We start from the raw sequence: 72089 nt of genomic DNA on the forward strand, positions 1-72089 counted from the left end.
GTTTTGAAAAAAGATCTTAGATGAGAATTTCTATTTTGAAAACATCTTTCTTTCCATATTAAGGTCGAGAATTTCCTACACTCAGAGAAAAACTGGTTCCAAATCGAGCGAAACAAGTCAAAAACCATTGACGAAAGTATGTTAAGTACGTTTTTTCGTAAAGTGTGAACCACGGTCTTGTTTTGCGAACATATTTTTCAAATCCATCGTCCGTATTTTACGAACAGTCTGTTATTAATATTTTTTGTTCTCACTTCAAGAACGTCTTGTGCTCTATTTAAGATTTTTGATTCTCATTTAAAGAACCCTCATACACAAAAAAAAAAGTTCCTGCATTTATGGGATGTATTTTCCAGATTGATAAATTGTTTCACTTTAGTTGTATAAATATTAACCGCAATAGTATTTAACCAAGAATAATTGTTCGTTTTTCAAGAACCAGAAAATAAACACACCAAAAGCTAAAACTAAGTCCGGTGGTGCTTGATTTTAGAACGCCATTTTTCTCTGAGTGCATTAGGTTAGGTTGAACTGGTTGATTAATAAGACCTCACATAGACTGATTGTGTCCAAGGTGTTACCAGAATTTGTTTCACGACCAAACATTAAAAACCTCAAATAGATATCAGAACTTATGTTATAAAATAGCTCTGTCCTCTTGGCGAATACTAAAATTTTTATAGGACCCAGCTTTATAGCTGACTTGAAATCTGGCAACTTTGCGCTGGAACCTTGACCTGGCAGGCGCAGCACACGAACACAGGACGTCCTGAACCATTTCTTCCCGCAGCTCGCACTTCCTACATCTGCTGCTACTGATGAGGTCCAACTTATAATCATGTGACTCTGAATATATTAACTCTGGAATATTTTTACAGCAATTTCCCCAATGTCTGAAGAAGATCTTGATATAAAATACTTTTTCGAAGGTGTTTCTAGAAAACTCAGGTTTTATCGAATACTCTCGAGTAGTGGCCACTATCTAAAGTTTTTGTGTATTTTCTTTATAATGCGTGCCTTGGGAATACAAATCAAACTCTCTGTCCGTCATTACCGAAATTTACTATTCTATGATTTCTTAAACACTTAGTTACTTACTTAATTGTACTTTACCTCTGCAATTTAGCGCCACGCTGCCATAAAATCAACCCCGTCTCTTCCTTTGCTAAGCATCCTAAATCTTATCAGAGTGTGTATAACATAATTGGGTTGACTCAAATTAACTTGATACGCCAAATATTATAAGACCAGACCAAGAAAGCAACTAAACTAAACAAAACATAAAATCAAATAAGAAGAAACACAAACAAGAAAAAATTAAATAAAATAAAATCGTGTTTAAATGTAAAACAGATAAAAGGAGAACGATGTACAAAGAAATATAGTAAAAGGAATAATGAAAACAAATTTTAATTTACATATATTTACTAGGAATGGTACGAGAGTGAGTTTACCGGAATCGGAATCGAAATCAGATTTTCCAAATTTGCATTATCCGAAGTCGAAGTGGATTACCTGCTGCACTGAGGGAAATTTTTGCCGAGATCATCTACAACTATGGATATTACAAAAAATTGAGACTGATTGCTAATCCTCATACAAAGCTTCACGGTTCTAGTTATCTATTACATGAGGGAGCATTCATATGGCTGAGTTGATAAAGAAAGTGGAAACTAGAAACATTTTATATAGGAACTATCATCGTTTGTAAACTTTGCAAGTTTTCTCTAATATCAACCACAAAAAAAAAAACAATTGTATAATACAATATGAGCATGTCTTGGGAATTAAATACAGAAAATAATATTGATATAATAAATAATAAATTTTATCTCAACGATCGGCTGTATGGAATATATGTCGGTATATATATATTTCTTGTTTGTGTGTGAGTCACTAAACTCCTCCTAAACGACTGGAGTAGGGAAGTTGAGAATGGTTTCCATTCCCAATTTGATCCGTTTTCTTTTCGGAAAGTGTACCAAGGGCTGAACTATTCTAAAAAATCGTATTTATGGTGCACTTGGCGGCCGCCATATACATACGTAAATATGTGCATACATATAGTACACAGCATACATAAGTACAAATTAGTGAGCGCAGTGAGCGTAAAATTATCTTTGAAATTTGCTCATGTATTGACCGTTGATCGCTGTTGAAATGACCAGTGAGATCAGTTGTGTTAACAAAAAAATCAGTTAGATTGATTAGGAATCTGTCAATTTTACAGAATTTTGTTAACTTAATTTCTTTTCTGTTGAAATGACTAAACTAATTTGTTCGCTTAACAAAGAACTCGGTCGAATTAACCATAATTCGGTCAATTTCACCGAATCTCCGTTAAGTCAATAACAACAGAACCGATTTGTTGATTTTACTATCACCATTTCTTTCAGTGTATCGGTTCTTTTTTGTAATACATAGTTTACAACCGAGGTTGTCTGCTGAACACGACCAAAAATGTCGGGAGAAGTAAAACGCGTTTTGACCTCGATATCAATAATCCGAAAGTGGAAAAATAAAAATGTTACTACTGGCAAGACACATTTGTGAAAAACTGATGTCATTTGTTATGTGGTTGTAGCACTGCATAGGCTCAGTCTACTCAGTACTCGGTGCAAAAGTCTCGACTACAAATTTTCTTGGTATCGAATCAAAAGTATCGATACCTACTAGTATCGTTTCATCCCGACTAAGGCTGGTTAAAAACGAGCATAAAACGTGCTAATGCGGGCTAATTGCCATTTCGTAGGACATCACAATGCTAAAAGCTTCAGTTTAAAGCAATTGGAGGGTAGCATTAGAACTAGTATCGTCTGTTATAGCGATAGTAGTCACTGGCTAGTTCGTAACTACTGCGATTAGTTGCAGGGCGTCTAATGCCCACTCTATATTTTTCTTGTATACTAAGTTAGATCAAGTCAAAGTCAGTCCTAGTTAGCCTTTAACTTTGTATATTACCATGTGTTGGCTTTTTTTCGTTTCACAACATTCTCCCTATTATTTTCATTCCTAATATTCTCATTAGTAATTTAGTAATGGGGAAAAACGGATATTCGTAACATCACCAAGGCATTCATGTTACCTACATAGAAGTCATCACCATGCGCCAGTAACTACACAAATGCAAGTTTATTTGACAAATATTTATACGCTCTGAAATAAAGTAGATCACGGGCGTACATGTCTTATATACATGTTTTATAGAAATACAAATATTAAGTGACGAGAGATAATCGCCGAAATTGGTTAACAACGAGTAACTTATCAGCGGCAATACCTGTTTTGACAAAGCTGAGGAAACGAGATGTTTCCCCTGTTTAGCCGCATCATAAAGAAGACCAAAAGATACGTGATTCTCATAGCTAAAGCCCACACAAGGATATTTATTAGGAAAACAAAGAGAATCTCATCTCCATATATATGAGATGTGTGTCGGTAAAGCTTTTGTAATCGTTGATTTTTTTGCAAGATTTGCATTAACCACCCGTAAAACGGTCGATCTGAAATTTAATAGAGTAATTTGAGTTTCATTGAGAAAGAAGGTAGTAAACACTTTTTTTTAAAAAGGACGCTGCTTATATGGCCACGCTGCGTATGCGCGCGACATCGTCAAGTATATTGGAGCGTTACCGTGGAGAGAGAAGGACAGGCGTCTATCCAGAGGAGCTTCAGATTTCGGCTGATATGAGCGATGCCCGAAAATTCTACCAAAAAATCCAGTGGACGACCTGATTGCTGATGTACAGAGGGTTCTTAGGTTGTGGAGAGATCAGTTCTTCTTATTGCTAGCGAGGCAGAAGACGAACGCGATACACTAATCGACGATGTCGGAAAACATGTTCCTGAACCCTACGGTGACTACGTGAGAATGGCAATATCCAGGCAAAAGAATAACAAGGCGCCGGGTAAAGACATACTACCCGCCGCGCTGTTCAAACATGGGTTTTATGAGCTTTACGCAGATATGAAGATAGTGCAGGGAATAAAAGTTTTAAGGCATCGCTGGCTAGGTTATGTTATGCGATGGAACGAAGACGCTCTGACCAAGAAAATGTTACAGCTGACAGCACCATTTGGAAGCAGAGGAAGGGGAGGTCTCCGCTGGGTCGGGAGATCCAGGTGGAGTAAGACATGGCCTCCCGCAAGACATGAGCACGCTACCAACACACCATGGCGTCCGTTGTGGGATAACGTTTTTTTTTTTTTTTTTTTTTTTTTTTTTTGTGTTTCGTGGAAGGAGGAAATGCTTTATGCACTGACCGGGATATTTAAGCCTCACTGCGAGACTCTCCGAGTGTAGGACTCCCTTCTTCCATGAAGGCCTACCCACTAAAACCTAACCTCCCACGGCCCGCGCAAATCCCCGTACCTGGGACCGCGTTTAGCATTACTTCGGGTACGGGTGCGCGCTACGTGAGCTCTATGGCTACTCTCACGCTAATGGGCTAGGCATCCGTCTTCTCGTTTACTGGTAAGTATATGCCTCACATATGTGCTGACCGTATCCCATCTGTCTCTTCGACAGGTCATGTTATTAATGACACTGCCCGGGGATAGGTCGCCAAGTACCTCTTCTACCCTCCTTCGCTGATGGGAGAAGTGCCTGCATTCGAAGAAGGTGTGGCGTACATCGTCTATTTCCCCACAGTACAGACAGCTCGGGCTATCAACCTTACCCATTCTGTGTAGGTATTTGCGGAAGTAACCATGTCCCGTTAGAAACTGGGTCAGGTAAAAGTCTACCTCTCCGTGCGGTCGCTTCAACCATGGATCAAGTTCAGGGATTAGTTCCCTAGTCCACTTTCCTACGATGCTGTTGCTCCACTGGTCTTGCCAACGTCGGATCGATTCTTCTCGCGCCTGCATGGCAACAGCAGCTCTACTTGCTTGCGATCCGTTGTCATATATTGTTTTTCTTTCCTCAACGAGAAGATATATCGGTATGGTTCCCGCAACGACCAGGACAGCTTCAGCTGATACCGTGCGGTAAGCCGAAGATATTCGCAGCGCCCCTCTGCGTTGGACCGAGGTGAGGGCGACTCGGTTCTTCCGGTATTTCATTGCGTCCGCCCAGATTTCTGCACCATATAAGAGTATAGAATCCGAGGCTGATGCAAGCAACTTCCTTGTGCATGGCTTTGGGCCACCTGTGTTTGCCATTAATCTACTCAACTGCGCTATTATGCGCGCAGCTCTTTCGCAGGTCCCTCGTATGTGATCCGAGAAGTTGAGTTTGCTGTCTAACCTCACTCCCAGATATTTCGTTGAAGCGAGTGTTTCTATTGGCTGGTCCCCAACCATCATGTTCCTGGTAGTGGGAATACGTCTCTTTGTGAGGATGACGATCTCCGTTTTGGCTGTTGCTAACTGGAGACCGTGCTCAGCCATCCACCTATTTACATTACGCATGACCTGGTTTAATTTTAGCTGTGCCAGCTCGCAGCTTGGTGCTGTTATCACAGCTGCCACGTCGTCTGCAAATGCAACGAGGAAGGTGCTTTCTGGCATGTCTAATCGAAGAAGACTGTCGTAAGTTATATTCCAGAGATCGGGACCTAGTACCGAACCCTGGGCTGCTCCACCTGTTAATTTTACCCTTTTTTGACCGTGAGTACTTTCATATATTAGATACCTCTCTCTTAGGTAGTCCCTTAAAATTTCTAACAAATATTGCGGTACTTTGAAAGTGCTTTCTAGTGCCTCAAGCATGTCCTCCCACCTAGCTGAGTTAAAAGCGTTTTTGACGTCCAGCGTGACCAGCAACACTATAGGTCTTGCTCTGTGGCACGCTGTCTCGGCTTTCTTGACTGCGTCTATAACTTCTGCTATGGCATCTATTGTAGAGTGCCCCCTCCGAAAACCATGCTGTCTGGGCGACAGTCCTCCGGCGTCCTGTAACGCTCTGGTGAGGCGTTGCTTCAGGAGACTCTCCATCAATTTCCCTGCTGTGTCCAACATACATAGGGGACGGTAGGATGATGGAGAGTTGGGATCTCCTTTCCCTTTTGGAATGAGAACCAGTCGTGCTGTCTTCCATATGGTGGGGAAAATTCTTTCTTCGAGACATTTGTTGTACATGTGCAACATAAGTTCTGGGCAGTCGTTTGCAGCTAGTCTAATTGCCTCCGCGGGTATTCCGTCGGGCCCAGATGCTTTCCTAGGTTTCATAGTTCGCACGGCAGTTTTAAGCTCTTCTTCTTGGAATGGTTCCACGTTGCGATCTTCATGGGTAACGTACCCGCCCTCCCTAGGCAGTTGGGTGGGAAACAGGCCATCCACAATGTTCCTTATTTGGTTCTCGTCCATCAGCTGGTTTGGCGGACGGAACTTCTTCATTACTATCTTATATCCCTGCCCCCATGGGTCTCGATCCACTTCCTCGCAAAGCGCTTTCCAGCACTTAAGCTTGCTTTGCTTAATGGCAGCACTAAGAGCTTTCTTCGCTCCTTTGTACGCTTCCGACTTTTCTAGAGCCTCAGGCCTGCCGCGCGCGCGAGTTGCTAGCCTTCGCATCCTGTGGCATATTTTCCGCAGCTCCCCGATTTCGCTATTCCACCAGTATACCTGCTTTTTACCCCTCCACACTCCCTTCCGTGGCATAGAGAGGTTGCAAGCGTGGCGAAGACAGCTCATTGTCTTTTCAACCGTCTCTTCCGTCGGACTGGAGTTGTTGATTATCCGTCGGGCATCCCCCAGTACTGATGCGGAGAACGTGGCAGAGTTGACCTTGGATGCGTCCCATGCTTTTGTTCTGCGTGGCCCGTTCGGAATCTGCCTCTGACCGGGATCGTTTAGGTGGAAAGTGATGTAGTTGTGATCGCTGCCAGTCAGATCCTCTATGACTCTCCATCCAGCAGCGGTCAGGAGCAGGCTTTCTGACACTAGTGTTACATCGGGGATCGAGTATCCAAAGCCTGGCCGTCGGTATGTAGGGGTCGTACCAGTGTTAAGCACGTTCAAACCGAGCCTGGCTGCCATCTCAAGGACTAACCTTCCACGGGTGTTAGTCTGCGGCATTCCCCATTCGACGGCTCTTGCGTTAAAGTCTCCCGCCACAACCAGGTTACTAGTTAAGTCCCTCAGGTCGTCTTCAATAAGTTCAAGCTTCTCCCTGAACGTTTGAATGGGATCATTCGGGGACAAGTAGCAGCTTACTATTGTGGTATTATTCGTAGTTAGGCGGACGTAGCCTTGTCCGGCAACACGGTTCACAATATTGGCGTTTGCATCTGTCATCCAGATTGCGGCGGTGCCGGTGTTGTCTATATGCCAATCATTTCGGGCTCTATAGGGTTCGCTGATGATAACGCTGTTAGCTTTATGGTCTAAGACCAACTGTTGTAGTAGCTCATCAGCAAGTCTGCTCCGGTTTAGGTTGCCTTGGATAAAACTAATCACTATTGAATTGAGACTTTGGCCTTTGCAACAGCGAGTGCCGCTCTGAAAATGCTGCATGCTCCAGATCCAGGGACATGATCGAGCTTCTGTGTATTACACAGGTAACATTTTGGAGCTGCGGTACAGGCCGAAGCTTTGTGGCCGCTTTGCCCACACTTCCAGCAGGCGTTACTCCTGTCTGGACCCTTGCATTCTGCCTTCCGGTGTCCGTAGCCGAGACACCTAAAGCAGCGTTGTACTTCTGCTCGCTGTCTGATTCGGCACTGTATCCATCCGATCGGAATTTTACCTTTTTTGAGTAGGGCGTTGCCAATATTCTCGTCCACTTCGACGACCGCCATTTTCTGTTCTCTTTGGTTTGCTGCGAACACAGAGACCCGGAGAGGTCTAGTGATTTCTTCTTTTCCGACCTCCCTCCTTATTGCGTCTTGGATTTCTGTTTCAGTTGTGAGACAGTCCATGCCAAGTACTTCCAACTTCATCCGCTTGGAGAGCTGTTGTGCTTCACCGACCTCTCCTACTGCACTACCTATAGCTGCTCTGAAGGCCGTCTGGTCACTGCAGCGCGCCGTTTCAATCAGTACGTTACCAGATTTGGTTCTTCGTACTGACCGTACCACCGTACCTGTGTCATTAGGGCGGAGCTGGCCGCGTATGGCCCCTAGTACCTGGGCATAGCTTTTGCCTTCCACAGGTTTTACCACAAAAGTTGCTGCTTGTCTCCTCTTTCTCGCCCGTTTTTGAGCTTTAGGAGCTTGGACGGGGGTTGCCTGCTTGGCTGGCTGGGCCCGCTGTTTCAGCCTCCGGCGCGCTACATTGGACCAAGACTCACCTTGTGAAAGCGTATTTGTTCTTTCATCTCGTTTCTTTTTGGCTTCCAAGTCCTCCGAGTGGGAATCTGAGCTCGTTCGTGCCCTCTTGCTTTTTCGGCCCGATTCTCTGCTCTCATCTACCTTTTGGGCCCTTAACGATCCCATGCAGCTTAACGGATAACGTTAAGTCGTTCCAATATGAACCAACTTCCCACCGCGTCGGAAAATTAACAAAACAAAAGGAGACATACAAAATTCCAGCATGAGTACAATTCCATGAACTAGCGGCTTACTAGGGAAAACATACAAAGAACACGAAAGTCTACAGTAAATAAAAACAAATTAGCAATAACAAGGTAAATAAAAAACTAAATATCTTCTCCTTGAAGCTACAACTTCTGTTCATATTTTATGTGCTATTTTTATGGGTGATCTCGTTTATCTATATAAACTCTTTGTCGACTCATGCGACATGAGGTATGGTATTCCAGTCTAAGCCGCGTCCAATAGTCCAGTAGCTAGTGATATGTTCCTTCATTTTATTTAAAAAATGGCTGAATATCGTATTATTAGTCTCGTCAAGCCGGTGCTAAGAGATATTACCCTTAACTAGCCCCAAAGCAACACTATGTGCACCAGCTTCATTTGTGACCCATCTCCACAATAGTTTACTATTGCTGACGGCAGATCCCGAAGATAATTAATTATCCGTAAATGCACTTCTTACACTTCTCACACTTCACTATAATATTAACAGGAAATATTTTATTCATTGCCAACACTTTAAAATGTCTAAGAACTACCAGCCGAATAAACACGTTGAATGGATGTAACGCAAAACGTTTATGCTCAGTAATTTGATGTAAAAAAGTAAGGAAGTCTAAGTTCGGGTGAAACCGAACATTACATACCCAGCTGTTGTTGTTTGTTTTGTGTGCTTAATAATGTTACAAGGCTGCGCAACAATACATATACATATGGTTCTATTCTGAACTAATTTTTCTTCGAGTTATGGCTCCCGAAACATAGAAATTGCTTAGTCATAAAATGGGCGGTACCAAGCCCATTTTTTAAAATTTGAAGTTTTTCCTATTTATTGTTATAAATCCACTTGGGAAATGAAATACCATTGATATAAAGCAAAGATATATGTAGCTTATTTTATTCGTCCACGAGCCTTTTAAAAATCTTTTATATAAAAGCGGGCGTGGTCCTTAACCGATTTCGTTAATTTTTCTTCAAAGCATTCCTTATAGTAACGGCAACCTCTCTGCCAAATTTTGTTACGATAGGTTTAACGATTTGTGATTTATGATTAATAATATTTGTAAAATTGATTTTATCACAAGTGGGCGGTGCCACGCCCATTTAAAATTTTTTTTTTTCAAATTTTTATCAAGAGTCTCAATATCAGTCCACACGTCAAATTCCAACATTCTAGGTGTATTATTTACTAAATAATCAGGTTTTTTGTGTTTTCCAAAATGTTTTATATATAAAAGTGGGCGTGGTTATCATCCGATTTCGCTCATTTTCAATACCAATCTATTCTGGGTCCAGATAAGCAAAGTTTGCAGCGGGGCTGTCATTGGGTTGAACGGATTGAGTAATCTGCCTTTACACCAGTTTGAAGTATGAATTGTAGACCAAGGGTGACGTTTTTTGGAAGGATATTCCTTCATCCTTTGCAAACAAGTGAAAATCACCATGTAGGAAAATGAGCCTAGGGTAATCCTGGAATGTGTTTATATGACATGGGTATCAAATGAAAGGTATTAATGAGTATTTTAAAAGGGAGTGTGCCTTAGTTCTATAGGTGGACGCCTTTTCGAGATATCGCCATAAAGGTGGACCAGGGGTGACTCTAGAATGTGTTTGTACGATTTATTTATATATGTAATACCACGAACAGTATTCCTGCCATGATTCCAAGGGCTTTTGATTTCGCCCTGCAGAAATTTTTCATTTTCTTCTACTTAACATGGTAGGTGTCACACCCATTTTACAAAGTTTTTTCTAAAGTTGTATTTTGCGTCAAAAAACGAATCCAATCACCGTGGAATCAGCCTTCTTAATATCGCATATAAGGTCCTTTCAAGTATATTGTGCGAAAGATTGAAACCCACCGCGAACCCGCTGATTGGACCTTATCAGTGCGGCTTCAGACCTGGTAAATCTACCATCGACCAGATTTTCTCAATGCGCCAAATCTTGGAAAAAAACCCATGAAAAGAGAATCGACACACATCACCTCTTCGTCGACTTTAAAGCCGCCTTCGACAGCACGAAAAGGAGCTGCCTATATGTCGCTATGTCTGAATTTGGTTTCCCCGCAAAACTTATACGGCTGTGCAAAATGACATTGAGCAACACCATCAGCTCAGTCAGAATTGGGAAGGACCCCTCCGAGCCGTTCGAAACTAAACGAGGTTTCAGACAGGGTGACCCCCTATCGTGCGATTTCTTTAATTTGATGCTGGAGAAAATTATACTAGCTGCAGAACTTAACCACACTGGAACAATATACTATAAAAGCGTGCAATTACTGGCATATGCTGATGACATTGATATCATGGGCCTAAACACCCGCGCTGTTAGTTCTGCTTACTCCAAACTGGAAAAAGAAGCGGTAAAGATGGGTTTGATGGTGAATGAGGACAAAACGAAGTACCTGCTGTCATCGAGCAAAGAGTCAGCGCATATGCGCCTTGGCAACCACGCTACTGTTGGCAGCCATAATTGAAATAGTAAAAGACTTCGTTTATTTGGGAACCAGCATCAACACTAGCAACAACATCAGCACTGAAATCCAGCGAATCAATCATGCCAATAAATGCTATTTTGGACTAGGTAGGCAATTGAAAAGTAAAGTTCTCTCTCGGCGAACGAAAATCATACTCTACAAGTCACTTATCGTACCCGTCCTGATATATGGGGCAGAAGCATGGACCATGACAACAGCAGGCGGAGCGGCTTTGGGAGTGTTCGAGAGAAAATTTCTTCGAAAGATTTATGGACCTCTACGCGTTGGCGATGGCGAGTACCGAAGAAGATTTAATGATGAGCTGTACCAGCTATACGCAGATATCAACATAGTCCAGCGAATTAAAACGCAGCGGCTGCGCTGGCTGGGCCACGTTATGCGAATGAAAGATGATGCTCCAGCCAAGAAAGTGTTTCTATCGGAACCCGCCTATGGAAGCAGAGATAGAGGGCGGCCCCCACTCCGTTGGAAGGACCAGGTGGAAAACGATTTAAACTCCCTTGCTGTGACCAATTGGCGCCGGTTGGCGGAGCGAAGGAGCGACTGGCGCGCCTTGTTGGACGGCACCAACCGTTTAGACGGTTAAGCGCCAATTAAGTAAGTAAGTAATCACCATGTTTCATCCCCTTTTTCGTATTTGGTATAGCATTTTTTTCATTTTTCGAAATTTTCGATATCGAAAAAGAGGGCGTGGTCATAGTCGGATTCGCCCATTTTTAATACCAAGATAAAGTGAGTTCAGATAAGTGCGTGAACTGAGTTTAGTAAAGATATATCGATTTTTGCTCAAATTATCGTGTTAACGGCCGAGCGGAAGGACAGACGGTCGACTGTGTATAAAACCTGGGCGTGGTTTTAATCGATTTCGCCCATTTTCACAGAAAACAGTTATCGTCGTAGAAGCTATGCCCTTACCAAATTTCACAAGGATGTGTAAATTTTTGTTCGACTTATGGCATTAAAAGTAAGTATTCTAGACAAATTAAAAGAAAAAGGGCGGAGCCACGCTCATTTTGAAATTTTCTTTAATTTTTGTATTTTGTTGCACCATATCATCACTGGAATGGAATGTTGACATAATATTTATATACTGTAAATATACTACATTTTTTGCTCAAATTTGAGTTTAAAAATTTTTTTTTTTTAATCGGCGTGTTCGTAATCCGATTTTGTTATTTTTTATTTAGCGCACATATATTAATAGGAGTAACGTTCCTCCCAAATTTCATCATGATATCTTCAACGACTGCCAAATTACAGCTTGCAAAACTTTTAAAATACCTTCTTTTAAAAGTGGGCACTGCCACGCCCATTGTACAAAATTTTACCAATTTTCTATTCTGCGTCATAAGGTCAACCCACCTACCAAGTTTCATCACTTTATCCCTATTTGGTAATGAATTATCGCACTTTTTCTGGCTTTCGAAATTTTCGATATCGAAAAAGTGAGCGTGGTTATAGTCTGATTTCGTTCATTTTAAATAGCGATCTGAGATGAGTGCCCAGGAACTTACATACCAAATTTCATTAAGATACCTTAAAATTTACTCAAGTTATCGTGCTAACGGACAGACGAACGGTCATGGCTAAATGAATTTCTTTTTTCACCCAGATCATTTTGATATATAGAAGTCTATATCTATCTCGATTAGTTTACGGGGTACCGTTATGAGAACAAAATTAATATACTCTGTGAGCTCTGCTTAGCTGAGTATAATTAGATCAGAACTGTCGTCAAATATCTCTGCTTGGCAGTTGGAGTCGATAGCGTTGCATTTAGCTACAAAATTTATTAAGCCAAGATCTGCAAACGCTTGTAGAATTCGTTTCAAAAATTTTATTACGGAATACCATTATTGAGGATTAGGTTAAATGGCGCCCTATTAAGTTGTGTTTAGAAAACGGTATAACTAAACAAAAATTCGATTCGATAATTGAGTTTTGACTCTTGCGTCGGCGCATGTGTAAATTTTCCAGAAACAACCGTTATTCTTAGGCCTCGATGCACTGCAACCTTTATCTAGATCTACTGTGCTCGGCCTTTCAACCTATTACTGTATGTGAAGGCTTTCAATGCATTTAAGTACCTCTTCAAGCGATGATGGGATGGAAGAGTCCCTGCCTACGCATTCGCATAAAATGTGAAATGGCGTTCCATCGCCCAGCTCACAAAAAGATTTGTGTATCGGACAGATTTAATTTACTTAGGTGATATCGCAGACTACAGTTTCCCGTATAGTACCAAGTGAGAGTTTGTGGGTCCTCTCTGCTTAGGTTAATGAGTTTACCCATACTTTCGTTGCTGGGTGTATGAATAATTTGGCCTACCATTGCACTGGCAATTCAATCCAGTGCCGTCTGAACTGTTTCATTACTTGTGGTTTCCCTACAGTGTGGCAGAGTGTGAGTCCAAAGAAGTGCTCTGGACCAAAGAATGCTGCTATAGCACCCTCCTTGGCTAGGTAGTCTGCCTGTTCATTACCATCATGTATCTTACGCCCGGGAATTTATCCTAAAAAAATATTGTTTTTTGGCTCCTAGATTATTTAGGACTCCCATGCATTAATCTACTAGCTTAGAGGTAATTGTGTAAGACTGCAAGAAACGTAAGGCTACCTGGTATCGTTTTCTTAAGTTCGGCCTACAGATGCCAGTTCCCGTTTTTCCGTCATCAAATTTTGATCCAACTGTGAACCAGAGCTATTCGTCAGTGTCAGGACTCCCTGTTTCCCAAAGATTAAGTCCCCAATGGACACCTGAAAATTCCGTTACATTCTGAGCTTGGTATACCCTGCCATGTTCCGCTTTTTAGCTCACAGATATTTTGGGGGCTTAGAGCAGCAAGTTTTGCACTAAGGCACTAAGTGCAACCAATGCCAATACAAACTAGTCTATGCATTTTCCTTAGTTTTATTGTTGCTGTTCTTGCCGTGTTCCATGTTTTGCCATATAGTCGAATGCAGGCGAAGAAGGCAGACGAATTTTCAATGAGCAGCTGTTCATGACGGAAATACCCTTGGAGTGTTTGTCAAACCAATGTCCAGCCGACCCCGCTTAGAGAAAACAGTTTTCTGGATGCCATTACATTTTTCTAAATGTTTGATGTTGCTTTGCCCGGCGCTTTAACCCAGAACCTTCAGTGTGATAGGCGGATACGCTACCACCACACCACGGCAGCAACATCTTTATACTCCTTTATTCATGAAACTAGCCAACCACCTAACCTTCCATGTTGAGAAAGTGGTATAGCATAGCGTTAAAATAACAACAAGTATTATTACTTGCAAAAATGTATATGCACTTGTTTTATGTTAATATTTATACCCAGCTGTCCTTGTACACATGGTATTAAAGCTTTGATTGGATAACGGTTGGTTGTACAGGTATAAAGGAATCGGAATAGATATAGACTTCCATATATCAAAATCATCAGTATCGAAAAAAAATTGATTGAGCCATGTCCGTCCGTCCGTCTGTCCGTTAATACGATAACTGAGTAAATATTGAGATATCTTCACCAAATTCGGTATACGGGCTTATCTGAACCCAGAATAGATTGATGATATTGAAAATGAGCGAAATCGGACCATAACCGCGCCCACTATTCGATATTGAAAATTTAGAAAAATGGAAAAATTGAGATAATTCTAAAACGAATACCGCTAAGCCAATGACATTTGGTAGGTGGGTTGGTTTTATGCCACAAAACATAAATTCCAAAAAATTTTGGAATATGGGCGTGGCACCACCACCTCCAAAGCCGTTAAAACTAATACACTGAAATTTGGCAGAGACACTATCCTTGCCAAATTATATAGACTGAGTGAAAATAATCAAAATCGGTTAAAAACCACGCCCACTTTTTCTAAAGGTCTAACTTTAACAAAGTTTGCAATAACTTTTGTGTTATTTAACTACATTTGCAAATATTCTACCTCAGTAGTGGTATGGTTGAGTTAAGAACAAAAAATTTCGAACAAATATCCCAATTCGAAGGAAATTTGGCATAAACATTTTGCTCATAGCTACAACTAATAAATTGCATTTGTACCCGCTGAAGTTCCTTAGTGGTAGCCTCTGTAACCTTTTTGCTTCTTTTGTACGAAAATAAGTTCAGAATAAAACCAGCCTTGTATTATTACACAGCCTTAGACCCGGGTTTTCAGTAGTTGGTTAAGCTAAGCTTAAACTAAGTTTGCTTAAACTTTAGTCAAATGCGGTTAGACTACTGAGCAGTTTAGTTTTTCAGTCACGGTTTAAGGCTGCCTTTAGGGTAGGCTTTTTTGTGCGTCAACATTTGCTTTTTATTATCTACATAATTTGTAGATACAACAGCTGGATTTTGTTTACAGCTGGATTTTGTTTACCCAACAAACATGGAAAAACAATTTCTCCAGCGAAATATATCTTTGCGGAGGTGGTGGATATCATTATTTAATTATTCTTAAATCAGATAGTTCTCTAGTCGATATCCAACTTCATTCTCCAATCACTATCCAACCTTTGAGAAATTTTGTAAAATGTATAGTTTGATTTTGAGAAATATACAGTTCTCAAATGAATATTCAACACATTTCTCCAGTTGATATCCTACATTGGATTCGAGTTGTGGAGTTAAAAACAAAATCTCCACTCAGGTACCACCAAAACCAACATCTCTTTATTGTGAGAAATAAACACCTGGTTCATAGCAGTAATGAAGCGTAATTAATCAAAAATAAATTATATATATTTTATTTCATTTTCGTGAAAATACTGTGGTATGGAATCTTACATTCGAGTCCAGTTGGAGAACCACAAGTTGGGAATTAAATTTTTTTCAGCTTAAATAATAGCATTTTTTGTTTTATATAAAATTCCCTCTTTGGCTGAGTATGCTATGGTTCTCGAATTGAGCCACTGGTTCGAAACAACTCTTGAGATTTTAGAAGTATGCCTCGTTATCGACATGAGATCTAATGGTACTCAAGCCCAAATGCTTGTTGCGTATATTCGACGCCATTTCGAATGAATGCATATAACTGATAGGTTAACTAGAGTTTAACCCAGCCATATTGGCCGCTTAAGCTCAGCTTAAACTTCAGTTAAAGTATACTGAAAAACTGCAGAATAAGGTTAAGCGTAGTTTAAGTGACAAACTGAGTTGAACTTGTACTGAAAACCCGGGCCTTATAACACTATTAGGCCCGGTTTATCAGTGGTTGGTTAAGCTAAGCCTAAACTACGCTTGCTTAAACTCTAGTCAAATTTAAACTCCAGTTAAACTACTGAGCAGTTTTTCAGTCACAGTTTAAGGCTGCTGTTTTGTGCGGCAACATTGTTTTTTGTATTATCTAGATAATTTGTAGATACGGCAACAGCTGCATTTTGTTTACCCAACAAACATAGAAAAAAATTCTCCGGCGAAATATATATCTAGTTCTGGAAGTGATATCCAATATCATTATTTATTTATTCTTAAACCAGATAGTTCCCCAGTTGATATCCAACTTCATTCTCCAGTCACTATACAACCTTTGAGAAATTTTGTAAAATTAAAAGTTTTCCAGTTGATCTCCAACGTCATTAATATTTTCAAATTATTATCCTAATTTTGAAAGATTTTGAGAAATGTACAGTTCTCAAATGAATATTCAACACATTTTTCCAGTTGATATCTTACATTATATATCGAGTTGAGGTGGGGTTGAAAAAAATCTCCGAGGTGGTACCACCAAAACCAACAGCTGTTTATTGTGAGAAAATAAACACTTGGTTGATAGCAGTAATGAAGCGTAATTAATCAAGAATAAATTATATAGGCGGCCGCCGTGGTGTGATGGTAGCGTGCTCGATCCTACATCAACATCATTGAATCATACATTTGAGTTCAGTTAGAGAACCGCAAGTTGTTAATTACATTTTTTCAACTTAAGTAATAGCATATTTTGCTTTATGAAAAGTTCCCTCTTTCGCTGAGTACGCTATGATTCTCTAGTTGAGCCACTGTTTCGAAACAACTTTTGAGATTTTAGAAGGATGCCTAGTTATCAACATGAGCTCTAATGGTACTGAAGCCCAAATGCTTGTTGGGTATATTCGACGCAATTACGTACGAACGCAAATAACTGATAGGTTAACTAGAGTTTAACCCTGGCAGATCGGCCGCTTAAGCTTAGCTTAAACTTCTGTTAAAGTAGACTGAAAAACTGCAGAATAAGTTTAAGCGTAGTTTAACTGACAAACTGAGTTGAACTTGTACTGAAAAACCGGGCCTTAACCACACAAAGCAAACAACAACAGCGTTTCAACTGCACAGCTGGTTATGTAATGTTCAGTTTCCTCCGAACTTAGCCTTTATTTCTTGTTTTTATTAAGTACGAATGTTTTTTTTATTTGAACTGCAACGTATCACACAGAAGGTAATACATACATACACATGCATATTTACATACATAACTGGGCAGAATGACAAAAAAAGTCGACATTATTGATTATATTTTGTCATATGCAACCTTTATTTAACCTTTACGTATTATACAATATGGGCGCCACCAAACAAGCAATTCTGAAGTATCGCTTTTCCATCCCCCTTTTATATATTAAAATTATTACACATTTTGTTCACACATCTACGCTTGTTTTCTCCCTAAACCTTATTTACTGAACAAGCACTAGCAATGCATATTAAATCACGAATATTTTCTTGACAATTATTGGATTATTACAATTTCAATTATAAATAAATAAATCAATTTAAGGCGCGATAATCTCCGAAAAGATTTTAGGCCGAGCTTCCCTTCCGATTTGCGACGTGCTTCTTTTTAATTTTTCCTACAAATTGGCGGGATGGGACCTAATTAATTTATGTCGACTCCGAACGGCATCTGCAAGGCAGATGAGTTTTCACTGAGAACTTTTCATGGCAGAAATACACTCGGAGTGCTTGTCAAACACTGTCGAAGGGCGACACCGCTTAGAAAATTGCCTTCTTATTGAAAAACCTTGTTTCTAAAGTTTTGATGTTGCTTTGCTCTGGGCGTGAATCCAGGATCTTCGGTGTGGTATGCGGAGCAGGCTACCATCACACCACGGCGGCCGCCAGTTACAATTACTCTCCTCCAATTTAGCAACTTTAAAAATTGCTTTCATATAAAATAGCGACGCACACTGTTTTTATGATCAGGAATAAAACATTTTTTTATCTGATGTGACTGCTATGTAAGGATTTCAACAAGATCATTGTCTTACTTGGGAGAAATACGGAATTATTCCCGCATAGAACATAAGAATAGTGTCCAGAGTGAGGGCACAAAATGACATGGCTAAAAAAAGGGATGTATGGTGTGAAGCGAAGTAATCCCTCGCAAGCGGGTCTACTCAAATAATGTTCCTGTAGGTCTAGTTACTCAATTAATGTTCCCAAGTTCTACCGGGATTGTATGATAACGACTGAAAAAATCGACGGAACATTCTATCTAAACTTACTCAGTTCTAGCAAAGTTGTTTAGGAACATCTCCACAATCAATACATATCGGTATGGGATAAATTTAAGATCTTATGCTCAAACATGCTAAGTACTCACAAGAATAGGTCGCACCATTGCAGTGACGTTCATTAGAGTGATACAAAATTAAAAGAGAAATTCTTGTATTCTTCATAGATAAGGCCCAAGATGGGCTACAAAACCTTACATATAGAGGTTGCTACCGGCGTTTGAAAAGTCCGCTTTTCTTTAACTTAAGGAATACGATTATCTCCAAAAAAAAGTTAGCGTTAGAACTCAGGGCAGCTCGAAACAACTCGAAAGCCAATTTTAGGTGCATATAGCTCAATTTGTAGTGAAAGTAGAAACCTAAGAGTGCTTCCCTTAAAAATGCAGGGACCATTGCGTGGTCAATAATATTAGCTAACACGCTTATAACGAATGTACCGTGCACCGGAGCTTAAGAAAGGCTATAGATAAAAAAGTAACCAATTTATGGTATTTGGGAAAGTGGCTTACTTCTAAAAACTACAAAAACTAAGATATTAAGTGGTTGCCAAGGCAAAAAAACTGTAACACAGAAATAGAAAATATCAAACCGAAATATTTCTACCATCGTATACTAGTGCGATATCTTATTCGTAGGCTGACTGGGAGGATGTTAAAGATGGTTATTTTTTAGTATTTTGGCAGCGTTTTGGCAGGATGTTCAATATGGCAGCGCACAGGACAGTCGGTCGGTCTTCAACGGTGGATAGAAAGAGAAACAAAATGAGACCACGATAGACACTTTAAAAAATCAAGTGATCGATTCTATTTGTAATTCTGACGGATATGCTGAAGATATCACACGCGTCTTATCCACAATGATTTCTATTATGATTACTTATTTGACAAAAAGATTGTAAATATAGGAATACGAGCCGGACCCGTGCGAATCTTTCGCAATCAATATAAAAGTATCTTATCAAATATCAACAGAAATCAGCTGTTCTATCAATGAATTAAAACTTACAGCTTGCGCTGCCATCTAACGTATGATAGCAACTGCCCGTAATGCAGTGCAAATATTCACAATAGTGCCATAGTACAAATAGATTTCTTTGTGTGCTTACAATCGTTTATTTTTAACAAATTATTTTAATAAAATATAGCTAAGCAAAAGCACTACGACCAAAATTGCCCCAAGCTCGCTAATAGCCCGAATCTCCATCTTTACAACCAAAACTTTATTTATAGATTTGGATTCCAAATAAGAGCGAAAAAGGGGCCCGTACATAAAAACAGCAATTAGAAATAATATATATTATATTTGTCTTTTCACGTCGTTCTGCATTTTGTTGGACTTTGAAATTTCCAAAAAAAAAAAAAAACAAAAAAATAAATCTAAGGCGCGATAACCTCTGAAGAGATCTAAGGCCGAGCTTCTCTTCCAATTTGCGTCGTGCTCCTCTTGATTTTTGCTACAAATTGGCCGGACGGGACCTACATGTTTTATGCCGACTCCGAACGGCATCTGCAAGGCAGATGAGTTTTCTCTGAGAGCTTTTTCATGGCAGAAATACACTCGGAGCGCTTGCCCAACACTGCCGAGGGCCGACCCCGCTTAGAAAAATTTTCTTCTAATTGAAAAACCTTATTTCTAAAATTTGGTGTTGCTTTGCCCGGGGTGCGAACCCAGGGCATACGGTGTGGTAGGCGGAGCACGCTACCATCACACCACGGTGGCCGACAATAATAAACAGTTAACAGTGCACGGTTATTTATAGGAAACGAGCTTGTAGTTAGGTCGTTAAGTTAGTTTGAACTAACCGGTCAATAAACACCTCACATAGACTGAATTTGTTCATAGTGTTACCAGACTTTGTTTGACGACAAAACGTAAGAACCGCAATCAGGCGCTAGGACTTATGTTATAGAATTATTCCGTCCTCGTCCCCCAAGTACTAGAAGTTTTTTAGGATCTACCTTGAGCTGACGAGCGCAGGATATGAACACAGAACTTAATTAGGTCTTAGGTGGCTTCTTTTTCTGCTAGGTACCGAATCAGTTAGTCTTAACTGTTACGAACGAGTTAGTCTTAACTGTCGGGGATCATCAAATCACCTCAAAGGATTCCTTAAAATACTTAGGAGTGCACATTGACTCTAAGTTAACTTTCAAAGAGCACTTCAGAGCGGTGGGGGAGAAAATTACCAAAGTTAATGGATCACTTATGCGAATAATGCCTAACATTGGTGGTCCGAGCGAAGCTATACGTCAGCTATTGTCCACAGTAACCAGCTCAATAATACTATACGCAGCACCAGTGTGGTATGGATCTAAACAGACCCATCAAAAATATATATTAGCAGCGTACCGACTTGCTTCTTTAAGAATAGCCAGTGCTTATAGGACGGTGTCCGACGACGCGATCCTGGTTCTAACCCGGAAAATCCCAGTGGACTTACTGGCAAGCGAAATGGCCGATCTGTATAACACTAATATCGAGCGACCATCTGAAGAAGACAAGAAAATAGCAAGGACACAAACAATAGCTAAGTGGCAAGAACGGTGGGAGGCCTCGAGTAAAGGGCGTTGGACTTTCACACTAGTTTGGAACGTAGCTCAATGGAATGAGCGGAAGCACGGCGAACTGAACTACCATCTCACGCAAATAATGAGTGGACATGGCGGTTTCAAAGAGTATTTATGGAAGCGTAGGATAGAGGAAGATCCTCATTGCCCAATGTGTACCACAGAGTTAGAAAACGCAGAACACGTCATGTTCTACTGCCCCCGTTTCCACGAAGAAAGACTCACCTTGCATGGAGTCTTTGGGGAGGAACCTACCACGAGAAATTTAGTTTCACACATGTGCAGCAGGAAAGAATGCTGGACTGCAGTGAGCAAAATGGCATTTATAGTAATGACACGCCTGATGGATGCTGAGAGGGAGCGCAGAGAAATGCGCATGCGAAGCAGTGGTGATTAAATGGACACTCAGAGCAAATAGCGGGAACCTGGACGCAGGGACAACAGTAGGCTCTTAAAAAATGAGAAATATGGAACGCCACCCTGAAGTAATGCGAAAGTGGTGCCGGGGTGGGCGACGGTTCCAGAACGGGGCTGTTTTTTAGTCTACGGACACAAAAAAAAAAAAAAAAAAAAAAGGTACCGAATCATTATGTGGGCGGTCGCACAGCTCATTAGCTCTTCAAAGTCTCTGAGTCAAGGTACCCATATAAGGCTGATACAGAGGTGCTGGGGATCTGAATAAGGTACATATCTTCGGCGTTCATTGTCTTGAACCATCACCAACAGTTCACAATGATTACTCAAGTCCACATTTTGGTCAATACCTTCTCATCTCAACCTCCTAATGGTAAAATATATACTTTAAAACTTATCCTCATAACCACTAAATATTCATAAAAATAAGTGGATACCCGTAGTTCTGTTAGGTCTGACATGATAATTCTCATACTCGTTGTAGCAGGGGCCCTTTTAGAATTGACATGGCATTGTCAAGTACGTCCTTTTTCTCAACATGCCATACACTGCAGACTTTGGGGTATATTTTTTCTCAACATCCCTCACATTTTAAGCTAAATAAGCAATATCCACCGAAGAGGTTTGATAATATGCATGGTAATAGAGCCATGAAAAACTGCTTGTCGAATTGGGTATCTTGCACTGCTAGAACAACAGGGTAAGTTTTGGTGGAGTTTTTTCAGTTTATTCATTACTTCACAAGTGAACTTCTTATGTTAAACGCCCATTCAACAATAGAACCCGAGCCCATTAGCATGGAAAGCCCGTACGCAATTTTCTACAACACGACTCTCAACCAGATAACAAGCGGCTTATTACAGCTTATTTTCATTTATGTATACATAGATAAGGTTTAATTTGAAATGTTTATAAATTTCAGTGTAATTATTTTACTAAATATTTACAAAACAAAACACTTACCTTACACAACTATTGTAAACAGCTGAGAACAGCTGTGCAAACATGGCACAGTGGTGAAATACCGTGTGCCTGCCATTGAACAGGTTCTCAGCAATAACAGAGAGAGCATGACAACGATAAACGACAACAAATGGCGGCGAAATAATTTAATTTTTGTTCAGCGTACAAATAGACTGACGATGTGTTTTGTTTATTTACTTTTGTTGTTTTTGTTTTTTTCTTAATGTGAACAATCTATTTCTCTGCGCTAAATACACATACACATATATGTGCTGAATAATATTATATTTGAATGTATAACTGTAGAACTTTATGTATTTGTATAGATTTTTTATTACTAGTTTTTCGCAAAATTGTTAATTTGTCATCGCATTCAGTTTGAGTCAATCAGAAACAAGTCTTAAAGTTAAATTTACTTCTCAGTTTGAAATGTCTATGTATTTGTATTTGTTGTGCATGTATTGCAAAATGGAAATTGTGTTAATTATTACAAAATTGAATGAATACAACACATTGATAAGTATAACTGTAATACACGGGTATACGAGTTATACAAAACAAATTTATTATGCTTTTGATTTTGTTTTGTGTTGAACTCGCACGACATTTTCTGACTGCCTGGCTGGCTATTCGTAGGGTTCGGTAACTAACTTTTGTTGTTGGTATGTATAATGCTTTATGGACGATTATTGATTTATAAACACGATTGACAACTCTATATACTCTTATAGGCATAAGTATATTTACACATGATGTGCATATATGTATCTAGAAGACGCGTCAGTAAGTTTGGAATATGCATTAGGGTAGTCAAATATGTTCTGAGAAAAATTTTGTGACAAAAGCAATAACAGGCCGAACCTATACTTTTACATGGCACGGCGTTTTTAAACGGTTTTATTTAGCTTGACTTTACAGGCTGGCTGGTTGGCTGGTTGGCTGGCTGGCACGAATTTTGTAATTGAAATTTAAGTAACTTCCCGATAAACTACAAGCCTGAAACTGGGAATATAGTTCAGAACACGATGACAATGCAATAATAGGAAAAAAACTCCGATAGGTGGCGCATGGATCGAAATATTTCAAAAAATCGTATTTGTGGTCCGATTTTTTTATATTTTGAACATATAATACATGCATGAATAGAAAGCGACGCATGAAAAAAATCGCTGCTAGGTGGCGCATGGATCGAGATATTGAAAAAATCGTATTTTTGGAACACAAAATACATACATGAATAGAAAGCGACCTATGATGTCCTATTTGGCTCATATTTGGAACAAATATTACATATAGTCCGGTAGAAGTGACATCAAAATATTTCGGAGTTCGAGGAGGGACAAGCATACGTGGCGCAGAGTCGAGTAAGGTCTTTGGAAGGATTATTTATTGAGGACTTAGATTGTAACAAATTGTTAGGAGAAAGTCCGTGTAATAATGAATCACTAAATGAACTAAATAGAATGAGAAATAATAGGCAATTAAATACTTGCAAAAACAAAATAATTAAAAAAAAAAAAATGCTTACATGAAGTAATAATAATACTAAAAGCTAGAAAATAATTAGGTAGGTCCTAGGTACTAGTCATCACACTCCTCATCAATCTAGGGCGTTGACCAGACAATTGGACGCGTTGGATGCGTCAAATTTCTATTGATAGTCATAAGTAAGACCAACTGAACCTTAATCAGGTTATGCTTTTTTTTAGAAATTTCACGCGCCCAACGCTTTTTTTTATTTGTCTGATCAACGCCCTAGATTGATGAGGAGTGTGATGAATAGTACCTAGGACCTACCTAATTATTTTCTAGCTTTTAGTATTATTATTTCTTCATGTAAGTATTGTTTTCAATAAAAGCGTTTAACTGAAATTTTTTTTTTTAATTATTTTATTTGCTTAGAATTATGGGCAATGGTTTGGCGAAGTGGTGGGGTGATACAACGGCCAACGGCCAAAAGGTTAATTGACATTATAACCACATAATGGTCAGACGTTTAGTTGAGTATGTTCTTTTTATTGCGAAGGAATCCTGACCAGCCCAGCTTTTAATCAGATTTTCTACTAAAACTAGACCGGAATATAGAATGTAAGAGCAGCAGGCGAAAATTGGAATCAGGAATCGCGCGATTTTGTATTCCAAATTTTCTCTTAACTTCTATCTGAATAACTTCTTACCTCACTGGGCCAGTTATTTTCCAATTTTTCATTAGAATGTGACCAAACTATAGGAAAACGAGCGCCGCATCCAAAAAAAATAAAACTTTACTCTAATTCAACATAATTCACATTATGATCACTTGAGAAGACAGGAGAAAAGCTGTGTGGCCATAATGTCAAGATCGTTGACATTGTAACCCTTTAAAATTTAACGTTGTGACAATTTTATATGGTCATAACTTGACTTGACTTTGTGTCCATTTGAAGGGATCATAAGGTCAATTAACATTACGGTCGTTGATCTTATGTCACCCTCCATAGGGCAGTATTATGAATATGTGGAAAAGAGCTATAATGCTATCGGTTATGAGTCCCTTACTCTACGTAACTAGCATCTTCAAGCATTGAGGGGCGCATTACATTCTCGCAATAGGCGCGCGTGTCTTAAGAGGCGACTAAAATCTACAGGCTTGAAGATTTGTGGGGTAACAAAAATCAATCCCGTACCAGAACCTTCTAGTAACGGAGTGTACCACATTCAATCCGACAAAAGGCTCGCACATTTGTAACACTCAAAAAATTTGCAATATCAGATCCGGAAGACAACCCGAAATCACGGGAGCTTTTTAAATTTAATCCCGGAATTTGGGAATCGCCCGGCAGGCCCGGGATGCCTTACTTTCAACAGATTTTGGCAATACAATCTACATAGAGAATTCAACCAAAGCTTGACGGTTATCTTCCAATATAAGCAGATACTTCATGGTGCTTACTGTGCTAAAATAAAACGAAAAAAGTAAAAAGAGGGAATAAAGAAAAAAGGTAAAATCGCTGAATTAAATATTGCTGTAAATATTTTTCACATAAATATCTTGTTTTTGTTGTAAAAAACTAAAGAGAGGAATGCATAAATGTACATTTGCTGCGCACACTAGAACTAAACTGAGGGTTCCGGGGGGGCACACTACTGCTACTGAGGGCGCCAACTACGTGAGGGAAACGCGCGTGTAATCTGAGAGCGGGTCGTTGTTGCTCTTAAAAAAGTAAAGGATACAAAATGCTTTATAAAACCAAAATATGCACTCATTATGTCTAACAATGGATTAAATACTTATATAGCTGATTCCACGTAATCGGGGATACGCTTGTCGTCGCTCTTTAATGTAATTTTAAGCGTTTTATGCTCTGCCCGGAAAGCCCGAAGCTCTTTCAATAAGCTAAAGCTGACAGTAATATTTTTGGATGAATTTCGATTATATAAAACATCAAATTAATCTGAAGTAATATTTATGGAATTCACAAGGTTAACTATCGCCGTATCTGTTTCCTCTCCTCCCTTTTCCTTTACTTTTGCTCGCTTTCCTTTCCTTTCCGGCTAAACACATATATTTCTGAAGCATTCACACTTACAAACCCTCAAGCCAAAGGATTTACAAGACTTCATTAGGGAAGTCGGTTTCGATGAGGTGCAGGAGATGACAACACAATAGGCCAATAGTCGCAGTGCAATCTGTGGCCAGGTGAGCTGAATCATGTGGATTGGCGTTCAACCCAAGAAAACTTTAACTAGTTCTTTTTACAAGGAGAAATAAGATTTCAGCTTTCAGAACTCCCTTGATTTGTGTGGGGTAACGTTGGTACTTCCTGATAGGGTTACATATTTAGGTAATGTTTTGCGCAGGTAATGTTTCGGCGGCCACCGTGGTGTGATGGTAGCGCGCTTCGCCTACCACACCGTAGGCCCTGGGTTCATACCCCGGGCAAAGCAACATCAAAATTTTAAAAATAAGATTTTTCAATTAGAAGAAAATTTTTCTAAGCGGGGTCGCCCCTCGGCAGTGTTTGGCAAGCGCTCCGAGTGTATTTCTGCCATGAAAAGTTCTCACTGAAAACTCATCTGCCTTGCAGATGCCGTTCGGAGTCGGCATAAAACATGTAGGTCCCGTCCGGCCACTTTGTAGGGAAAATCAAGAGGAGCACGACGCAAATTGGAAGAGAAGCTCGGCCTTTGGAGGTTATCGCGCCTTACATTTTGTTTTTTTGTTTTTTTTTTGTTTTGCGCAGAAAACATTTCTGGATATCCAATATGGAATATGGAAAATGCGGGCCTGGAAGGCTGCGTTTGCCTTGTACTGCTCGCCAAGAGTAGCGCACTGGCTTTATAAGATGGTAGTCAAACCTGTTCTGCTCTATGGGGTGCTGGTGTGGAGGAATGCACAGGACATGGCGAGCATGGCTAAAATATTAGTGTCAGTACAAAGGGTGGCTCCCGGTTGCTATAACCATATTGTCAAGGGTTTAATGCAAGCCGCAAGGCTTTAGTTGACTGACAGATCACTGCAGCGTCTTTCAAGCGGAAGTTGCTGCGATTAAGGATGCGGTGGATAAAATGTATCCAGGGCTACTAAGGTTAGGGAAATTAATATCCATGCAGATAGCTAAAAGTCTATCAAGGCCCTGAGTTCAACTATAGTGCGATCAAGGTTGGTATGAGAATGCCTGACCTCGCTTGCGATTGCATCGAACTATTTTACCGTTAAGACTATCTGGACCCCGGGTCAGAGTGGTCTCCCGGTACAATTGAACCGAATGGAGGTGACAGTAGGAATTTTGGTATACCGGCAGGAGGCCGAAATAATTGGGTTCACTAAGGCTCATCTATCAATGGTCATTGGGATTTTGAAGGGCACTGTCCAATGAGAATCCATGAGGTACGTCTCAATATACTGGATGTTGAAGCTTAATGGCGGATGTTGAGGTGGAGCCATCGAGTCACTTGATGCTTGTTTGCACAGATTTTGCTAGAACTATTCGAAAGTATTTCAGTCGCAAGTGACTTGGCTTTCCGAAGAACTTATCAAGGGTTGAGATCAGTCTAATTCGAAACTATATAGTTGCTACGCAACGACTCCCCAAGTAGTTATAGCTTGCATCACCGTTATTTTATGTGGTATCACATTGAACTTTCTAGCTGCCCTAATGAGCTTCCCCTACCACCGTAGCTACCACCTAACCTAATGCTGCCTCCCAAATAGACGAAGTCCATCACATGAATTTATATCCGTCAACTTTGAAGTGTCTTCCGAGGACCCATTGCGTCGATTTTTTCTAAGCCTTAAGGTTGCTAATACTATATTTGGCTATAAAGTATATTAAGGAGTGGTACAAAAAGTTCTGCAAATTGAAAAATGCTTATAAAGTGCTAACATTTACTTTGTTTGTTCTTTTTTTTATTAGCATGGAAATACATATTTATATCAATGCCAGGTAAAAAATGTTATATTATGTTGTTGTTGTTATTGTAGCGATAAGGACATTCTCCAAAGACCTTGGGGAGTGTTATCGATGCTGATGGTACTTTGCCGGATGCAGATCCAGTACGTTCCGGTAACAAGCACCATTAAGGTACTGGTCTGACTATCTTGGGATCGATTTGGTATGGCCACATGAAACCTTCTAGGTCATCTCGCCCTCCCAGCTACTAGATCCATATGGATATTGGGGTCGCCAGAGCCTCGGCTCTTAAAGAAACAGTATTTGCCACGTGTAGGTGAGGTTGATAATTGGGGTGGAGAAGCTATATATTGCGCTACACAACCCCTTGAATCAATTTGGTATTTTAGTCGCCTCTTACGACAAGCATACCTACCGCGGGTATATTCTAAGCCCCCTAACCCGCTGGGGTGAATTTTATCTTATCATTTTATTCGGTGCTGTTATTACATATTAATTTTACTTCAGTAACGGTTTTTGCTGGTTTCCTTATTCTCAAAAGTTTTGCTTTCGCCTGAACCCAATATCGCTTAATTGGCATCAACTAAGGCACATTGGGTGGATTAAAGTTTTTCATAACATAATGTACATTGTTATCTTCGAACCACTTTTTGGTGACACGAGCGTAATGTCCTGGAGCCAAGTACGTCCAAATAAAGATTAAGATTGCTCCAAATGTAGATAACGGCGTGGATTAATGCCCACATTCACAAATAGGTTGCCAAATCAGAACCTTTCTGCCAAACATTTCTATCAAGGTGGTTTTTTCCGAATGGGAATGTTCTCAACAGACTGGAAGCCATAGAACTGGGTATCTGGACACGTTCTTAAGTACATTTTTAAGTACGTTTCGTCGTCCATAATCACAAAAAAATTTTGTTTGCTAATTTGGACTCATAGAGTTTACATGCAATAATGCTTGGTAAGTAGGGACAGAACATTATTCTCCAAATGGCCGTCTGATGATCCCTTTGGCAACAGTGGCGTAGTGGGGTTTTCTTGCGCCCGGGGCACCTTGCCTTTGAACAAGAAAATATATCAATGATATCATCAAAATTTATCATTTCAAATTTTTCTTTTTCCACACTTAACAATGTTAAGGTCACTTAGGCGACCTTGCCGCATCGTTGATCCTGAATATGTCAAAATCAGTTTTAATTCGCTCAATGGACGTTCGCAACTAGCAATTGATATTGAGATAATCAAGATTATTTGAAGTGCCACTCGCAAGTTTGGAAAAATATCTTCTCCATACGAGATTGTAAAAGTAAGTAATTCTAACGGAGTTTTAGGTTCAATTTCTTTTTACCGCGAAGTAATATTTTGCAGTCCATATTTTGCAGTTTGTTCCATTGAAATCTTATTAGCTACTAGAAGACCCGGCAGACGTTGTCCTGCCCTAAATTTGGCCTACCTGCCTACATTTTAATAAGCTTTTTCCGTCTGACTCTGCCCTCCCCCCTCTTCACTTTTTCCTAATCCTTTTATTCACTCCTCCCTTCGTCTTTTTCTCTTCATCTATCGCCATCTTCGTTTCATTCTATCTCTTTCTCAATCTCCTTCTCTCTATTCTCTCAATTCCTTCTCATTCTTCTACATCCCTTATTGCCTGTCCCAGGGGGTGATATTTATTTTATTCCAGACCCAGTCCCAGTCCCACTCCGAGTCAGTTTAATATATATAGATTTTTATTTTTCACACTTCACTATAATATTAAAACGAAATTCGTTGCTCTTGAAATTCGGCTTAAACATTGCACATAGAACAACTAAAGACTCTCCTTAATTAAAAAAAATGTCCGCCTGTCGCCGGCCCTGGTGATGTGCTATATATATATATATGTATATATATATTATATGTATGTAAAGTTAAATAAGCACATGCACAAACACATCCATACCAACTGAAAAGAGGTGCACCACTGCGTATACGTAACATTTTATTATTACGTATAAACAAATAAAAAAAATTGCAATAAAATAACATTGCGGCTATAAACTGAGATATAACCTATCCTATGTTCCAAGTTAGATCAAACTACACACGGGGTGCAAAACAAATTCAAAATCGGTTCAGTAGTTTACGAGTCCATCGCGGTGGAAAATGTTGTAACACGTGTTTTTTATATATTAAGATTATAAAATACGCCCAAGTTCTCGCAATTTCTTTTTTAGTCGTTATCATCCTTGTTTAACAAATTTCCAACGTCTAAGAGAAATCAAAATCTAAAATTAAGGGCATTTAGTCGTGTAAATCTTGTAGGTATTTCTTGTTGGAGACGATCGAGAACATTTTTCATAACGCGAAAAATTTCGCATCATGTGCAACCAACTTCTCTAGCCGATTCTCTGAGCATTTTGTGGCGCCTCCTTACACGTTTTAGTACATCATCATCCCATTTTCACAAAGAGACTTCGCTTTTTCTATTGCTTCTGCACAGAGAGTGTCTCTCATTTCGGATAGTTCAGTCGATAAGGATTTAAGATCATAATACGCTTATCTAAAATTCATCCGCGGATCTTGTAGTCTGAGCTGCACACGATCAATACTCTCAAGATTTCATACCAGAAATGAACTAATGTTATGAAACTAAAATTTTTTATATTTTGCAACAGAACTGTAGCTCCGCTTCTAGTGTTACATGTGGTGTTAGTGACCTCTGCTAATTGTTCTTAAGTGTTCTACCACATTCTCCAGCCCATCGACGACAACGCTAACCGCTTGTATTCTGGCGCTTCATCGTGTTTCAGATTCCCGTTTGACAGTTTTTATTAAAGCATTTTTTAATAATTCCCATCGCAATGTTAAACGTGAGAGAAAAAGATATACGCTTTCAATTATTCCACAACCTGTCGCAAGTGTTCTGGATATATGCATGCATTTTTAGTGTAGACATTTTTTTCCAGAAATCAATATTTTCCAGAAATCAGTTATAATAAAAATGCAAATTATCCAGAGAGGTCTGCTTTGCGGATGTGGCAATTCACGATGCCACTGTTGGGCGGGCACTCCTACGCTTGTCCTTCACTAAGCCTCCCTTGAAGTGCAAAACCGTTCTTGGGCAGTGTCATAGGACAATCCTGTGTGTTTTGTAAATTTTTTGTAACTAACTTTGGGGTTATTCGCCCAAATGTGCACAACTTTTTTACATAGCTCTTCCTTCTTAATCATTTTCCTCGTTGTTGAAGGCTTGACTTCTGAAGCGAATATATTTTTAAAAATGCTATGAAACAACAATTCAGAAATATTTAATTGAAATACTCCTTTTTCATTACTAAAAAACTTATTGGGAGTTCTAAATTTGCGGAACTTTCTGTACCAATCTTTAGTATGGGTTTCGTGTTATCTATTACAACAGATACACATTTGATTTAGGCCAACTTAGCAGCAGTGTTGGCAGGTTAGCCTTTTCGAGGCTAGATTTAGCCTTTTGTTTTTGCCTTTAGCCTCTAATTTTTGGGTTTAGCTTCGTGACTTTTTTCTAGCCTTTTTTAATCCGAATGTATTTTTAATAATTTCTAAAATAAAATAATTTCAATAGTTCCTGTGAACACCTAATACCTAATAATATGAGTTCTCTACAAAAGACTAATTCTTTTTCTGCTGGAAATTCGTTGAAAGTTTCAAAGCCAGATGTATTTTTTTACTTTGAAAAAGAGAAGTATAGTTATTCTTCAAGTCAAATTAATAGAGCTGCAGTGGCGAAAACTTATAACTATACAATGGAAAAATGTACACTCCACCATGGAATTTTGGTCGGAAGTCCGAGAACATGAAAATGCATTAAACGAACCACCTTTTTTAGAACTTGTCGAATTCATATTTAGTTTTTTAGTATTACCACTCAGTAACGCGGAGGTTGAAAGAATTTTTAGTGGCATGAAAATTCTGAAAACTAAATTAAGGAACAAACTAAAAATTAAAATGCTTAATGCGCTGCTTAATATTAGATGCTCGTTAAAACGCTTATCTAAATGTTGTAATGATTTTGAAATTACCGATGATCTCATATCTATGGTAAATAGCCAAACTTTATACGCAGACCTAAGCTCTTCTGATTTTTCAGACGGGGAATATATTATATAACTAATTAGTTTGTAATATTTTTTTTGTGTATATACACATATGCAATCATTTAAAGTAATTCCATGTGCTAGTCAAGGAAAATGTGCCTGATATATTTTGAAACAGTTTTATAAGTTTTTATTTACAAATGTGTAAACTAAAATATAAAAAAGCTCCGCGTCAAGTTACAAAGACGTGCAAAGAAATATCCTTGAGAACAGTTATCGCGGAATAACCGAAATATATTGGAATAAATTAGTTAAAAAACCTGTGGTTTTATTCAACGTATTTTTATTGACCTCGAGCCAGCTAAAGTTCAACATAAAATATAAAAAAAAATTTTATGAATTAACCAAAAAAATGTCTGGCCTTTTTTTAGCTTCTTTTTTTCTAAATTTAGCTTTTTCTAACCTTTTTTTTTGCCAATCTAGCTTCTTTTTTTCATCACCTGGCAACACTGCTTAGCAGCTTCATAATCACATTACTTGGTATCAAGAAATATATATGTACATACATTCATACATACGTATATGTGTAGGTATGCATTTCAGATTAATGCAATTTCGATGCGATGGCCAATGATGATAACGAAAAACTTTCACGCTAAAAATTAATTGGCGAAAAAGTGCAAACGACACAATTTAAGATAGTCTGAAAAGCACAGAGGAAATCGAAGATTATATACCGAACAAGAGAAGCAACGCTTTAAACGAAAATAACAAGAAAAACAGAATGAAGAGAAAAAAGAAAATGTAAGAAATAGATAAAAGAAAATGATGAACTAAACTACATATTAAATTGTGGTATAATGAAGGAATACAAAACATACAAGGAAAAGACGAATCAACAAAGCAGCAACAACAACATCAACAGCACCATACATCTGCACAACACAGAAACTGCACATACAGAGACTCATAAACATATTCATATAAATATATCACAGTTAGAAGCAGACAATATAAATAATAGCACACAAGTAAAACAGAAAAGACAAAAAAAGCCGCTCATCCACAAAAAAAAAAAAAAACCGAGACTCGCGGAAATTCGCAATTTTGCACAACAACAAAAGCTAGCCGTTACCTCGAACAACACACCACACAGTCTGTCGAACTAAACTGAACTGAACTGAACCAAAATGCGAATGAACGCCGAACTTGGGAAATACACCAATGGATGGTTAGATGGACCGGCAAACAGGCAGACGAACTATCAGGAAGACGGACTGACATAGAATTGGATAGACCAAAGAACGGAAAGGCGGATGATGCATTTGGATGTACTGCAGATGATTTGGATAGTTGGTGTGTAAGTTGAGCGAGGCGTCTAACATAAATAATAATGAACCGAGGTAGGGTGGCAGATGTGTATGTAAATATGTAAGCACTATGTGGATGCTGCTGAAGTCTACTTAAAGTATGATTGTGATTGCTACTTCTGATACAGCCATTGCTGCCACTACTGCTCTTGTTGCTGCTTCCGTAAATGGGATGTAGTAACGATGGTGATGATGATGGCAGCCCACAGAAGGGCTTAGTAGGAACCGGTAGGTGAACATATCTACGTTGAAATAGCAATGGCAACAATAAACACTTAAGCATACATATGCACATACATACATATAAAGCAGTGTTGGGCATTTTTAAACTAACACTTAAGTCCATGATAATGATTTACCGGCAGCTCACAAAAATGATTGGCAAAAGGACGTAACCGAGTATATTATTGAACAAGCACGATAAGCTATGAACTCTTAGCATATATGTATGTGCATGCGACCTTCTAGGGTTAGGCAATAAAGTGCACTTTGGACTTAACAATTGTATATCACCAAATATAAATTGACTGTGCGTTAGAGATATACGCCGCCGATAAACGCCGCCGCCGCCGCCGCCGATATTAGTCGTTTTTCGCACGCCGCGGCCGAATGTCATAAATATCGGCGCGGCGGCGTCCGGCGCGTTACTATATTTTCTACTCGTTTAAGACTGTTTAGGCCATTTATTGTTCATGTCGAAAATTGGTCGGATATGGTCGAAAGTGGTATCAACGGATGCGCATCACTGCCAGTTGTAAGAAACTAATTGCGAAATTTAACTCTTTCTAACTGTTCAAAAGTTATTTAAAAACACAGGCGTTTTCGATGTCAGCTTAACAGGGACTTTGCATCACCCAATTCACCAAGGTATTAAAACAAAGCACTAAAAGAAAAGCTATATAATAAATTTATATGCCCACATTGCATATTTTTTTCAAAAAATTAATAATGAACAATGAATTCAAATAAAATGTCCCAAGTCGAACATATTTTCAAATTGTCCTCAAATTGTTTTAAAAAGAAAAATACCCAAAAAAGGTGCCATTACCATCTTTAAACTTAAAATCGGTCGACTTCCATTCTAAAATGTCGTTTTGATTTAACGAAGAATATATAAATCAATGTTGTGAACACAAAAGTCTGCAAACTTTGGTCTACATTTTAAAAATTTTATCCAGGGTCCTTGGAAATTTTAATTATGTAGATGCGCCGAGGATTATACGATTTTCACCTTAGACTGCTTATGATTTCGAGGGCGGCATCCTTGGCCGAATAGGTACTCCCTAACGTTTCAAGGTGTTTCTCTGGTCTAGCTCGACAGCATAGCACGACAAAAGCATTCGTTGGAAAGTCTTTGGAGCTAGAGCTTCTAGGAAAGTTACGTCGACAAAGGAATGAGTTTGCACATGGTGTGAGGATCAGGAGGCGTGGTAGCGACTGGTGGTCGGGACTGTTCGCGCATCGGGAATTGTAGCTCTTAAAAACAGCCGAAAAAACTGGAGGCGCCCTGTGCCACGAGAGTAATGAGTATTAATAGAGCATTAATAGCAACCATAAGTCGCTTTGTGCGTGACCGTCAAGTAGCCGCAAATGATTTAAAGAAATTGTGTTCGCGGCGATTATTAGGAGTTATCCCTAGGTGAAACTACGCTTTGCACGAGATATACAGACAAAAGTGTGACTATTTTATGTATCTCTATTTCTTTTCAGCAGAGGCAGTAGTACAAATTCCAAAGACCGGGGTTAGGTTCGAAGCCTCTCTAGGTAAGCGAACGAGGGACAATCCCTCCGCAAGGAGCTACTCCTGAAAATTGTTGAACGGTCTGCGAGATCTTGAGGCAAAAACCCGGATCTTTCCGAAATGGCCAACACGTTGATTTCCTTAAATACATACAAACAAAACCTTTCCTAAATATTATTTTTTTAAATAGAAAAATGAGGCTTTTTAAAATAAGAACACCGGCGTGCGCCGGCGCGCCGCCCACGGTATATAATAGAGCCTAGGCCGCCGCCGCCGATAAAGTGATCGGCGTAAACCTCTACTGTGCGTGACCTCGGAAATATCTTTGATCTCATGAAGCTGCATGCTTCCTAACAATCTTCTTTTTCAGTGGCGCAGCAGTTTTCAATTAGTCGTTTTCTGAAACGAAAGGCTCGGATCGCGTTTTTTTCCGGTTTAGGTTCCGGTTACGGTTATGCCTTCAGTTTCAGTTGCGCTCCGGATCCCATTCCAGTTTCGCCAACGGTTATGGCTTCGTTTTCGGTTGAGATTTTGGTTCGGTTATGCCGTTCGAATTTGGCATAAAACATTTAAATCGCGCACCTGCAATTTGTATAAAAATTACCAAAAAAGTAGCACGACGCAAATTGGAAGAGAAGCTTGGCCTAACTCTCTTCGGAGTTATATCGCGCCTTGCATTTATTATTATTTTTATCTTTTCTTCACATTCCCTTTCATCTTCTTTTTTTCGTTTCCTTTTCTTTCCCTTTCTATTCCTTTTCTTTCCTCTCCTTTACTTTCTTTATCCTTCCTGTCCTTTATTTTACTTTCTTTTCCTTTTCTTTCCTTTCTACTACTACTTCCCCGATGGTACCGGAACTATGGTTCGAAAGGATGCCGAATTGATATTGGAAAATTTTTAAAGTATTTCAGGATCATAACGGTAACATACGAAATCATCGCGAACTTATTCAAGAAAAGTCCTAAAAACGATCCCGAAATCATACCGAAATCCTTTCAGATTTATCCCAACTAAGTCGCAAACATATTCCAATAATTGTCTCAAACTTATCCCGGAGAAGTGAGCCCACAACATTCCAACAACAAAGATTTCACCCTCCAAACCCGTCGAGAACTGGTTTCGATATTTTTCGGGAATTTCGCTGAAAAGGCGATACCCACTTCGCTTTAAGATCAGGTGGAAAACGATTCGAATTTCGCTGGTGTTACAATTGGCTACAGTAAGTCCAGCGAAGAAGCAACTGACGCGACTTGTTGGACGGACAAAACCGTTTGAACGCTTAAGCGCCAATTAAGTAAGTTAGTAAGATCCCCAAATTCCTCCGCAATTATCTAATGATACTTTGAACATCACCAACATATTGTTTCATATCCTTTGACTATTTGTAAATATGCACATATATCTTACAATCTGTTAAATTTTAGTGATAATGCACTATGCCCAACTATGATACATATTTACTTGCATACAAACATTCATATGCACTTGAATACGGAATATCTAAGCCATCGTATGAGTAATGAAAGTTTATACAACTTAATGCATTTTTTTATAAATTTTTGGAGAATATTTATGTACATATGTATGTACGTAAATTGTGAAAATGCACTAGCGCAATTGCACTCTGTGCAGAGAGTGTGGATTTTTTTTCTGAGAGCGAAAAACAAGCTACAAACTGGCGGCCATATTTTTTTTCCATGCCTGTGCTACATCTTCTATTGCATTGCCCACCTCAAATACTGCCCACAAATGAGAAGTTCAGTGCTTACGAATAGTCACTCAGCCATGACATTTTCCCAGGTTCCAACTTACAAGTTACAAGTCCACAACAAAAATGTTGCATGATTGCAGTGACTCTTGTTTGTTGTAAATTATAAAAGCTTACGCATTATATTTGTATGTATACTTAATATAGTAGGCGCGTGTATCGTTTGCATTGCAGCTGCGTTAGCTTCGAGTGAATGTGGCATGCACCACAAATGTGGCGCCTAGTGATAAGTGTGTATGCAACCTGCAGAGCAATACGAAACTGGTCAGAAAAAAAGGTTAACAGCAAATAGGATTGTGTGGCTGAGATCTAAGCATTACATCGAAAAATATTATATTTAAAAAACAAGTAAGGAAGCTTAAATTTGGGTGTAACTGAACATTACATACTCAGCTGCAAAATTACAGCTTGCAAACCCCTATAAATCACCTTTTAAAAGAGGGCGGTGCCACGCCCATTGTTAATTTTCTATTCTGCGTCATAAGGTCAACCCACCTACCAAGTGTCATCTCATCGCTTTATCTTTTTTTGGTAATGAATTATCGCACTTTTTCGGTGTTTCGTAATTTTCGATATCGAAAAAGTGGGCGTGGTTATAGTCCCATTTCGTTCATTTTAAATAGCGATCTTAGATGAGTGGCCAGGAACTTACATACCAAATTTCATTAAGATACCTTAAAATTTACTCAAGATATCGTGTTTACGGATGGACGGACGGACGGACATGGCTAAATGGATTTCTTTTTTCGCCCAGATCATTTTGATATATAGAAGTCTATATCTATCTCGATTAGTTTACGGGGTACCGTTATGAGAACAAAATTAATATACTCTGAGCTCAGCTGAGTATAATAACAGTAGAAAGCTCTAGGGTAGGAGCAACCAAAGTTTAAAAATCAACTTCAGGGGGCTTTTTTGTTGTATATTTAGAAATAGTATCAGATCGGGATTCATACTCTCTGCAAGGTAGTTTATTAGGAGTTGTTCTGAGCGCGGGGGTTTCTGCGTAGTATGTCATCATCATTAATTGGCGCATTACCTCCTGGACGATTTTGGTCGTTGCGCTGTTCATAAATGCTTCGCGAAAACTGACCCCTATCGGAACACCAAGGGGTTCTTCTCCTTCCTCTGATTCAGTTATTCGCATAACATGGCCTAATCATCGCAGCCTTGCGATTGCGCCGACTATTTCTTTGATGACAAGTACTTCGTTTTGTTTCGAATCATATGAAAGACGCACATACCGTGTATTTGGTGAGGCCTATGATACCCATATTTTAAGTATACGCCAGCAACTACGCGCTCTTGTAATAGATTATACCATCGCGGTTAAGATCTGCTACTTAATAAGTTTTTCTAGCATCAAGTTAACGGAAACATAAGGTAGGGAATCGGTTTTTCTAAAGCCGCTTACTGCCACTTAAAATGTGCTAAGGGTGGCGTATAGCTACATAAAATCGATAACTTTTTGATAGCAAATCTATAAAATATCGATAAGTCGGTAAATTTTCGACCACAAATCAATAACATTTCGATAAAAATTCGATAACGTCAATAATAACTTGGTTGCACTATGATAAGGAAATTGATAACTTTTCGATATCAAATCGATAGCTTTTCAATAACAAATCGATTACTTTTCGATAAATTATCGATAAATCTTCGTGAACAACGACGTGTACTCATTCAAAATACTTCAATTTCAGTCCCTCAGTTTAGCTTCAGCGCATGCAGTGCGATCGCTTTCTTTAGTTCTTTCGATACCCCATTTCCTAACGAACAGCCTTTTAAAAGTGTAACAAGCGTTATAGACTTTCTGCGACCGTTTCTTTATACACGCGCTAAATTTTCGAGTCAATGTTAGCCTCAGATATTTGATGCTTGGTGATAGGGTAAGTAACCGGTCGTTTAGACTTCACAGTAAATAAATAAAAAGTAGGGGGCTTCTATTTCTTTTTCTGTTCAATGTCGCGGTTGGCTCTGGATAAGCAAGACTTTAACATATTAAAATATTCAATCGAAGTTGTGCCAGAGTGATGCGCGTCTCTCTGGGATTTCTGCTTTGCTCTAGTGCAAGTTTCGAGTACTCTGAGAACGGGGTTAACCAGGCATCTATCCGCATAAGACTCTCCCCACACTATGTGCATGGGCTGAGGGCCTGTAATGCTCATCGCCATACTAAGACACCCCGTTCGGCGTTTTACCAGACCTGCAGCTTCAATGTATTTCTTTTGAGCTCGGTGACAATATCAAGAGACATGTAGCTGACCAATTGCTTTCTAACAAGCTACGAGCGTTTCTTTGTCTTTGCCTCAAGTGCTGCAAGCAAGGGACTTGAATTCAGGTCATTATCGAACGTCTCACTCAGTAATTTTGGGTGCCGGACAGTCGTAAGCGCAGTGCCATTAGCGTGAATTTCTTATATTGGCGACATTTGCCACGTCTACGTCTTAAGTAAGGTCACTGAAGACATGGTCGGCGATAGTGCCAAATTATACGAGACTATAAAACACTCAAATATAGTTTTTAATTTTGTAGCATACCCCTCAATAATGGAACGATTAAGACCTGTTGTCATTGGCTTCTGCTTCCTCGTAAGGGATAGTAAATCTGAATTACCAGGATTAGGCTGTTCCAGTCCCATTCCGAGTCTCAATCCCAGTCCCACTCCGCGTCTCAGTCTCAGTCCTAGTCCTAGTCCTAATCCCAGTCCCAGTCCGTCTCTGGTATACTTCCCGGAAAAAAGCATTGTAAATACTAATATAGGCAAATTTATATACGAAATTTCAGGCAAATGGAATAGGACGTATGTAAATAGGTATATGGGTATTATTAATTCTTGTCTTTATTTCGGCTTCGCATGCATATTTATCAGTTTTGCCAGGTTGATGCGACTAAATCGAATATCACAATAAACTTTAGAGCTTTCAGCAACAGCTTTCATTTGATATCCATAATACACACACATTCTAGGAGTATCCGGGTCCATGTTTTGGCCTATATCTCGGGACCCTAGTCACGCAGCGGTGTCACTCTGTATTATAGCACACATCAACAGCTTCAATTTGATATCCATAATATAAAAACACATTCTAGGTGTATCCGGGTCCATGTTTTGGCCTATATCTCGAGGCCGTAGTCACCCAGCGTTGTAAAACTTACTCTGTACTAAAGCATACATCAAAAGTTTCAATTTGATACCCATAATGTAAAAACACATTCTAGGTGTATCCGGGTCCACGTTTTGGCCTACATCTCGAGAACCTAGTCACCCAGCGGCATAAAACTTACTCTGTACTAAAGCACACATCAACAGCTTCAATTTGATACCCATAATGTAAAAACACATCCTAGTGTTACCCTGATCCACGTTTTGGCCTATATCTCGAGACCCTAGTCACCAATAGGTATGAAACTACCCTATGCTAAAGCACTCATCAACAAATTCAATTTGATACCCAAAATGTAAAAAAATTGTCTAGGCGCTCACGGGCCCACGTTTGGCCTATATCTCCAGACCCTAGTCACCCAGGAGTATGAAAATTATCCTCTACTAAATCACTCATCAACAGCTTTCATTTGTTATCCATATTGTATAAACACATTCTAGGGGTACCCGGGTCCACGTTTTGGGCTATATCTCGAGACCCTAGTCACCCAGGGGTATAAAAATTATCCTGTACTATAACACTCATTAACAGCTTTCATTTGATACCCATATTGTATAAACACATTCTATGGGTACCCGGATCCACGTTTTGGGCTATATCTCGAGACCCTAGCCTCCCAGTTGTACGAAAATTATCCTGTACTATAGCACTCATCAACAGTTTTCATTTGATATACATATTGTATAAACACATTCTAGGAGTACCCGGGTCAACGTTTTGGGCTATATCTCGAGACCCCAGCCTCCCAGTTGTATGAAAATTATCCTGTACTATAGCACTCATCAACAGCTTTCATTTCATATCCATAATGTATAAACACATTCTAGGGGTACCCGAGACCACGTTTTGATCTCAAGACCCTAGGCACGTAGCGAAAAAAAAGGTAGACGTTGGCCGATTCTCAGACCTACCCAATATGCTCACAAAATTTCATGAGAATCGGTTGTTTCGGAGGAGTTAAGCCTCTAACACCGTGACAGAAGAATTTTATATATTAGATACTAGAAGACCCGGCAGACGTTGTCCTGCCCTAAATTTGGCCAATCTCCATACATTTTAATAAGCTTTTTCCGTCTGACTCTGCCTTCCCCCCCTCTTCACTTTTTCCTAGTCCTTTTATTCACTCCTCCCTCCGTCTTTTTCGCTTCATCTATCTCCATCTTCGTCTCATTCTATCTCTTTCTCAATCTCCTTCGCTCTTTTCTCTTCATTTGATACCCATATTCTATAAACACATTCTAGGGGTACCCGGGTCCACGTTTTGGCCTATATCTCGAGACCCTAGTCACCCAGGGGTATGAAAATTACCCTATACTAAAGCACTCATCATTTGATATCAACATTCTATAAACACATTCTAGGGGTACCCGGGTCCACTTTTTGGCCTATAGCTTGAGACCCTAGTCACCCAGGGGTATGAAAATTACCCTCTACTAAAGCACTCATCAATAGCTTTCATTTGATATCCGTATTCTATAAACACACTCTAGGGGTACCCGGGTCCACGTTTTGGCCTATATCTCGAGACCCTAGTCACCCAGTCACCTATCCTATATTTCAAGTTAGATCAAACTACACACGGGGTGCAAAACAAATTCAAAATCGGTTCAGTAGTTTAGGAGTCTAGTGGCCTCAATTGTGTGACACGTGTTTTTTATATTTTAAGATGGTTCTATTATGAACTAATTTTCGTTTAGAAGAAGCAAAAAGGAGACAGAGGCTAACACCAATCACCTTGAGCGGGTAATAATGCAGTTTTCTTTCAGATATGGGGATTTCCCTACTGTTTATTTTAAAATAGAGTTATAACAGAAAAATAAAAATACGATTGGTACAAAACTATTTTTCACTAAGATTTAACTTATTATTTTTGCCTACAACCCTCTTTTAAGTCATTTATATAAAAGTGGGTGTGGTCCTTAACCAATCTTATCAATTTTTACTAGAAATATTTCCAGCTATAAGGAAAATTTGTGTACCCAATTTTATTACGATCAGTTAATTTTTCTTCGACTTATGGCTGCCGGAAAATAGAAAATTACTTAGTCATAAAAGCGGCGGTGCCACGCCCATTTTTTAAAATTTGAAATTTTTCCTATTTATTGGTATAAATCCACTTGGGAAATGAAATACCATTGATATAAAGCCTTTTTTTGCAAAGCATAGCTGATTTTATTCGTCCACGACCCTTTTAAAAATCTTTTATATACAAGTGGGCGTGGTCCTTAACCGATTTCGTTAGTTTTTCTTAAAAGCATTCCTTATAGTAAAGGCAACCTCTCTGCCGAATTTTGTTACGACAGGTTTAACAATTTTTGATTTATGATAAATAATATTTGTAAAATTGATTTTGTCACAAGTGGCCGGTGCCACGCCCATTTTAAACATTTTCAAATTTCAAATTTTTATCAAGAGTCTCAATATCAGTCCACACGCCAAATTTCAACATTCTAGGTGTATTATTTAAGTAATCAGGTTTTTGTGTTTTCTTAAATGTTATATATATAAAAAGTGGGCGTGGTTATCATCTGATTTCGCTCATTTTCAACCGTTATCCAATCAAAGTTATAGTATCCTGTGTAAAAGTACAGCGGGTATACAAATGCTTTGCACTTAAAGTGGTATCAGGTGGCCGCCGTGGTATGATGGTAGCGTGCTCCGCCTACCACACTGAAGATCCTGGGTTCCGTTCCAGCCAAAGCAACATCAAAATTTTAAAAAACAAGTTTTCAATTAGAAGGAACTTTCTCCAAACGGGTTCGCCCCTCGGCAGTATTTGGCAAGCACTCCGAGTGTATTTCTGCCATGAAAACCTCTCAGTGTAAATTCATCTGCTTTGCAGATGCCGTTCGAAGGCGGCATAAAACAAGTAGGTCCCGTCCCGCCAATTTGTAGGAAAAATTAAAGGGAGCACGACGCAAATTGGAAGAGAAGCTTGGCCTAAAATCTCTTCGGAGGTTGTCGCGCTTTACATTTTTTAGTTTTTATTTATTTAATGTGGTCAGTAGATATACGTCAGCACGGCCATCTAGGCTAACGTTCTGGAATTAGGAAAAACCTGGCAGTTTGTTCGACTGAAACGCGTGGCGATTGAAACTCACCCTTGAAAAGGGTTCTGACTTCTTTCAATAAGTTGCATTAAATGTTTTGGGTTTTCATATTATATTTCATTTGTAAGTTCGTCATTGTTTTTCAAATTTGATTATATTTATTAATGCACTCACCACTTTCAAGTTTTTATTGTTATTGTTATTTTCGTTCACCGATTGCACTATAAGTTTACAAGAGTCCCAGATGCAATGGCAGGCGTAGGTGTATGCATTTATGTGCATGCGTACTCTGTGGCTCGGCTAGTGGCTGCTGGGCCACATGCCGAATATGTTGGTCGTCAACCCACCGTTACGTCCTTCGTGCGTTTATCAAGTGCATATCTGTTTGTATGTATGCATGTAGCAGTAAGTTGGTTTATTGGTTGGTAGGCCGACAAGCAAGTTTGTTGGTTAGTTGAAGTAGTGCGTGCGTATTTCGCCTCGTTTCGGCATCGATTTGATATCTTTTCACATCTCGCTCTACCTTGGTGGTCACTAAATATTTCTAAGTTTCAACTATTTCCACTATTCCAGCATCTGACTACAGCTTACACGCATTCTGTATATATTTGTTAATACACATACATACATACAGATATCACTGGAAGTAGACTGCATCGCTGCAGTTTAGACCAACTTTACACCGGAACATTTTTATGTCAAATCCTCATCATTTTGCAATTTCGCTCTTTAAAATTATTCCGCTTATATAGAACTTTGCTGTTGTAGTTCTTACTCCCAGTATTGTTTTATGCATTTTTTTCGCAATTACAACACTCTATTCCGTGTACATGTGCTATTGGTTACACGTACAATATTTTTTTTTTTGCATTTTAGTTATTGCAGCTCATAGCTTGACTTCTTATCGTGAAGTGTTTTGGGTAGAGAAAATTAATGCTTACATAAACGATTAAGTAAGAATGTTTGACTTGCCATAGAACAATTAAATCTAAAGTTCACTCTGTAGTCACCTTAGCTTTAGCTTAGTCCATGACCGCTTATTGTGTTAAAAATTTTAAAATAAACCTAAAAACTAACCTGAATCCGCACATTTCTGCACAATCCGCCAATGCAACAAGTTAAAGCATCAAACTCCTGGTGCTTGTCACCGGATCTATATCCGGCATCATCAACATCGATAACACTCCCTTCGGGGAGTGTCTTTATTGCTACAACAACAACAATATCAAACTACCTGCCCCTTCACCGACACACCCATTAACCCACTACTACGTGCAGATAGGTCCACCGTGCGATTTTTTGGAAAATTGATATATGAGCTTATATCGACCATAGAAGTTGCTGTACGAAATTTTAAATGTGTAACATTGGTTTACTTGAGACATGGAATGGGTATTTAAATAACCAATAAGCAAATACGGAAATTAGGAGTAGTTATAATTTGTTGGTAACGACATCGTTTATATGGTCAAATCAGCTATTTTCCAAAGTAATTTAGCCATGTAATTACAGCTTATGGCAAAGTTTTCTAAGTCCAATTTTTTTTTATCTTCGGAAAATTCCTCACCTTTTGATCTTGGGACTGGCTCTTTCCAATCAGAATTTCGTCTAACTTTAATTAATTAAGAGCTGAGGGAAACTGAAATTAATATCATTAAGTCAACGGCTATAAGGTCAATTGATCGTTGTTTGATCATTTCAAATGGCCATAAAATAAATTGGCAATCGCGATAAAGGCCATAACCATATTTTTAATAAATTGAGACCAACATGAAATAAACATATTCCGCAGGATGAATAACACGTTAAGTTGAAATTGTTCTTTATCCGATTTCCTATTGGAGCAAAAGCAGAATATATGTAGGTGAAGCAGCGCCGCAGGCTTTTAATTTTAATCTAATGTTTTTATTTCAAAGATACCTTGGGAGGACCTATACTTAAATATTTCGATTTTTCGCTGAAATTTAACCAAAATATAGGAAAAGCCATTCCACATATATTAAACCCATTTGAGTATTTGAATTTTTATACTCAGTTGAGCAGAGCTCACAGAGTATATTAACTTTGATTGGATAACGGTTGGTTGTACAGGTATAAAGGAATCGAGATAGATATAGACTTCCATATATCGAAATCATCAGTATCGAAAAAAAAATTGATTGGGCCATGTCCGTCCGTCCGTTAACACGATAACTTGAGTAAATTTTAAGGTATCTTGATGAAATTTGGTATGTGGGTTCCTGGGCACTCATCTCAGATCGCTATTTAAAATGAACGATATCGGACTATAACCACGCCCACTTTTTCGATATCGAAAATTTCGAAAAACCGAAAAAATGCTAAAATTCATTGCCAAAGACGGATAAAGCGATGAAACTTGGTAGGTGGGTTGACATTATGACGCAGAACAGGAAATTAGTAAGATTTTGGACAATGGGCGTGACACCGCCCACTTTTAAAAGAAGGTAATTTAAAAGTTTTGCAAGCTGTAATTTGGCAGTCGTTGAAGATATCATGATGAAATTTGGCAGGAACGTTACTACTATTACTATATATGTGCTAAATAAAAATTAGCAATATCGGATGAAGAACACGCCCACTTTTTAAAAAAAAATTTTTTAAAGTCAAATTTTAACAAAAAATTTAATATCTTTACTGTATATAAGTAAATTAAGTCAACATTCAACTCCAGTAATGATATGATGCAACAAAATACAAAAATAAAAGAAAATTTCAAAATGGGCGTGGCTCCGCCCATTTTCATTTAGTTTGTCTAGAATACTTTTAATGCCATAAGTCGAACAAAAATTTACCAATCCTTCTTAAATTTGGTGGGGGCATAGATTCTATGACGGTAACTGTTTTCTGTGAAAATGGGCGAAATCGGTTGAAGCCACGCCCAGTTTTTATACACAGTCCACCGTCTGTCCTTCCGCTCGGCCATTAACCCGATAACTTGAGCAAAAACCGATATATCTTTACTAAACTTAGTCCACGTACTTATCTGAACTGACTTTATCTTGGTATAAAAAATGGCCGAAATCCGACTATAACCACGCCCACTTTTTCGATATCGAAAATTACGAAAAATGAAAAAAATGCCACAATTCTATACCAAATACGAAAAAAGGGATAAAACATGGTAATTTGATTGGTTTATTGACGCAAAATATAACTTTAGAAAAAACTTTGTAAAATGGGTGTGACACCTACCATATTAAGTAGAAGAAAATGAAAAAGTTCTACAGGGCGAAATCAACAGCCCACGGAATCTTGGCAGGAATAATGTTCGTGGTATTGCATATATAAATAAAATAGCAGTACCCGACAGATGATGTTCTGTGTCAGCCTGGTCCACATTTTGGCCGATATCGCGAAAACGCCTTCACATATACATCTAAGGGCCACTCGCTTTTAAAACCCTCATTAATACCTTTAAATTGATACCCATATCGTACAAACACATTCTAGGGTTCTACCTAATAATTTGCAATGCCAATTTCACGAATGTACAATTCAATCACACAAAACTCATCCAGAAAAATTAATGTGGCACATTGTATGACACATTCGTTGATATGGCTAAACAGTTTTTGAAAAAAATAAGAACAGCACACATTCGTATGTTTGAATGTTCGGGTATACGTGCCTGGTATTCTTCAAAAAAAATTATACCGATGAAGAATTTTTAAAAGCTTAATATCCGAAAACCGGTTTATTCGATGCCGTTGCTTCTTCCCGAATCAAAACTAAAATACTTGGAAAAATTGTGTGAAAAACTGGTTATACCAAGATAATATCATTATTTTTATAAAAATCTTGAGGGCGACGCTTTTCCCGAACCCAACATTTCAGAAGATTCTGATTCTGATGAGAATAAGAACTAGTTCTATGTTTGCAATAATATCTTAAATAAAAACACATTAGTGTATGTGAAATTGAATTGAATGTGTAACTTTTCTCATTTACATACATTCTTTCGATAAGTCAAAGCCGCGGATGTTTTCCCAAGTGCTGTGATGCTCCGAATCCCAATCCGACAACGGAATTGGCCTGGCAGGTCTTGGCTTGGCCCTAACGTTATTTAAAAATCAATCTGTAGTGATTTTTTACGTCTTTTGAGGTTAAGGCCATACCATGACCAGTTGGGTCAATTCTTATAGCTTATTCGGATTCAGCGCATCAAAATGCATATAAAGCATGAGCAGATTAACCTGATCAGACTACTTTTAATTTTTTTGTATAGATGTGTAAACAAAAAATATATCAGTTTTTTAAATTTTTGTTTTGCCAGAATCTCGGAGAATAGAAGGAATGCGAGCAGAACAATTATCTCAGTTAAAAGAGCATAGTGTGAGTATAATATATAAGTACATTTTACACTAGAAACTAATTCTTCTAATTTTGAGAGAGCAATAAACATTGAAACTCGATTTCCCAACATTTTCATTTTGGCACATTCATGGTTCTGGCAAGCGGGCGACGATACTACTGTAGAATATTTATATATTATATGCCCTTTTGTAATCGATGAAGCAAAGCTTTTTGTGCACCCCTTATTTTTTGTTTGGAGTTAAGACTGCATTTTTCTTTATCATCTCTTATTCGTATTCTATAAATACACAATTTTCAATTTACTTGTAAGCTTTTATAGGCGTACGTACCTTCAAGCAAAAAATGTCACGGCGAGTACATACATATGTACATATGTAAATACGTAATTGAAATTTTAAATTGGCAATCCGTTTATGTATATAGCAAATTGATTTTAAAAATAAATATACTAAGTCACAGAATTCCCCTCACGCCGTTACATACTAAGAGATGCTCCAAGGTTTGAACTTACCTGAAAAAGAAAAGAAATTTGATTTTAGAAATGAATTATTTAGTTAAAAGGATTATATAAAAAAACTAACAATTTTTTAACACTTTCTTTTTATAAATGGATCAAAATGCAGCAGAAAAATTTGTCTTTCAACACGGACATAATGCTGATGAATTTTGATTTTGAAATTTAAACATTAGCTTTGGTAACCGGCTAAAAACTGTATTAAATACTGCAAAATAAGATTATTCGCTGATGATGCACTTTTGACTATAAGCGGTAACACAATTGATGAGGCAGCCTCAAAAATACAATCGGACCTACAGGCAATATAAAAGTGGTTGTGCCAAAATATGCTTAAAATAAACATAGAAAAGACAAAATGGATGATAATGGGGTCTAGAGTGACTCAAGATGATGTGTCGCTAAAAATATCAAATAGCCCTATAGAAAGAGTAACCCGAATAAAATACCTGGGAATAATTATAGATGACAAATTAAAATTTGATGAACATCTAAAATACATCGAAGGGAAAATTTCCAAAAAAAATAGGGTTCATGTTTCGATCATGCAGGCATATTAGTATGCAATACAAAATACTGGTCTATAGATCCATTATCGAGCCGCATTTCATTTACTGTCCTACAATCTTATTCGCATTAGCTGATTCGCAAAAATCCAGGCTACAAATTAAGCAAAACAAAATTATGCGTTTAATATTAAGAAAACGGTATGATACCCCAATTAAAGATTTACTAGACAGCTTAAACTGGCTTAGTGGAAAACAGAACATCACTTACTACACATTGAAGTTTATACACAACATAAAGTTGGGAAACCTGCCGAATTACCTAAGTGAACGCGTCAGACTAAACAGAGAGGTCCATAGCTATCAAACAAGACACAATAACACCTTTTACTTGCCGGTAGTGAGATCCGAATTCGATAAAAAAAAGTATATACTACGAAGGAATTAGAGAATATAATGATCTGCCCATTGATATTAAAAACTGTAATAATACCAAAAAATTCAGAAAGTTATTATACAGCTACTGTAAAGCGCTACCTGTAAAGTAGTTAAATTTTTTTAGTAAATAATTCTATAGATTATTATATAATTGAAGTCAAAGAAATTCAATGAATTGAAACAAATATGTAAACATTAAAAATACATTGTACCTTATTAAATTATATAGATCTTCAAGATCGTAAATAAATAAATAAATTAAATTATCAAAACCAAAGCTATCAAGGAAGAGCGCAATTACCGTACTTAGGTGAGCAGCTACTTAGGGGCAAATTATGTATAGCGCAACGAGTCATTTTTTCTCGTGTGAACGAAAATTCGTATGATATTCATATGAGCATTCACTCATTTCAGCGAGTGACAGTAGACCTGAATGCTTTTGTGAAATTTTTGGTATTATATGTGACCCGGTCTCTGAAAAGGTGGCTTATGACTCAAAAAAAAAGAAGAGCACAAACGTCCTGAAGAAATGCATTGTTTATCTTTAACAGCTGTTTCTCGCAATTTCTTTTTTGAGTCATAAGCCACCTTTCATAGACCGGGTCACATATAGGTGTGAGTGTGAAACTTATTGGCTGCCACGCAAACTGCCATACCTAATCTGGCCCTTAATGTCCATCTAAATTTAAAATTCGCGGGAAAGAAGATATTGAAGGTCTATAAATGCACGCTATTACAACCTAATAGGGCCCTCTGCAGTGTGTGGGGTACCTTTTTAAACGGTTTTATTTAGCTTGACTTGACAGGCTGGCTGGCACGAATTTTGTAATTGAAATTTAAGTAACTTCCCGACAAGCTACAAGCTTGAAACTTGGAATATGGATGGACACCTAATTATTTTCTAGCTTTTAGTATTATTATTATTTCATGTAAGTATTGCTTCAATAAAACCGTTTAACTTAAAATTTTTTTTAAATTATTTTATTTTAAATAGGAGTATCTTAAAAACCATTTCATTTTAGGGAATTATTGAACTTTTAAATATTTATGAAATTTTCTTTATAAGAGGTCGACATTTTAGTTTACCGTTATTTAAGATTTGCCAAATGTACTCCCTCGAAGGGACCCCTTGACTTTTGCAGGGGAGCATATAAAAAAATTGTATACTCAACGTGATTTGCACACGGAGTATATTAACGTTGGTAACATGTCTGTTGGTTGTACAGGTATAAAAGCATCGAGATAGACTTAGACTTCCATATATCAAAATCATCAGATCGCAAACAAATTTTCCTAAGCTATGTCCGTCCGTCTGTTCGTCCGATATGTTTTTGTTGTTGTTGTTGTTGTATTAACGATAAAGTCCAGGAGTGACCCAGAGGGCTTTGGGGAGTGTTATCGATGCTGATGGTCCACATGGTCCAAAGCACCATCAAGGCACTAGCCCGACCATCTCGGGAACGATTAATATGACCACGTTAAACCTTCTATGCCATACCGCCCTCCCCACCCCTAGTTCCGTGATTATACTCAGATGAGCAAAACGCGATAGCTTGGATCAATTTTGAGATATCTTCTTGAAATTTGTTATCTGGGTTTCTTGGCGCTTATCATCGATTACTATTTAATATGAGCGAAATCTGATGATACATTTTGTAAAATTCTATATTATAAATTTTGAAAAGCACCAAATATAAAATATTGGAAAACATCAAAAACACAAAACAATAACCAAATTTCATGTGTAGGTTGCAATACTATCTCTTAGTTAAAAGTAAACGAGACTCAATGCCCCGGGTCAGGTTGAGCGCAGACCATACAGTCAAAGTAGTGTAGCGCCATAAAATTTTGGACGAGCAGACTACCTAGTTCTATACCTAGAGGTCGAAGTTTGGGGCAAGGGCTCTCACGTCAAGCATCCATTAAGGCAATAATCTCTAATACCACTGCACCTGAAAGTGTGTCAGAGCGTAAGCAATCCCTGGAAGAGTCGAGATAGGGAGAAATATACACCTGTATTGGATCCCAAGGCATATGGAAATGAATGGAAATGAAAAAGCGGATGATTTAACGAAACAGGGCGCATCGATCGAAGTTTGTTCCACAGACGTTCCAATCAGCTTGGACGATATTAAAATAAGGCTAGACCTGCACATGAACGACTAAGCAGGGAAGACGTGGAACCAAGCGCGGCGCTGCAAGGTTTTAAAGATCGGATGCAGCCTTACAAACTTAGACTGACAAAGTTACTCCTATCATTGAAAATATGGGACTGTGGGATCATGATGGGTATTTGACTGGACACTGCCTTCTGTTGTCACTTGCTTCTATATGAGGCCTTGTTAGTGATAGCAGATGTAGTAAGTCCGGGTTGGAGGACGAGGAAAGGATGGAGCACATTTTGTGCAGAGTGCCTGCGTTCACCAGGCTATAGGACTCCAGCTGTGGTGCAGTTGTCAGATCTTGAAGTAGTAAGTCCTAGAAAGCTTTTAATATTTGCCAAGAGCACGGAGTTATTTTGTAACATAAGTCCTGGTTTCTCACAGAGTTTTTCAATTTGGTCTATGGGCAAACTTCTGGCAACCCTAGGGACTCATTCAGCCTATATTAGGTCCGCACGGACCGGCCAGTTTTACCTAGCCTAGTGCTGCATTTTTTCATCATTTCAAATCAAGCTGGGAATGTGTAACTCTCTTATGCATCTCAACGCCAACTATCATACAAAGTAAAAAACCTTTCCCTTGCATGTCTGTGAGTACTCACTGTAGGGTTCTTATTATTTTTATTTAACTTTGTATTTTAGTTACTTTGCACTTTGTAATTTTAAAATGTTTTATCAATATTTTAATTTTCAATATTGATTTTTCAATTTTCATTGTGGTGAAAAATAAAAGATATTGACGCATACATTAGTTTCTTTATATATAAAATTAAAAAGTGGTTTCAATCTCCACACTCACCAGTAGGGCAACCCAAAATATGTAAAAAATACTGATTTTAGGCGCTTATTAAATGTCTTTAAAATCTAAATTTTTGCTTAAAAATATACATTTAAGGTCCTTATAAGCCGTGAAATATGCTTTCATATTCCGAAAGTACCGGGTGGACTAAGAGGAATCAGGCTATTGGAAATCAAAAGAGACTATACTAGACTTTTTTTATGGTTTTTTGTTTTTTTAGTCAGAGCGTATGTGAGTATAGACCTCAGACTCTCAAATCGCTTAAGAAAATTATTCGCCATGGATGATAGGACCTGTCACCTAAGCTCTAGCAGAAATCACCATAAAACGGGCGAATAACTCTTCTTGGCTTTATTGGCTTGAATTCTAATCGATTAAATGAACCTATTACACAAGCCGAACCAAAGTTTTTCATTACAATTGTAAAAGTGAAAATTCATCGGCTGAGTCCTGTTTTTGTCAAAGAGGCTAAAAACTTTCGTTGGCTTCAGCGAATAAGAATTGAATATAAATATTTTTCATACACTTTGAAACTTTTTTTGTTGCATTACTTAAACTTATATTTTAGCTGTGACTGCTGGAAATAAACAGCAAATACAAATTTTTTTTTTGCAAAATATGCTTAAAAATAAGTATTAATTGCAAATATGCAGAACTATGTATTTATAGTAAAATATGTGAAAAAATGCTATATAAAGTACAGCTCAAACTTCATATTTCATAGTGAAATGTATTCATATCTGATTGGTTTAATTGTTACGAGTCATATAAAAAATATGATATTGCATGTTTTGGGTTTGCACTGCTCAGATTCGGTGAAATTGATCGAATTATGGTTAATTCGACCGAGTTCTTTGTCAAACGAAGAAATTAGTTTAGTCATTTCAACAGAAGAGAAATTGTCGCTTTTAAGTTAAATTCTGTAAAATTGACAGATTTCTGGTCAATCTAACTGATTTTTCTGTTAACACAACTGATCCCACTGGTCATTTAAACAGCGATCAACAGTCAATACCTGAGCAAGTTCAAAGAGAATTTTACGCTCACTGCGTTCTCTACTTTGCACCTATGGCGATGGTGCCACTTGTTTAAAAAAAAAATACCAAAATAAGAAAACCACCAAATCGAAAAAAACACACAAAATGGGAAAACAACAAAAAACTAGTTTTTCAGTTATCAATACAAAACGAAGAACCCTTTTTTGAATTTACTGTGCAAAAAATTATGAGATACCGTGACACCTATTTATCGGGTACAATTTTGCAACTTCTCCTACAAGCGAAATGCAAAATTGCGCCCTCTTGTTGCAAAATTTTTGTTTGAACGAACAGGATTTTTCCAAAGTTAGTAACATTTTGTTCAAGCTTTTACGAATTTTCACTCACGCGAACGAATCTAATAAGATAATAAAAAACATCCTTTTCTAATGTTGATGTTTCCGACAACATAAAAGTTTGAGTTCTTTTGGAATCGTTTCAACTTAAAGTGTTACGAAAATTAAACTTGTCGAATTACATGTAAAGTTACTCCAGTGGTGAATTACCTACTAGCGATTTGATTCATTCCTCTTCTATAACTTAAAAGTTCTCCATTTAAAATGTTATGTCAAACATTTATACAAGTTTTGTTCGAAACAATCAAGTGTGGCAACTACATGCGAGAGAAGAAACTGAGAATGAACTGAGCTGCTACTGAAAGAATTGAGAATCAGTTTTGTGACTATTATTATCATTTCTATTTGCAAAGCGAAGTTCAAAACTATAAATTAAATAAATTATAAAATATAAAATTTGGTGAAAGTGCGTTTAACAAAACAAAATAATAAAGTTTATAATATTTAATGTGTGCCAGCATATTTGATGCAAGCCCAATTGACGTTCGGTTAGTAAGTGCCACCGTGGTGTGATGGTAGGGTGCTCCGCCTGTCACACCGTATGCCCTGGGTTCGCACCAAGCGCTCCGAGTGTATTTCTGCCATGAAAAGCTCTCAGTGAAAACTGATCTGCCTTGCAGATGCCGTTCGGAATCGGCATAAAACATGTAGGCCCCGTAAGACCAATTTGTAGGAAAAATCAAGAGGAGCACGACGCAAATTGGAAGAGAAGCTCGGCCTTAGATCTCTTCGGAGGTTATCGCGTCTTACATTTCTTTTTTTTTGTCGCAACAACTGTTTTTGTTCATTTGACTACTAAAACGGTCAATTACGAATCAACGATTTGGGCGCAGTTGATTCAACATCTTGTTGCGATGTATAAAAATTTACAGAATTTCGGTTGAATTGACCCGTATTTCGGTTGATTTTACCAGTATTTTTCTTTCAGTGCAGTTATGAATGCACAAACGGTAAACTTTTGTATATATTTAACAAGTAACTACATTTACGTATTAATAAAATTATAAGTATTATTAAAATGCGGCCACCGTGGTGTGATGGTAGCGTGCTCCGCCTACCACACCGAATGCTCTGGATTCACGCCCCGGACAAAGCAACATAAAATTTTAGAAATAATGTTTTTCAATTAGAAGAAAATTTTTCTAAGCTAGGTCGCAGTGTTTGGCAAGCGCTCCGAGTGTATTTCTGCCATGAAAAGCTCTCAGTGAAAACTAATCTGCCTTGCAGATGCCGTTCGGAGTCGGCATAAATCAAGTAGGTCCCATCCCGCCAATTTGTAGGAAAAATTAAATAGGAGCACGACGCAAATTGGAAGAGAAGCTCGGCGTACAATCTCTTCGGAGGTTATCGCGCCTTACATTTATTTATTTTTTATTATTAAAATCTGCTACTGTTGCCAGCTAATTTTAATTGCGTTCGAAAGTTCAAATTAAAAACAAAAAAAGCACCACAAAAATCATGTAAGTAAAAATCAAAATAAACTGGTTTGATTAGTTTTACCTTTTGCCATATTCTGGGGACAAACGTCGACACCAATCGATCGGTAAGAGTAGCGGCTGATCGCGTTAAATGTGCTTGGAGAATTTTGCAAACTGTACACCACATATTTACAATCAGAGAAAAAAATCCAAGAAAACAAAAATGCGCACGAATGTTTAAGCCAGAGTTTTGCAATAAACAGAATAGGAGCAAAAGAAAATATCGAAAAAATGTTATGCATTTCATGAAAAGTCAACGACTGCTCAAAACCGACAACTTGTTGTGAGATTTGCGACCAACAATGAAGCAACTAAACAATTGGCAGGACCGTAATGGTTATCCCGAGGCTAAGTGGTTGCCAGTGTGTTTTGTTCCTCTTTTTTTCTTTTTCGTTCAACAGCTTTTTTGTGAGTAACATCTAACATGCGTGAAAGTCTATTAGTTCTTGCCGTCAGTCAGAGTGTCAGAGGCGTATGCATAGTTATTAATTAGTAAAAGTCATGGTCAAATATGGGCGTAGGTGAAAGAGGCTCGTTGGGCTACTGCGACAATTAGGAGTTGTTGCACCGTTAGACTTTTGACCAGGGTTCAGAAAATAATCAAAATACACTCTTACTTCGATGAGTATTTATTACGCCTTATTGTTTAAAATACCTGGGCATCTAATGTCGGGTTGACCGCCAACGCGGAGAAGAAGAAGGATATCAACATGAAGGAGAGAGTAAAGGCCTCAATAGCACTTTATGCATATTAACGAATGCTGGGGTGTAAGTGGGGTTTATTGCATTCACTCTCTCTCATTGCGTATTTATCCTATGCTAGGGGGTCCTTGTTTGGTGGAGAGCCACACGAAGAAGAACCTCCCTCAAAAAATTAGAGGGGGAATGCAGGCTATCACTACTAGGCATTACGGAAGCCCTGAAAACAACGCCGACGGCTGCTCTGTTTGCAATTCTGCACATTCCACCTGTAGACCTGGTGGCAAAGAACACAGCGTTAGCAACTCCAATGAGGTTCAGTGCCTCGGGGAAGCTTGAGCGCCGAGCATAAGGCCATAGCGTCATCAATTTCAGAACGAATATACTACCTGATTCCATATCTGCGATTCGAAGGGGTTCTTAGAACCACAATAGCGGTGTGTGTAAGGGTTGGCGCAAGGGTGCCCAAATGGCGGACAAGGGTATACGAGTGTACACCGATGGTTCCAAAGTAGTGGAAGGAGTAGAGTCTGCGATATACTGTGCTGATCCGGAAATAAAGAGATCCTATAAGCTGTCAGATCACTGTAGCGTTTTTTAGGCGGATATAATATCTGCAACCAACTTTGTAAAAACACTGGAAGAAAAACAGCTTAAACTGCAGCCGCGTCAACTCTTATATTGACAACCAAGCAGCATTTAAAGAAATAGTCTCGCATATCACAGGATCTAAAAGTGTGTTGGAGTGTAAGAAGTGCCTAGAAAGAATCGGATAGGGAGAAGCATGCATCTATATTGGGTCCCAGAGCATACGGGAATAGATGAGAATGAAAAAGTGGATGAACTAGCTAAAAAGTGCGCATCTCTCGAAACTTGCTCCGTAGACGTCCCAATTAGATATGGCGAGATTAAGAAAAAGTGAGAGTTGCGCACGATCGACCAGGGGGGAAAGACGTGGGCCAAGCGCTGCGCTGTAAGTGTTGAAAATCATTTGTATGTCTAACAAAGTTACTTCTAGCATTAAACGGTGAGGTCTGTAGACTTATGACGGGTATTCTGACTAGACACTGCCTTCTGGCGGCACATGCTTTTAAATTAGGCTTGGTCAGTGATAGCAGATGTAGAAAGTGCTGAAGGAGGAAACGATCGAGCGGTTTGTGCTCATTCCCTGAGCTTGCTAGGCTAAGACTTCAGCAATTAGGAGTGATACAGCTGTCAGATGTAGAAGTAGAAAGTGGTATAGGTCTCTGAAAGCTTCTAGTGTTTGCCAAGAGAACAGAGATTTTTTTATAACACATGTCCTAGTTCTTGATAGGGTTTTTCAGTTTGATCATTGAACCAAGTTCTGGTAACACTAAGGACTCATTCAGTCTATGTGAGATCTTCACAGAATTCGGCGCAGTAACATGTCGCTGGCAATGTTGACGAATGTTGTCCATGTATCACTATTTGCCGACCATCGATCACAAACGATTTTCGCTTGTTGCTTGCTAATAAGCGAATGAACAACACAAAACGCTGCAACAAGTGACTTCCGCGTCCATGGCACTCTCACTAACCCAGCTGCATTTTAATTTTTGCGACGTCTGCCCTAAACCGTTCAGCCGCATAATAGGGCGCTATGGTGTTCGGCTAAACCCTTTCAGCAACGACAAGGTGAGGGACGACTGGTTATAAAAAGTAGATATTGAAAGGCATACGCATAAATGTAACAAGAAAAATACGCACTAAAACTTAGTTTTAGAATTAACCTAAATATAAAGTTTTCATACAGTAAACAAGTTTTATTGTTATTGCGTACGGCCACTTTAGTTGGCATTTTGTAGAATTTTGCATATCTTATTAAAATCTCACACACATTCAAATATTAATGTATGTAATAACCCTGTTTGTGGATTGCAATTTGTAAAAATAAAATATGTCCATGCAAAAGTTGTTCTTGGTAACCAGGGCCTTCCGAAGAGTAAAAAAAATCATTGTGTAAGCAATTCAAGAGGTGCCACGATCATTAAAGTACAACAAAATAAAATATCTACATATGTACTTATACAAAATTATGTATCTAAGTATAAATCTGTTTGAAAGTACTTCAGCATATGCATGGTCAGGTGACCAATGCCCCTCTAACAATGAATGCTGCACATTTTATAAATATTTTGCTGTTCGTTGTCTTTACTATTTTTTGCTTATTTCTCTAGTTTTTAGTTCGATGAACTTTGGCTAAGAATTTGAGCTGAATAAATGCAATTAAAGCATGAGTAACAAAACGTTAGTTGTTGGCAGAGTTGCATTTGATTGTAAAATGTTAATGAAAAAAAAAATTATTTTTTATACCCAGCTGTACTTGTACACAGGGTATTATAACTTTGAAGGAGAACGGTTGGTTGTACAGGTATAAAAGAATCGAGATAGATATAGACTTCCATATATCAAAATCATCAGTATCGAAAAAAAATTTGATTGAGCCATAACTTGAGTAAATATTATGATAGCTTCACCAAATTTGGTACACGAGCTTATCTGGACCCAGAATAGATTGGTATTGAAAATGAGCGAAATCGGATGATAACGACGCCCACTTTTTATAGATATAACATTTTGGAAAACACAAAACACGATTATTTAGTAAATAATATACATAGAATGTTGAAATTTGACGTGTGGACTGATATTGAGACTTTTGATAAAAATTTTAAAAATGGGCGTGGCACCGCCCACTTGTGATAAAATCAATTTTACATATATTACTAATCCTAAATCAAAAATCGTTAAACCTACTATAAGGAATGCTTTGAAGAAAAATTAACGAAATCGGTTAAGGACCACGCCCACTTTTTATAAAAGCTTTTTAAAAGGGTCGCAGACGAAAATAATAAGCTATATCTTAGTGAAAAAGCGCTTTGTATCAATAGAATTTTACTTTCTAAATTGAATTATAACAAAATACTAAAATTTTTGAAAATGGGTGTTGCACCGCCCCTTTTTTGTCTAAGCAATTTTCAATGTTTGTCGTAGGCAAAAATAATAAGTTAAATGGTCATTGTCCCTTATTTTGTCTCCAAAGCTCTCAGCTGAGTATTTAATGTTCGGTTACACCAGAACTTAGTCTTCCTTACTTGTTTTCTATTAACAAGTTCATTAAATGCCCGCGACACTTATACATATTTTGGATTTTAGCAATTATTTAAACAAAACAAGCTACTTTCATATATTCGCTGAGATTTTATAATATATAACTTCACAAATGAATTGCGTATATTTTTTGTCCCACCCATGACAGTTATAAAATTGTTTGTGTGGCTTTTTTTACATTACAGTAATGGTTGCATTTTAAGCGTCTCAGCCTAACTATTAGAACTAGAAATCTCTAGTAGGTTTTTTATAAGAATGCTTCAACAAAGATGAAATATTCCGTACGACTGTCCCACCCGTGACGATGGAATATCCCTCCTGCGATTTTAAAGGAAAAAAGCGATAAATACCTGAATCAGCGATCGAGATGTACACCACTACTACATGTTTCCCTTCCAAGTGGTGTATAGACCTAAACTACGGTATTTGAGATCTTTACTTGTATCGCCAAGACAAGAAATTAGGGGGCATTTATTAGTAGAAGAGATAGAAAAGAGAAAAGAACACTGGCGCAACATGCAAGGTTTTAGACAATCTAAGTTACTGTTAGGAGGTTATAGCACAGCTCGATATAGGGCAATAGTAGGTCTCCCAAAAGATAACCTAGGAATCCTAACAGCTATTGTTACAAGACATTTTAGACTGAACAGCCACAGGCAGAAACTAGGCATATTATCGAATAACACATGCCGATTTTGTGATCGATCAGCGGAGACGGCGGACCATATCCTACTGGAATGTGACGCAATCTCAAGACGCAGGACTAACTTTATGGGCTCACCATGGCCAGAGCATTCCCACATTCAATCTCTCAAGCCAAGAAAACTGCAAGGGTTCATCAAGGAAGACGACTTGAACGAAGTGCTGTGAAAGAGATGAGGGCACAATAGACCAATGGTCACAGTGCAATCCTGAATAAATTATCTGTCTATCTAAAGCTGTAATTAATGGCCTAATACAAGGTGGGTTTAGAGATTACACAAAAACCTATATATATTGTCTAGATAGCTACGAGACTAATTAAAAATTGCAGGTGTGTGGAAGTGTATTCGCCCAGAGCCATCAACGGTAGCAGATTGATCTAAACTGGCGTTCCATACAGGAAATTATAATTTCTTATAACTGACCGCGATGGAACTAATGATTAAGATTGAGAACGAGCAATCCAATGGATGAGAACAGCCACTGTCCATAACAGCTTTGGTTGGGTACTGAGATATAACTATTACTGTCAAGTGGCCCACGTACGCATTTTTCAGTTTTCGTCCTCAACTACATAAATATGTACTACCTTTTGGAGACAAAGAATTTTTTTGCATTAGCACTGAATACATATTCAAACAAAAAATTAAATTTTGCTTAGCTTGCTTTTGAAATATCTAAGTGGAAAATCCTCTAGACTCTTGGTTATAGTTATCAAAGGAAAGTTATCAATCTATTAAGCAGAAAAGGCGTGGACAGAAGCTCGGGGCTGCAAAATTTCTAAGAGCATGTGCAAATCATATGAAATTATATTTACAAAGTTGCTCGTATCTCTGAAGAGAGAAGCCTTTAGTTGCATGATAGGCATTCCAACTACTAGCACGTATTGTATTCGTGTTCTGCGGTCGCGACGTCAAGGCACCAGCTACTGGGAGCGGCAGAGATGCTAGATCTCGAGAATGCATTTAAGCTAGGTCCAACAAGACGTCTAGTATTTGCCAAAGGGATGGAATTATCCCCCCAGCGGGTTAGGGTGCTTAGAATATACCCGTAGGAGGTATGCCTGTCGTAAGAGGCGACTAGAACACCAAATTATGTAGCGAAATCCTTTCAAGCGGTTGCCAGCGCAATTTATAGCTTCTCCAACCCAATTGTCAACCTCACCTACGCGTGGCAAATCCTGTTTCTTTAGCAGCCGAGGCTCTGGCGGCACCAATTTCCGGATCAGCATCCGGCAAAGGACCATCAACATCGATAACACTTCCCAAAACCTTGGGGCAGTGTCCTTATCGCTAGAACAACAACAACAACAGGACGGAATTATTTTATAGCACAAGTCCTGCTACCTAATAAGAGGTCTTCCGATTGGCCGTCAAACATGTTCTGGTAACACATTCAGTCCTTGTGAGATCTGTTAGCGAGATAATATGCCGATATGCAAACACTCCGATAAGAAATTGATAACTTCTAGATAGTAAATCGACAACTTCTTTATAACAAATCAATAACATTTTGATAAACAATCGTTCACAAAACGACGACAATATCACATTGGTAGAACCGCGATAAAAAATTTATAACTTTTTAATAGCATATCGATAACATTTTGATAAATTATCGATAGTTTTTCGGCACTGGATAATAAACCGATAACTTTTTAATAAAACGTCGATATCTTTAACTTCCTTTCCTCTCCTCTCCGCTCTTCTACTCTCCTCTCCACTTCTCTCCTCTCCTCTCCTCTCCTCTCCTCTCCTCTCCTCTCCTCTCCTCTCCTCTCCTCTCCTCTCCTCTCCTCTCCTCTCCTCTTCTCTCCTCTACTCTACTCTCCTCTGCTCTCCTCTCCTCTCCTCTCCTCTTCTCTCCTCTCCTCTCCTCTCCTCGCCTCTCCTCTTCTCTCCTCTCCTCTCCTCTCCTCTCCCCCTCTCTTCTCCTCTCCTCTCCTCTTATCGTATTTCCTCTTCTCTTCTATTCCCTTCTCTTCTCTTCTCTTATCTCCTCTCCTCTCTTTCCTAGCCTATCTTCTTCTCTTCTCTCCCATCCTCTCCTTTCTCTTTCCTAGCCTATGCTCTTCTCTTCTCTCCCATCCTCTCCTTTCTCTCACCTCCTCTCCCCCCTTTTTTCTCTTTCTTTTGCTATTATTTTCTTTCCCTTTTTTATCTTTCCTTTCCTTTCCTTTTTTTTTATTTTTTTTTATAATTTCATTTCCTTTCCTATATTTTCCTTTCCTATCCTATAATTAATTTCCTATAGTTTCATTTCCTATAATTTCCTTTTTTTCCTTGTCTTGCCTGATTTGCTGTCTGATATCGCCCATATCAACTCTTTGTATATTCAAGTGTGAAAATTAAAATCAGCCAAAATTCACGATTTTCCATGGAATACTCATGAAGATTTCAAATGCATGTTACCACCCTCTCAATCACAACAACCTAATTGCAAAGCAACCCCGCAGAATTTCGTAGAACCTATTTCTGGACGCATATGTTTACAAACACAGGCGTGTATGTATGGGCGGAATATCGCGAAAGGCTGAGCATACGCAATATGCGAATGTATGTACATATGTATATGAATGTTCCTGTAAGTAGAAATGAAACAGTGCGAACATCGATAGCACGTCGAAACAGTCACGAACAAAACCCAACTCTCAACAACCAACAACAAAAAAATTCGTCAATGAATAGCAAGCAAAAACAATAATGCAGGCCACCATAAACAACAAAACTAAAACACCTTATGCATTCATCTAAGCTTTAACCAACTACAAAATGGCAACAACAAAATATGCACTCCAGATGAATTTTAGCCTGAGCAATAATCGAAGGAATACAACACGGCATGATGGCGGTGACATCGATTCGACGGCGAGGACGAGTTGAACGACATGGATAAGGACTATTGCCGATGACGGTGTTGGCCGCGCAACGACCAGCATAGTATTAATGTTCAAGTAGTCAGTCCGCCGTTGTATGCTGATAGCGTACTCCGCCTAACCCACCGAAGATCCCCGGTTCAACTCCCGGCAAAAATTTAGAAACAAGTTTTTTCAATAAGAAAGTTTTTCTAAGCAGGTTCGCCCCTCGGTAGTGATTTGGCAAACACACCGATTGTATTTCTGCTTCTCAGTGAAAACTCATCCGCCTTGCAGATGCAGCTCGGAGTCGACTTAAAACATGTAGGTTCAACAATTTGTATTAAAAATTAAAAGGTGCACGCCCTTTAGAGGCATATCGCGCCTTGTGTATTTATTAAGTCATCACAAAATAGTGCAGTGGGCATTTCGGTGAAAGAATTGCCGATGTCGTTATTGTTGATGTGACTTACATATATGGAATTTCTTGCTAATGATGTGGTAGTGCAACATTTGACTCACTCGCACTCATATCCTAGGCATTAAATGACATTTTAAATAATTAATCCAAACATACACACACTCCGGAGGTGCGTGAGTACATAACATGAGCATTCATAGTTATATCAACTTTAGTAATACAATTAAAGGACTTTGATTTAAAGAAGAAAATCGTTTGAAGAGGTTTAAGGAATTCTCTATGCCAGCGTGGAACAAATTTTGCATGTACAAAGTAAGCTTAGCAAGTTTGACCGAAAGCTAAGATCATGTACTTAACTTAGTTTCTATGACAAAGAAGGCATATTACACTGAGTCGAAAAATAAGTTGCCAAGGACAGCCCCTAAATTTTAAGCTTCTGTTGATAGACAAGCTGTACCCAATTAAATATTGTTTGGCGTTTAACCTAATTCTTTCAAGCCATACAAGTCTTTAGGCCCGGGTGGCGCAGCTTCAAAATTCTTTGGGGATTTCTAGTCGCTGGTTGGCCATCCTTTACACTTATTGCCTTACACGGGGCTATATACCGAAGCCCCGGAACAAGGTCAACTACGAATATTATTCCAAAGGCCAGTAAGAGCTCTGACGAATCACCTAAGAACTTTGGATCACTCAGTCTATCGTCGTTTCTCCTAAAAACGTTGGAGCGGCTTATTGATCTACACATACTGGATTCCTAAGGGGTTACTATCAGCATCGAAGCATGACTATTGTAAAAGCAGGTCAATGGAAACTCTTCTCTATTCGAATGTAAAACAAATAGAGGGGTTGATGGAGTACAAAGAATTTGCACTTGGCGCCTTTCTTGACAACGAATGAGCGTTTAACAATGTCTTCCCTGGAACCATTGGTAATGCCCGGGTTGGCCTAGGAGTCTAGAGGGTTCTGGTTGAATGCGTTAACCAAATTCTGAGCATCAGAATTGTCGCAGCGAAGAGGAGAGGGGCCACAATCGAGAGAAAGGTAGCAGAGGCACCCCACAATGGGGTGTTCTATCTCTTTTACTCAGTGCTGTGGTGATAAACAAGCTCCTAGTGGAGCTATCCCGTGGATATCGCGGGCAAGGCAAGGCTACAGCTCGGTCCTGATTGGGCTTCGTGACATGGACCATTGGCTTTCCCATCGCGAGCATTCTAGCATTCTTACCAACCTTGACTTCATTCCAGACAAAACAGACAATTTTTTGCCAACAATTGTCTCTGTGCACGCTTTAGAAAAGTCATCCCCTCGAGAGAGGCGTGGGTAAAGGAGTTAATATTGGGCAGTGGATTGGTTCACGGATGAGTCGAAGTTGGCCGCCTACCACACCGAAGATCCTGGGTTCACGCAACATCATAAATTTTAGAAAACAATTTTCAATTAGTAGAAAGGGGTCGCAACTCGGCAGTGTTTGGCAATCACTCCGAGTGTATTTACGCCATGAAAAGCTCTCAGTGAAAACTCAGCTGCCTTGCAGATGCCGTTCGGAGTCGGCATATAACAAGTAGGTGCCGTCCCACCAATTTGTAGGAAAAATTAAAAGGAGCACGACGCAAATTGGAAGAAAAACTTGGCGTAAAATCTCGTCGGAGATTATCGCGCCTTGCATTCATTTATTTAGTTTTTATGCGAAAGTACTTCGGTCTAGTGTCACTAGTCTCTGAAGGACTTATCCATGATGGAGAACGGTTTTATTCGAAACTACTTCCTTGTCACGCTTAACGATCTCTAAATAGCCATAGCTTATGTCACCGTTTTTTTTCCTTCGATACCCACAAAATATTTAAGTGCAACGGCTGCACCTCAAATTTCTGATAAGATATAAGACCGACTATTTTCAGGGAAATAATTTACAACGGGGGTCGACTGCTAATATACATCGGAATATGTCGCGCATTATGGCCTTTTTTTGCGTATATCAAAAGTCTTCTTCCAAAAAAAAAACGAAAAATGGCCCAAGACCTCTCCGAAACCGGGGTGGCATCCATAGTTTTTTTCTGCATTTGTATTCGAATTGAATTAAATTGAACATTTTCAAGTTCGACTGCAAATATCTTATGACAATTTTCCGCCTTCCGATAATTATTGCCGAGTTCAAGACGCGTCGTTTGAAACCTCTCCAGATATTTTTGGGCGCGCATAAGTAGGCAACCCTGTTATAAATGATTAACCTTTTTAGAAATCTAGGGGATTTGTTTCCAGATTTTTCCTCCCAATCCCACTCTAGTAAGCGACCAAATTAACAAAGAATAATTGGCACGCTTACTTGATATTGAAATCTGCAAATAATGTATCAAAAGTGTCTCCAAGCAAAATTTTCTTGATTTTCTGATGTGAAAAACATAACTATGTTTAAATTTCGACAAAAGTCAATGTTAAACGTAAAATGGTAAAAAAAATATTTGAAAAGTAAGCTGGCAATAAGCCGAGATTTGCTTGAGTACCAAGGAGCTGTCGTGAGAGTATTGAGGACCGATTTTTCGAAAAAGTTGTATGTAACATAAAAACATTTTTCTTATATATTTTGTTCGTCTTGGCTACAGGGATACGTGGGCGAAGCATTGAAATGCAATTTTGGATCACCATGAATTTGTAACTATAAAAACGACAGTCACTATCAAATTTAGAAATCGGAATATGTTGCAGCTAAATAAGAAAATAAATATTAAGAGGAATTTACACACATGCGCGCATATCGTAAATCCGCAAAAGTACAAATGTTTGCTCCATGTGAAGGTAAGTAAATGAGCGAAGCAAAAAATGTTGTTAAACTAAATCATATTCCGCAAGGCATAGTAGCTATAGGACAAAAGGATATGACAGCACTATGGCGTATACGTAACCACCACACACCAGTGGTAGCTGCAATAAAACAAACAACAATAAATGTACAATATGACGTTCAACCCCAATACCTAATGGGAGCATTGCTCAAAACAGCATAACGGCACAGCCCATTAATGGGACATTTGCCTACCACTTTTTGCATTTGTATATGTATGCATATATGAACATTAGGGCGGGTCGATTTAAAAATCGCTCATTGCTATGTGAAAATCGTATTCTAGGGATCAAAATAAGAAACTTTGCCGAAGGAACCAAACCTCTAAAACGAATTCTGATGTCCCCCCCTTTGGGCCGAACTTTTAGGTAGGGGCAATTTCAATTCTAACTGCTGTGTCTTGAGGTGGCTTAAAAAAAACAACACAAGCAATTTTACGATCTGCAATTGTCACAGTGATTCCTTCATTTTTTAAAACGGTTGAATAAATGCATCACAGTGATGCCTTGGTTTTAAAAGGGGTTGTAAAAACGCTAATTTCTAATAATTTTTTTTAATTTCTTTTCTATTACTAAGTTAAATTCATTTTTTCATTTACATATGTTCTAACTAAATAAATTTCTAAAGAGAAAAATAAACTCCAAAAAGAAAAAACATAGGCATTTCAAAGTGGGATTTTGCAAAATTTTCCCCTACGACCCAAAGGGGGGGGGGGGGGCATCAGAATTCGTTTTAGAGGTATGGTTCCTTCGGCAAAGTTTCTTATTTTGATCCCCAGAATATGATTTTCACAGAGCAATGGGCGATTTTATTGCCTCCCCACAAATCGACCCGGCCTAATGAACATACACATCCAATTATCGTAGATATATAGATATGTACATACATATATAAATAGTATCCATTTTGATATACTCTCATTCAAATACGCAGAAAAAAGTTTCAAGCAATAAACATTTTTGTATCCTTTTTTAAATTAAATCGTAAAAAACTCTTACATAAATATTTAGATGTCTAATTGGACCATCATTAAGCTTGGAAGTGTTAGCCTTCAAGAGAAAACCTTACATACTTAAACAATTTCCAGTGTTATATAAAAACATGTAAGGACGGGACTGTCTTGGGCAGTGCCGCAGACCTCATACCTTTCATGAGTGGAGTTGAGCAAAAATCTGATGAAATTTCAAAAATTCATAAAAACTGATCCATCAGTTGTATGATATTAATCTATAATATAAATAAGAAAATGTTAAGCATTTACATAAATGGACAAAATCAGCGAAAAATGTGCCGTTATATAAAGACATATTCTTGCTGAACTTTGATTTTAAAATTTTGACATAGAAATTGTAAAAATATTTATGTATGAGAAATCTAATATGTAAAATTCTTGTGTCACGGTGTTAGAGGCTTAACTCCTCCGAAACGGCTGAACCAATTCTCATGAAATTTTGTGAGCCTATTGGGTAGGTCAGAGAATCGGCCAACGTCTACCTTTTTTTCGCTACGTGCCTAGGGTCCTGAGATCAAAACGTGGACCCGGGTACCCCTAGAATGTGTTTATACAATATAGATATCAAATGAAAGCTGTTGATGAGTGCTTCAGTAGAGGGTAATTTTCATACCCCTGGGTGACTAGGGTCTCGAGATATAGGCCAAAACGTGGACCCGGGTACCCCTAGAATGTGTTTATAAGATATGGACACAAATGAAAGCTGTTGATTAGTGCTTTAGTAGAGGGTAATTTTCATATCCCTGGGTAACTAGGGTCCCGAGATATAGGCCAAAACGTGGACCTAGAATATGTTTATCGAATATGGATAACAAATGGAAGCTGTTGATGAGTGCTTTAGTAGAGGGGAATTTTCATAGGTCGCTGGTTCATATCCGGCTTGAAGGACCATGAAAAAATGCGTGGTGTCAACGCTGCGCACTCACGTATTTGTTAAGGAATGATTAAGGCGAAAAAAGGGAAGAAAATAAGAACACCAAAAGGTTTCGTGTTAATAAAAAGGGAAGTCACAGTGTGTTTTTATTTGAGGTATATAAGTACAAGTGTTAAGACAGATTTTAACAAGTGTTGTGAAAGTTAAAATATTAAATATATTTGTATTAAATTTACACTAACGCGAACGTGGGATAACGTTTACCTTCGCTGGCTGCTGGATTCAAAGAGATCGAGCCTCTTTGCCACATGAGCCGATGAACCCACGATACAGCTCCTTCGTTGGGTTTCCCGGTACCGCGGGCTCACAGCGGTAAAAATCTAGGATACATACGTACTACCACTCACAGATGCTTGTGTGTATTAGTGATCACAAGCATATGTGGGTGGTAGTAAACAAAGGAAAATAGAGTAAAGAAAATTATGTTACGAGGAGGGGGGAGGGGGGGTAAATTTAGGCCTGTGGCCTAAACACCCCTGGGTGACTAGGGTCTCGAGATATAGGCTAAAACGTGGGCCCGTGAACGCCTAGATAGTGTTTTTACATTATGGGTATCAAATTGAAGCTGTTGCTGAGAACTTTAAAGTAATTTTCATTGTGTTATTCGATTTAGTCGCATCAACATCGCAAATCTGATAAATATGCATGCGAAGCCGAAATAAAGACATGAATTAATAATACCCACATACGTATTTACATACGTCCTATTCGATTTGCCTGAAATTTGGTATATAAATTTGCCTATACATGTTAGTATTTACGATCCTTTTTCCGGGAAGTAGACCAGATACGGGCTGGGTTGGGATTAGGATTAGGACTGGGACTGAGACTGAGACTCGGAGTGTGACTGGGACTGAGACTCAGAATGGGACTGGAACAAGATACATACCACCCTCTGGGACTGGCAATAAAATATGAAGAAGAATAAGAAAAACTTGAGAGAAGAGAAAGGAGAGAAGGAGACTGAGAAAGAGATAGAATGAAGCGAAAAATACGTAGGGAGGAGTGAATACAAAGATTAGGAAAAAGTGTAGAGGGGCGAGGGCAGAGTTAGACGGAAAAGTTTATTAAAATGTATGCAGTTAGACCAAATTTAAGGCAGAACAACGTCTGTCGGGTCTGCTAGTATACTGCAAGGATATTCAATTTTTTGTGAAAATTTGACTCGATTTTGCAAATTTAACGGTCCTGCCAAATTTCATCATATCTTCAACGACTGCCAAATTACAGCTTGCAAAACTTTTAAATTACCTTCTTTTAAAAGTGGGCGGTGCCACGCCCATTGTCCAAAATTTTACTAATTTTCTATTCTGCGTCAAAAGGTCAACCCACTTACCAAGTTATCTCGCTTTATCCGTCTTTGGTAATGACTTATCGCACATTTTAAATTTTACGAAATTTTCGATATAGAAAAAGTAGGCGTGGTTATAGTCCGATTTTAAATAGCGATCTAGGATGAATGCCCAGGAGCTTACATACCAAATTTCACTAAGATACCACAAAATTTACTCATGGTATCGTGTTTACTGCAGACGGACGGACCGACGGGCATGGCAAATGAATTTCTTTTTTCGCCCAGATGATTTTGATATATAGAAGTCTATATCTATCTCGATTAGTTTATGCCGTTACGGGGTACCGTTATGCAAACAAAATTAATATACTCTGTGAGCTCTGCTCAGCTGAGTATAATAAAATGAGTCCTTGAATGTGTTTCTAAGCACAAAACTCGAGAACGGTTGGACCAATTTCGTTCATTATTTCTTTAGAATATTCCTTGAAGTACGAGCATGGTCCTTACGGAGAGAAAAATTCTTACCGGGAAGTGAAGCAGGGACCGAGCCCTTTGCCTAGGTTAGTATTTAGAGTACTTTTATTTAGCCCAGGGGCCGACTGGAAATGGGACTGGGACTGGAACTAGAACTGGCACTGGGACAGAGACTGAGACTGAAACTGAGACTGGGCCTGAGACTGGAACTTGGAATTGGGCTGGGACTTTAACTGAAACTGGAAATAAGGGATGGAAAAGAATGAGAAGAACTAGAAAGAAGAGAAAAGACGGAAGGAGAAAGAGACAGAGTTAGACGAAGATAGAGAGATATGAATAGATGGAGCGGAAAAGAAGTGAGGGAAAAAATGTAGAAATAGAAGCAGAGAAAGAGGGGGAGGGAGAGTATGAGGTAAAAACTTCTTAAAAGTTATGCAGATATACCAAAGTTAGCGCAAAACAACGTATCTCGGGTCTGCTAGTGTATATTATATATACGACCTATCTTAAAGATTTTTTTAAACAACTCTGTATACCTTACATATAAGCATGCTGTGAGGTTTCCTTCCTTTCTTTTAGCTGTTAAACAGAGGAAAAAATAGCGAAAAACCTCCTATCGGTTGTATGGGATATATCTTGCAAATTTTTTCAAACAACAATGTATCCCATATATGTATGTACCCAGCCTGTGAAATTTTTAAGCTTCTGGCTAAAAAATGAGGAAGAAATTACGTAAAACCTCTTATCTGAACAATCGTTTGTATGGGATGTACATTATATGTATATATGTATGTATGACTGATCTTAACAATTTTCCTAGACAACAAAATATGCCTTATAAGCCGGCCTGTGAAATTTCAAGGTTATATCTAATAAAATGAGGAAGAAATGAGTAAAACCCATTTTATCCGAAAAATTGTTTGTATGGGAGGTACATATGTATATCATAAAGTGGTCCGATACGGCCGGTTCCGACAAATGATTAATCGGACTGCCAAATATACCGTCACACCAAATTTCATTAAGATATCTTAAAAATTTAGCGACTAGTTTGTGTTTAAAGAGACAGGCACACGGACAGACACACAGACGGACAGCCAGAGAAACGGCAATGGCTAATAATACACAAAATACTTTCAAACCATTTATGAACTGTTATTAGACCGCTCATAGGCATATCCCGCCTATAGCGAAGATTGAATTGAAATTGCTGTCTATTTTAGAAAGCTTTCGGGTACATACTTCAACGACGCCCATATCAAACGAAAAATCGAAACGAGAGAAACTGATACTCTAAAGGAAATCAAAGCCCAAACAACACAATACAACAATATACAATTTTTTTCTTGCGACAAAGTAGACATGTTATTTCTCATAAAACGGACTTCGTATAGATCATTAGTCGAGCACGTCTCAATTATTTGTTTCATCAAGTTGTAACAAATCTGGAAGAATTACAACATTGTTGTGGTAGAAAATATTAGGCGCTGTACAAAGCTTAACATTTCATACTAACACTTCCAAAAAAATGTAAGGCGCGATAACCTCCGAAGAGATTTTATGCCAAGCTTCTCTTCCAATTTGCGTCTTTCTCCTTTTAATGTTCCCTACAAATTGGCAGGATGGAACCTATTTGTTTTATGCCGACTCTGAACGGCATCTGCAAGGCATATGAGTTTTCACTGAGAGCTTTTCATGGCAGAAATACACTCGGAGTGCTTGCCAGACACTACCGAGGGGCGACCCCGCTTAGAAAAATTTTTTTCTAACTGAAAAAATCTGTTTCTAAAATTTTTAAGTTGCTTTTCCCAGAGCGTGAACCCAGGATCTTCGGGGTGGTAGGCGGAGCACGCTACCATCACACCACGGCGATCGCCAACTAACACTTCAACCCTCCCCTTTTAGTCATTCCATAGTTTTTCTGTTTCTACGTTGCGTCAACACATAGCAACTTTCTGAAGCCTACAGGAAAAAGGTGAAAAAGTGATGAAAGAGAAATATTGGAATTTCCAAATGATAGTAAGAAATGTTACTAATTTTATAGGGCATAACATTCTTTAGGAACAAAAGCTAAGTATCTTACGGTTTCTACACAAGTGGGCTTATAAACTTTTTGACCAGATTAACCTTTAAATGCAAATTGAAAGCAAACTAGACTAAAATTATTCAGAAAAATATAAACATTAAGTTAGCGAAGGATTTCGGCGGATTAAAAAATTCTTAGGTCGGGATTTTGCCGCAAATTAGCCGCTAATAAGTTGCAATGAGAAAACATTTTTAGCGCTTTTTTAAGTTCGTCCGCGAAATTCACATGAACTTAGAGAAGCACCCACAAATGCACTTAGAAAATTCCGACAAAATTGTTGTCTTCGCATATTTTCGTGAGAAGTTACCAACTTATTAATTTCATGATCCTCCGAAGGTGCTTCGCTAAATTTATATTTTTCAGAAAATGGTATCTTTGCAATGCCACCTTTCAGAAAAATACCATGATTAATTTGTTGCAAAATTGCTGTTGTACAGTGTAATTAAATGTAAAAGCATCAGTACCGCTGAACATACAGGACGAAAGCTTTAAAACAAACAATATTCCTATTTGGATGCACATACAAGGTGCTTCAAGTAGGATTTTAACGTGTGCGAGTAACTGGAGGACTATGAAGAACAAAATATTTTGGAAGGCTTTACAAACTTGATAAGTTTTACGTAAATTTACATGAGCTGGATATAGAATATGAACATCCGCGGCTTGGCAACCTCTCATCACTGCATTGAAGGGAATTCACTGATGAGCATAATGAAAGCTAAAAGCCTTCGCAGGCTGTATCATGTTATGTGAATAGAAGAAAACACTTCCGCCCAGAAAGTATTTTAATCGAGAGAGATGATAAAACGGGTGGAGGATTTGACTAGATTTATTTTGTACCATCAATTATGGGTCAGAAGGAATAAGTGTCGTGGTTGGTCATGAAACGGCCAAAATCGTCTGGGATGTTAATAAATTCATGTCTTTAAATATGTCTATACTTTTTGAGCCACCATGCAATTTGGAATATAACTCCGAATAGCATAAACGCATGCATATGCATATTTTTCGTTGTAAATCCGTACACTACAACAACACTACGCATAAAGGAGGCCTTTAGGAAGGCTATATATTGG

This window comes from Eurosta solidaginis, chromosome 4 (genome assembly GCF_040869045.1).
Source record: "Eurosta solidaginis isolate ZX-2024a chromosome 4, ASM4086904v1, whole genome shotgun sequence".
Classification (NCBI taxonomy): domain Eukaryota; kingdom Metazoa; phylum Arthropoda; class Insecta; order Diptera; family Tephritidae; genus Eurosta; species Eurosta solidaginis.